Genomic DNA, 72,089 nt, shown 5'->3' with positions numbered 1-72,089 from the left:
GGAGAGGGCTCTGGTCTGTGACAATTTCTCAGTTTTTCTTTTTTTGTTGTTTTCATTAACTTGGCATTTAGTTCAGGTTTTTTTTATAGGATACCTGGGGTTTCTGATGTTTTCTTAAGGTTAGACAGGGTTTACAGGGTTTACAGATTTTGAGGAAGACTATCACAGAGATGAAGTACCCTTTTCCTCTCACCATATCAAGGCACATGCTATCAACTTGGCTTATCACTAACCGTGTTAACTTCCTTCTGGCCAAGGAAGTGTTTCCCAGCTTTCTCCACAATGAAGCTACTTTCCCCTCCCTTCCATATTCTTTGCAAGCAAGTCACCAAGTTCTGGCCACACTCAAGGAGAGTTGAGGGTGGAATGGGGATTAAGGTTCAATTCTGTTTAAAAATTTCCATTTTTATATACAATTTATACTGCACATCATGTATTAGCTCAGTTCATGTATATAATTTATAAATAAATATCCTTATTATTTTGCCTCTTTAGGAGCAATTAGATAGCAAGTAATGTGTAGGTCAACCTTTCTTCATTATTAAATGTTTTCCATCCTAATGGAAACCTTGCAATATGCAAGATAAATATGCAAACTAAAAAAAGGGTAATATTGTATCTACTCAAAATACATTAAAATGATTAAGGGAGACTGTGAGAGCATCTTCTTCAACAGAGGTAATGATCACGGCCTTCGGAATGTTGGGAGGGAGATGAGCCTGCAGGAAGGACTTGTATCTGGGACAGAAGAGGTTTGCAAACTTGGTGAATTATGCCTTTAGAGCGCCTATAACTTTTGTTCCACTTTTCTTCTGAGAACCTTAACATCAGTAATCCCTGTGCATCCCATGACCCAACAACTCTGGACTGGAGAAGTCCTAGCAGGCCGATGAGAGGAAGAGATTATTTCCGCAGTACATTTGCAACCGCTGCCTTCTGGGGAGTAACAGGCAATTTGTAGGGTACGACTCTGGCAAGGAAGGCAGTAGGAAGCTCCTCCCCTCGGCCTAGGAGGGGCGGTCCAGACGCCGCCGTGGCCCCGCCCCGCCCCTGGCCCCGCCCCTCCGCGCAACCTGCGCCTTTTCCTTCCGGGTCGTGCTTGGCCGGGCGCGCCGCCTTTGCGCCGCTGCGCGGAGCCTGGGAGTCGCCCCCGCGCCCCGGCCTCTCCGCGCCGGCTGGTCGCTGGTGGAGCCTACGGCGCGCGCCTCTACCGGACCCTGCAGGGTACGGCCCTTCCTTTACTTCTCCCTCCTGCGGGTCTCCGTCTTCCTCTTTCGGCGCTGGGGCTGGGCCGGGCCCGGCGGAGCCGCGCTTCGGGGAGCCCGGGCGCCCGGCGAGAGGTCCCCTCTTCGTCCTTACCGGCCCGCCGCCCGCCTGTGCTTGCGGGGCTTGCTGGTGACCCTGCAAACAGCTTACTTGCCTTGGGCGCTGCTTCTCTGCTCGACTGTCTGCCGGGCGTGAGGCGTCGCCCAGTGCGCGCGGCGCAGGGTTGTTTACACCGCGGGGTTGGCGGGTAGTGCTGACCCTGCAGCCCCGAGTCGGCCACCTGCCCGCCTGTGTACTTGCTGCCTCCCGCGCGTGCTTCCTTGATTTCTTTTTGGCACCCGATGGTTTTTACCTAACCAGGCCCATGTCTTAATCCAGGACTGCCACGAGATACCCGGCAGCAGCCCTGTTTATGTGTTTTAGGGATATCCTTAGAATACAGTGTGATGATGAACATCCACTTGGCCTCCTTGTCAGCATGTTTGCAATGGGAGTGGTTTTGGATTTCCTTGATGGTTTCCCAAGTGCTCGTTGCCACAAAGCCTCGCTTGCTGTCACTAATTAAAATATACAAATAAGTAGAAAGTCAAGATGCTCTAAACCTGTGGTCAGGTAGTTGCGTTGGCAAGGATGCTCCTTTACTGCTTCTTGGTATTCTTAAGTTCAGAATATAAGTACATGTTTTTCCACTTAAAGCTCACTTCATTGCTTCTGTTGTCCTATATTACATATTGTACCTGTTGGTTGAGTAGAGGGAGGTTTTCCTGAGACATCAGTGCTTCTCTAGCCCTTTATTAGATACAAGTTCTTGGGGGAAAGGGACATGCACTTATTTTTCTAGTGACAGTACGCATCACCCCATAGTAGGTGCCCTACTTGTTCATTGAATTGGATCCTTCTTTCCACACTTCCTGTCTGAGTACCATATCTTTTCTTTTCTTTCTCTCTCTTTTTTCCTTTTTACTACTGTCCCAAATTTTGGCTTTTCCGAGTCCTGCATTTTCATACTCTTCCCTTCTGTTATGGACTTGAAAATCAGAGAGGTCAGCTCAATGTAAGATGGTTAATTCCTTTTTACTAGCGCCGCGATCCAGTAATGCAATTATAGTCCTTTGTACAGTGACATCGTAAAATGTTGCTGTTATCTTTTACTTCTAAATATGGCCAGTTAACAAAAACCGCCCTTTCTTTCTTTACTGGGTTAGTCTCATTGCCTCATCCTCTTAAATTTTGCTGTGATCAACATAATCGGTTTTAACTTCATGGATCTAACTCTGGTATCCTCTGAAGAAAAACCTTTTGCCATGTGAATTGTGTATAAGTATCCTCCTCTGTTTTCTTCTAGTACTTTTAATGGTCTTATTCTTCATATTGAAATCTTTAACCTACCTCAATTATATTTTAGTGTAAGGACGGAATTAAGGCCCTTTTTTTCCTCTCTCGTAGTTGTTAGTCATTGTCCCCATCATCATTTGTTGAATTCTGCTTTTCCCTACTGATGGCAAGTACTGTATTTATCTGAGGCCCTAATTCTTATATATTCTTGGGACTTTTTCTGAATTAATGTTTAGCAATCTCTGGCTTCCTGTACTGATACCATGCTGGTCTTATTACTTTAGCTTTATAATGTGTTTTAGTGTCTAGTGATTCACACCGTGCCTAAATATTTTTGGAATGGACACATTTAGTGAGGGTAAGTTGATTTCCTTTTTTACCCCTTCCTCCCTATTCCACCCCCTCCTTAAAGTTTCTTGCCTCTTGTTGAAATTATTTTTTAGCTTGCCTTTCTCATGGTCAGTTGAATCATTAACCATTGTTAAATAAATCCTTTCTCTTGCTAACTCACAACTCGCCATGTTAGAGTTGCTCCTCAGAGATGTACCTAGAAAAGCAGCTTGATTCAAAATCTGCATGTCTTTTGACTTTGCACTGTGTACTAGTAAGTGGAGTGTGTCTCTCCTCATCAGCTGTGACCTAGGATGTTCTGTAGCTGGTTTCAGTAGCTCTAAGGGACAAATGCCTATAGAAGTGATCCCTGGGACTGCACCATGCCTATTTGTATTTTACTATCCCAGTTGAACATCTTAAATGTAATGAATTTTCAAGTGTTGCTATAATAGATACTTAGAAATGTTATTAGATCATAAAATAAATGTATACGTTCTTTAAAAAAAAGTCAAGTAATACAGAAATAGCCAAAGGGGAAAGTAAAAGTGTGGTGTGCCCACCTATCTGGTAACCCCATTCCCCAGAGATCATTACTGTTTAATCACTTATTCTCTTTCCTTCCAGACATTAAAAATACATGTGTATAAGTCTATGTGTGTTTCATAACTGGCAGTATACTACATATAATTTTCAGTAACTGCCAGTTAGTAATAGTTGATGAACATCTTTCTGTGTTAGTGCATATAACATTATCTTTTTAAAGTATTTTGATATTTCATTGTAGGAATAACCCAAAATTTATTTAACCAATCCTCTGGTGATATTTAGGCTATTCCAAATTTATTTCTGTTAGAAACAAAGCCTCAGGGATTAATTTTTTTTTTTTTTTTGCGGTACGCGGGCCTCTCACTGTTGTGGCCTCTCCCGTTGCGGAGCGCAGGCTCCGGACACGCAGGCTCAGCGTCCGTGGCTCACGGGCCCAGCCGCTCCACGGCATGTGGGATCTTCCCAGACGGGGGCGCGAACCCGTGTTCCCTGCATTGGCAGGCGGACTCTCAACTACTGCGCCACCAGGGAAGCCCTCAGGGATTACTTTTATGTGCACATATTTGCACATTTACTTAGTTCCTTAGTGTGACTGCTTAGACGTGGAATTGCTGGGTCAAAGGCTATATACGTTTTAAAATTATGATAGATAGTTCCATATTTCTCTTCAAAAGGTTGCCATAAGAGTAAATTTATACAATTTCTGAGAATGCTGCCTGCTGTTGCTGTATCATTGCCAGGAATTGTCAAGGCTGAGTTTTACCCTACTTGTAAGCTCATAGTTTCATGGTTGCTGGTAGAAGACATTAGATCCTGGGTCAGAGACAAAGCACAGCAATAACAGTAGCCAGAGGATCATCATTGTCTTGTGTCATTTCCTTGAACCCTCATTTCCACAGGGTGATGTGATGAGGGTCAGATGATTCTAGCACATGCAGTAGATTGCATTACAAGAGAGGAACCCTGAGCTTAGGGAACCTGACTCGTTCATAATAGGCTGCAAGTAAACCTGCCTAACCTTTGTCCTAGAGAGGGACATTATCTTTATTATGCTGGATAGTAAAAAAAAAAAAACCTTCCCTCTACTCCAGAGGGAGATCTCTCTTTATCTGCCAACAATGTTTGCTGTATAAATACCCTTGAAAGGGTAGTTTGGAACAGAGATTATCAGTGACCCTGCTTATAGTATATGCAGAAATGTGAGAGATATGTGAAGAATTTTCCTGAAAAAAAAATCACCGCTAAAATGATATCATTTTTTATATTTTAGTAATTTTATGGATGAAAAGTAGTATTTTTACTGTTTTAATTTTGCATTTGTCTGCTTATTGATAGAGTCGAATATCTGTAAATGTTTTGTTACTTACCTGTGCATATTCTTTGCTTAGTTTTCTGTTGAAGCGTTCCTCTTTTTCTTACTGATTTGTAATAGCTCTTTACATGCCATGCTATCAATGACCTGGTACACCATTTGCTAGTATTTTTTCATAGTTTATTCTTTAAATGCTGTTGCTGGGAGCTTTTGCCATGTAGAAATCTTTAGTATGTATGTTGTCAGTTCTGTGTTCTCTTCCTTTATGGCCTCTTGAGTTTCCCTTCCGTATTTTAAAATACTCTTTGTACATATTCTCTTATTGGATATTTTGTATTATATATTTAGATTTTTTTAAAATGGTTGCTTTGATAATATAGTTGACCAGTGAATAACATGGGTTTGAATTACATTTGCCAGTATGACGTGGATTTTTTTCAATAGTAAATGCTCAGTACTACACAGTCCACTGTTGGTTGAATCTGCAGATGCAAAACTGAGGATAAGGAGGAACTGTGTATATGCAGGGCCAACTATAAGTTATACATGGATTTTCAACTGCACAGAGGTCCCATGCACCTAACCCCTGCATTGTTCAAGGATCAATTGTATTCTAAATTTGCTTTTCTAAATGTATGGACATTTTCCCAAAACATTTTTGATAAGCTGTCCTTTCCCTGTTTTTGGTTTGACACATTCATTGTACTATATCCTTATTTACTGTTTTCTCAAAACTGACAAATCAGTAAACAAAATATATTAGTCTCTTACTGTGACTGTGAATTTGGTTGGATTCATCCTTAAAGATGTTTGTTCTTAGTGGATTTTAATCTAATAAAATATAAATTTTTTTGTTCTGTTTAATGATTTCTGATATTACTGTTGCCATCTCTGTCAGTTTTGTGTATACTGGATAGATCTTTATTGCTCTTATGTTTCTTTCAGTTATTCTACATCATTTTGCTTTACTTTCCTCTCTTTAAATGTAAAGCATTAGCTAGCTAGACTTTCATTTTTCCTTAAAACCTTCCCCCCTCCCAACTTGAAAATTTGTCTTTATTTATTATTTATTTTGCATTGTTAGAAAACTTTTTAAAAAGATAATTATAGATTCACAAGCACTTAAAAGAAATTATACAGGAAGATCTTGTGTATATACTTCACCCAGTTTCTTCCTGTGGTAACATTGTGCTATAGCACAATAGTACATGCAGGAAATTGACATTGACACAATCTGCACACTTTACTCAGATTTCATCAGTTTTATCACTACAGGCACTTGTGTGTGTATGTGTGTTCTCTGACATTTTATGTAGATCTTGTTACCACCACCATAGTCAAAATACAGAATCACTCCATTACAAGCATCGCTTGCAAAAGGGTTTACTTCTTAATAGGAAAATTTAGCCTATTCATATTTACTTTTTTTCTCCCCTGCAAGTTTGGAAATTCTAAAACCATGTAGAATTGACTTTCTGTTGCCCTCACATCTCCATTTAATAAGGTGAGACCTTGACTCCTTGCCTTCCCCACATTCTTGGTTCTATTGATTTGATTTCCTTTTTGAATCACCTGTCTTCTGTTTTTCTTCCCTAACCATCCTTTTCAACTTTACCACTACTGCATCTATAATGATTTAGATTTAACTATAAGGTCACTGGTTACTTGAATATTATGTCTTCCCTTTTTAAAATTTATTTACTTTAGTTCATTTGTTTTATGACTGGAATACTTTCTTGAGTAATGTTTTTAAGAAGAGTTATGGGAAGTATACTTGCATGTCCAGAAACAGTTTTCTGTTTGTTGTTTGTTTTTCTATGTGAGTAAGAGTTTGAGTCAGCTCTTTTTCCTTAAGAATTTCTAAAATATTACAGTATCATGTAGCATTTTCTTGAATTTTCATCAGCTTCAATCTCTTCTTGAATTCACTTTATATAGATATTAGGTTTCTTGCATCTGTGTTCCAGGTTACTTATTATTTTTTTCATTTAGATTTTCAATTTATTTCGAACACCATGACTTTAATTTCCATGAACTTAAAAATTTTTTTTTCTAAATTAGCTTGTACTTATTTTATGGATCCTATGCCCTATTAATTCACACTAAAGATAATAGTTATTATTTTAAAACTCTTCTATTTTTTGCATTAACTTTTGTTGGAGACCACTTGCTCTAATTACCCAAGTTATTTCTATGTCTTTAAGATGGCTAATTCTACTCATATATATAAATTCAGATCTGTAGTGACTGATTTGTTCCTGGTCGGGAATCTCTCTGAAGTCATGAAGGTCACTTTTCTGTGCAGGTGGTCCCCAAAGGCCAGGTGAGCGGCTGAGGCTCTTAGATCAGGCTTTGCCCTGCGCATAATGAATGGGCAGGACATGCCAGCTAGTAGATACCTTTCAGGATGTGCTGGTCAAAAACAGACTAATAAGCTAGGATGCCCATAAACAAGCCGATTCTGGGATACCAAATCTCCAACTTGACTGTCTTGGTCCACAGCAAAGACTGAAAACAGAAGCATACAGAACAGTTTCATTGCTGTAAAAATTCTTTTGCGTGGCCCCTTTTTAGTCATTGGAAGCAACCCTGTCTTCTCCCCTAACTCCCTGGTAACCACTGATCTGCTTTCCTTCCCTATAATTTTGCCTTTTCCAGAGTATCATGTACCTGAAATTAAACAATTAGGTAGCCTTTTGTGTCTTCTTTCAGTCAAAAAATGCATTTTAAGAGTCATCTCTGCTATTGCCTGAATCGTGACTCATTCCTTGTTATTACTGAGTAGTATTTCATTGGATAGGTGTACCACTGTTTATCCATTTGCCTGTTGAAGGACATCTTGGATATTTCCAGATTGGAATGATGATGAATAAATCTGCTATAAACATTTGTGTACAGGTTTTTGTTTAAATATAGGTTTTAATACACTTGGGTAAATACCTAAGAGTGGGATTGCTGGATGGTTTGGTAAGAGTATGTAAACTTTATAATAGACTGTCAGACTTTCCCAAAGTGGCTGTACCATTTTGTATTCCCACTGGAAGTGTTTGTAGCATCCAGTTTGATATCTTAAAACTTGAATGATCGGTATTTAACTGTTTCCAGACTTAAGATATTAAACACTATCTGTCTTAGCGTTTATTCTTTTGAAACTGCTCTTAAGTAAAACATTTTCTAGGACACAAAAATATGTCATAAAAGACAAATGATAAATTGCCCTTAAAAATTGAAAACTTTTCTCTTTAAAAGATATTATCAAATAGATGAAAAGGCAAGGGCTTCCCTGGTGGCACAGTGGTTAAGAATCTGCCTGCCAATGCAGGGGACACAGGTTTGAGCCCTGCTCTGGCAAGATCCCACATGCCGTGGAGCAACTAAGCCCATGAGCCACAACTACTGAGCACGCGTACCACAACTACTGAAGCCCACGAGCCTAGAGCCCGTGCTCCGCAATAAGAGAAGCCACCACAATGAGAAGTCTGTGCACTGCAATGAAGAGGAGCCCCTGCTCGCTGCAACTAGAGAAAGCCTGCTCACAGCAACAAAGACCCAATGCAGTCAAAAATAAATAAATGAAATAAATTTATAGGAAAAAAAAAGGTAAGCACAGACTGGGAGAAACTATTTGCAAAAGATATATCTGATAAAGATTGTATCTAGAATGTGTAAAGAACTCTTACAACTCAATAAATAATAAGAAAAAAAACCAATGAAAATGGGCAAAATAGACATTTCACTGAAGAAGATACGTATGGCAAATAAGAACATGAAAAGATGCTCCACATCATTACTAGTCTATTGAGAAATGCAAACTAAAACCATAGGGTATCACCACCCACCCACTGGAATGTCTGAAGACTGACAGTATTAACTGTTGATGAAGATGTGGAGCAGCTAGAACTCTCACTTATTGCTGGTGGGAATGTAAAATGTTACAGCCATTTTGGAAACATTTTGGTCCTAGAAACAACCCAAATGTCTATGAGCAGGTGAATGAATATGTCTGTATAATAGATATGATTTAGCAAGAAAGGAACAAACTACTGTTACATGTAACAACAGGGAAAAATCTCAGTTATGCTGAGCAAAATAAATTAGACACAAAAGTACATACATATTTCACTTATATGTTAACTCTAGAATAAAGGACAATCTGATTTATAGTGACAGCAAGCAGATCAGTTTTTTCCTGGCACAGGGAGTGGATGGGTGATTGGGAGAATAGAGATATCCTATATCTCGGTCCTGGTGGTGGTTGCATTGGTATATGTCTTTGTCAGAACTCATTGAACTGTACACTTTAAATGGTGTACATGTTTTGGAATGTAAATAATACCCCAAAGTTAATTTAACAGTATTACGCCATTTTAACTAATGGCTCTTTTAGCTTGAATGGGTAGCAGTGACATACCTATGATCTTGTACTTGGATTTTTGTTAGGAAGGCCAAATAAATTCAGTATATTTTTATTAGGTAAAGTGCTCTTTATTTTAATGTACAAATGTATAGTTAGTATTTGGCTAAAATAAATTCACATTTACTTTGTGGTTTTAATAGCTAGAGAGAGATTTTTTTCTCTCTTTAGTGTGTCCATTAAAATTATCTGCGACCAGATATTACTAATTTTTAATACTGTAGGTTTTAGTTAAATATACATTGTGTGTCGGCTAAAGGTTTAGGGTTATTATAGTTCTTCCCATTCAGATGGTTTATTCTTATTCATCATTAAACAATTAAGAAACATGTAAAATAGAGATAATATAGCATTAGTGACATTTGTAAGTAAGGTACTTTATAGTGCCATACCTGTGTAATTAGAAATATGTCCCTCTTTGTCACTTGTGAGATAGTATCTTGGGTAGGAAGAGTGTTTCCAGATCTATTGTATCAGAAAATCACCATTCACTTATCCTACAGTTGTATGTGTGTGTGTTTTTAACATTGACTCCTTAATTCCTTTTTCGTGCTACTAAAGATTGCTTATGAAATATTTCGTAAGTTTAGATATGCTTGTTAAAGTCTAGGAAAGAAAGAGGAGAAATAAAACATTCTGTAGAACTAACCATTGTCAATTCCTAGTTTAAATTGATTCTAAACCTCCTCCTTTGTTTTCTGACAAGTTTATTCCTAGTTTCACTGGTTAGGCACTTCCTGCTTAGTCCTGACCATTTGCTCATTAATTCAGCAGAAATTTTGGAAGAGCCCACTGTGTTCCATACTTTTTGTATTTTCAAAGCTGACCTTGATTCCTGGAAGAGAAATGGATACTGTTTACCTCTTTGGTTTTCAAGACTTTTCCCTGGCCTTTAGGTTTTTCTTCCTGGTTGGTTCCCTTGCCTTCTTCTGCTTTATATGCCTGGATTTTCAAAAAGCCTTGAAGCAGGATAGGAGGCTCTCTTCTCTCTGTTCATCCACGTGGTTCAGTTAAGAACTCAACCTGTTTATTCAATATTGGGGCCTTGTTGATTAAAAACTATAGTCATAATAAAAATGTTTCACCTGGAGGAGAATTTACTTAGAGGAAGAGAGAGAAACGTGAAGTTATAATATTCAGCCCCCCCATAGTCTCCTTCCTGACACTGTCATATTTTTTCAGTATAGTACATTGTAAGTAATTAAGGGATGCTTTTGTTAAGACTTTGCTCCTCCCTATAGCATATCTAATACCTGAAAAATATGAACCTGTCTTTTTACCCTTACTCTTATATTATTGCCTCTCTTGGCCTGTTTCTTTTCTTTTGCTTAAGGTTATCCCTTTTTTGTTTAAGAACTTCTTTTTCATCCACAGTTTTTCCAGTTCTCCATAATCACCGTATGGTCTTAACATAGATTTGGAGTGTTAAAAAAAATCATCATATTTGAGAGAATAGCTTTCTTTTACCTCTCCAATCATCTCTTTCATGAATCTTTCTTTAATTTTAATCAGAGTTTCTTTGTGGCCAAGGTCAGGTCTTTTTACGTATTCAAGGCTGCTTTTGTACTAACAGAAATTAGTATAAAAAGTTACCACTTTTTTACATTCTCTTTGAACAGTAAAATTTCAATATATATACTATTCCTTATTGGAGGGCTTCAAGGAAGGTCATACATTTGATTCTTACCTATTGTGTTTCCGTTTTCCTTATCCATTTCCCCCCTCTTTTTCTCTATATCAAGATATGGAACATTTTTTGCTTCATTTTTTGGTCTGCATGTGCCTTATATTGAAGGGTTTTATTTCTGTGTCTATTTTAAACTTATTTATTTTAATTCTCTTCTGCTGTCTACTCTGCCAGTCTCCAAAAAAATGAATAAATGTTTATTGAGTATATATTGGCATGTGCTAAGCCCTCAAGATGTAGTTCTAATTAAGACACATTCTTAGAACTTGAGGGGTTCGTAGTCTATTAAGGTAGAAAAAATATCTCAGCATGTAGGAAATGGCACACGAAATGTAAGAGCAAGTAATAAGCGGGTAGTGGATAAGGTCTGAGCCTTAAAGATGAGTAAGAGGGTGCCAAGCAGAGGAAGAGCAAGGGGATTCCAGAGCCACGCAGCCTCAGTGGGAGACTTGAAGATGCTGAGGTGTGAAAGCACAAGTGCAGTTGAGGCCGTGGTAGAGGTTCTGGTGGGTCTACAGGAAGGGTGGGGTGTGTAGAAGTGGAAGGGACTGGGAGAAGACTGGGCCAAGGTAGGTGGGAGGTTCTCATGTATCATGTTATCAAGAAGACAGCCTTCCGTTAATGGGACCTCTATATATTTTACAAGAATGAGGAGGGAGAAGGCCCAGAGAGGAGGCTGAGAAGTTACCAGAGGGGTGGGAGGAGATCGGAGAACATGTGGTGGCATAGAAGCCTACAGGGGGCAGGCCAGGGAAGGGGGCTGGTTATCTCAGCTTCTCCACCAAGTTCAAGTGTAATTCCATTCTTTTCTTGATTGATATTTTCCTCCATTCCCTCGTGTCTTGATGTCTAGACTCAACCAGAAAAGTCCTTTCCTTAAAGCAGTGTCTCTTGATCAGTTTCATCAGGATTCAGAAATGACAGCGTTTAAAGTTCAGCCTTTTTTTCTTGATCTGTTACCACATTACGCCTTCTGTGACATTTTGGTAACATCCTGCAAGGCTGCCGAAACCCTCGTTTTTTTCTGTCACTTCATTGACACATCTCTGTGGGCTATTTTACAAGTGAGTATTGTGTTATGACTTGCCTTCAGTGTAGGACTCTGCCTTTTTGCCTGGCCTTTTTATCTTTCCCATATCTTTTGACTTTAATATACGTTGAGAATCCTCTGGAGTTTTAAACTTGTTTTCCAGGTTATTCCATCACGCCATGAACCTAAGCGTTTGAGTTCATCCCAACTGCCTCCTTTTGTTGATTTCATGCAAAGCCCTTCTCCTTCCTCCTCTTTCCTCCGCCATCTTCTCTGCAGTTCCTGCCATCCTGCTTCTCTCCGCCTCATCGACTCCCCACCTCACTTCAAATCTCAGTAGTAAACATATGTTCTCCCTTGTCTATACCTCTTAATTTCTCTTTTCCACTGTTATTGCTTTCTCTGTAATTGTATTGTTTAACTTCGTTAAGCATTTTATAATATGAAAGATGTGGTTGAAAATAAAGTTGTGTTAAAATAATATCATGTCACATAAAGCAAGTTGTTTCCCAAGGTGTGTGAAAGTCTCCTGATGCAGGTTAAAATGGCTGTTGTTTTGTATTCCTTGATTGTGCTGGTATAAAATTTCAGTGAGTTGTGGGGGAATTTCTTACTTCGTAATCATTGTTGACAATTGATTAGATAAAATAACTTGTAAAATAAAGATCACCCTATTTCTATTTCAGACTTTTTGTTAAATGGAAAATCGTATTTTTACGTATTGTGAGAATCCTTAAAATTAATGTAGCTTTTTTTTTGTTTTGCTCAAATGTTTTATTATAGTCAAAATGATTTGAAAAGCACATTTAATATATTACAGACATTTCACTGTAAAAATGATCCTTGTATAATGTAACTTTTTGAATGAACTGGAAAAGAAAGGTATATACCTCCCAAAAGGTATATCTTATAGTCACCCTCTTGGACAAATTTAGTGTACCAGACTAATATTTGTTTATTTGCACCAGGTGGGAAAAATCATTTTGTCTTTGAATTCCATTCTCCTCCTAAAGGGGAGTTATTGTATCTTTTGCATTTGGTTCAGTGCCCATTGGGATATTCACTGGTTATCACAAATTGCCTCAATGCCTTGGCAAAAGTCCAGATAGTACATGGACAATTTAAACTTCTGCATTGGTCGTTGCTGCCCACATGAGTCCTGAAACTGTGGCTCTATTCCCTTTTTCAGCTTCATTTCCCAGGGAAAAGTAGAGTGAGCTATCCTTTCTTCTCCATATGTTCGTCCCCACCCCCCAAACACTTTTATGTGTCATCTTAGTTGACTGGAAAGGAGTTTAGAATCAAGAAGGATGTTAATAATGGGTTTACACATTTCCCTTTTTTATTTCTATGCCATGTTTGTTTTCAAAAACAGGTTTTAACTTCATTACGTTTTTCCAAATAGTATGGCTGGAAAAAGAATAAATATATTTGCTTTTCCAGTGCTTTTTTTCCAGTGCTTTTTTTTTTTTTACACTGCTTTTCCTTCTTTTAAAATTTTTTGTCATTTTAGCTTTATCTCACAAAAAATTAACTCTAAAGATTATTGTTATCCATAGTTGAAAAAAATCAAGCATCCATTTACATTTCTCTTCTCCACTGAGAAGTTTGAACTTCTTCATATGTAAATGTGAAAATGTAAACTTCATGCGTAAATGTAAACTTCTTTATATGTTATAAAGTTATAACTCACTGTTACATATGTTACTTCAGTGCAAAATTTTACTTTAACAACAGCTTAAAAATGATATTGCCCACACGACAGTCTTGCTGTTTCTGATATTATCCCATAATCTATGATGGTAAAAGCTAGCTGGGAAACAGTTGTAAAGTTCTTGGCTTAGTAGGTCAAATAGAATTTGTCTTTCACAATTTGTCTCTACCTTTTCGCCAAGAATGATTGTGAATGTTCACATGAATGATGATATCTTATTTTGCAGATGTTTCTTTGGTTTTATAAAACTATTACTTTCTGATAAATGCAGTTTTATAGAGAAAGTAAAAGGAGCTCAGTTGCAGCAAGTTATAGACTGTGGAGGGAGAGGTGATGTCCATAGATTATACAGTCAGACCCATCCATCTGCCTTGGCAGATGGGTTTCTGTCCTTCCCTTGAAGATTTCCAGGAATAAAACATCCACAGTCTTCCAAATTAGCTGAGCTGTCAATTGAGTTGGATACTTGTACATTATTCTTTATTTCATAAATTTCATTTTTGCAGTTTAAATTTGTTTCATTAATTCTCTTTTGAGAAAGAGATGGGCCAAGTAACTTCTTCAGAAAATTGCACTTCTTAATTTACCCGGGGGCCTATTTTGAAATAAAGTGTATGTGGTAAAAGAAAGAGCTATTTCATTTCAGGTTTTGGTGTTAAAGATTTGATATTTGTGCATTTGTAAATTTTTTTATTTGACGTATTTATACTTGTGGTAGGTGAAATGTTTGAATAAAGAGGTGATATTCTAGATAATTATTTTCCCCACATTTATAACCTGTCCTATACTTTAGCACTTGGTGGTGTATGTCCTGAGGTGAATCTGATTTGTCAACTCAGAGCATGTGCTGCAGAAACTCCTTATTTATTTTAATACATGCTTTGTTAGTCTTTTCAGAAAAAGTCTTGTTCAGAGTGTTCTGTTATTTCTTGTTTTTAGGGTGCAAGTTCTTCCATTTAGTGTGTCTGCCTACTGACTGTCCGTCCCTGTGGTTCATTTTCTTTTACGGCCTGTAAGTTTGTGCTGTGATGCATCTTTAGTAAGGGTTTAGTCAGTCTCGTGTTGTGGAAGCATCCCTGCAAAGAGGTTCACATCTGCCCCTACCAGTTCAGGACCACTCTTTCTTTTTAGATCTTTTGGCTTAGGGATGGTGTAGGGATTCTCAGCCATGAAGACAGTGTGAACTTAGGCACACACCCTGCGTGGTACACGCCTAACAGGGTTCTGATTTCCCTCCGGTGACTTTCCGCCACTGCCTAGGTTGATGTCAAGTGTACTTTGGCTTTCTGGCCGGTGAGCTAAGTTTTCGCGTTCCTGGTTTTACAGATAGGGTGATTTTTCCTGAATTTGGCTTTATGAAGTTTCTTCCAAATGTGACCTGTGGCTTGAAATAACCTCTCTGCATGTGTGTTAGAAAGTCCCCTTATTACAACCACTAAGACCCATAATTGGTTCCCTGACTCATATTAGCTTCAGCTCCTGCTCTCCGCCCTTTGACTTTCCTCTTTGTTTCTCACAACTGTGGGTTTTCCTCATTTGTTTCTAACTCAGGTCTTTATTTACTGTTTTGCTGGTTATATTTTGTCAGGCATTTCAGTGTGTTTGGATCTGGCTGGGATTGAGAGGAAGAGGCTGCTGTTATCTAATTTTAAGTTATTTTAGATTTGTATAATTTTTTTGTTTGCTCATCATCTTTCTGTCAACATGTGACATATTTTGTGCCTACTGTGTACTGAGTACTTTGATAAATGAAATCTTTGGCTAGATTCCTTCCTTCAAGAAACTTGGTCCTAATGTAGGCCCTCGTGGAACAAAGGTATATATCTGATACAAAGGTGGTACCAGATAGTAAGCCTACTTATGGAACAAAGTGGTTGGAAAAGGAATGTAGAGGTAGAGTTAAAGTAAAATATGAAGGGTGTTTAGAAAGTGAAAGAGTTTACAGCATTAGACAAAAAGAAATGGGTCTAGCTTGAGGAGAGCCTTGAAATGTCAAACCAAGGGATTTAGATTATATCTTGTACGTAAGAACAAAAAACTGTTAAGAGGTTTTGGGTTGGAGAGGCGTTTTATGTTTTATAATCTTAGTGTTAACGTTTTGCTCTACTAAAGAAAAGTTGTTTTATTTTCCTTCTTTTACTTAGGAGAAGTTAAACTCAAGACTTTACAGGTAGAAAAATGAGTATGCTTGATTTCCCTGTTTGTGTAGACAAGAGATTACTAGTCAGTGCAGACAGGGGCCAGGCCTGTGTTGTAAACTAGTAGAGTTGGCGGGGAACAGGAGCGGCCACCAGGCCTCTTCTCAACAGGGTTTTCTTGATTGTTAAAGGTTGCAAACTCCTCCAAATTTTAAAAATCACTATTTGGTTCTAATATATCTGCTGGCATGGTTTGACCCATAAGCTATGGGTTTGCAACCTCTATATAAAAAGGGTTCATTAATAATATTTTTATTCCATTCTGTCATAAAATTTTTAAAATATATTAATTATTCAAAATTGTCCACACAATTCAGAAAAATGTGATGTGCTCAGTTTGAACGTTCTGTATCTAATAAGTAGCTATTTATCTATGATAATAATCTTGTTGGGATATTTGACTTCCTAAGTCAGAAATAAAAATATTTTCTAAAACTCTTGTCTTACAGGTAAAAGAATGTCATGTTTCAACATTTGTACCTGAAATCAGAGTGTAATTGTCAGGCCACATGGATGAGTGCCAACCTTTGCATTTCTGGTATGTATCCTGTGACCATTCTGTCTGGGGTGAGTGATTTCTAAGAGTAGCTGGCAACAAACCAGATGCCAACCAGCCATGGACTACCCTCACAAATAATGCTAGGGGTTATAAATTAAACACTGTCTGGTGATCTGTGATGTGTGAGGCAGTTAATATAGTTGGTCTGGATTAACTGTCAGCTCCAGAAATCTATATTCCCATAATGTGGAATCTGTACTTCGCATGTTCGGAAGTGAGTCATAATTAACAATAGGGAATCATTTGTTAAAATGTGAAGTTATAAAATGCCTGATATCCTTTTGGATTTACAGCAGTATTTTAGTGGCTCCTCGTATATTTTAAATAATTTTAATTTTAAAAGTTCAAGGACTTAGTATTTCTTGAAGGATAGTTATAATTTTGCATAAAATAGGTTTTTTTGGGTCATACATCTGCCATTGCCTTATAATATCAGTTTTGCTTCCCATATAGCATAAAATTGTATACATTTTCAGTATTCAGTTTTCTTAAAAGTACCTTAGATAAATTATACCAGAGAGTCTCATTTACGTGAATGTTGTTTTTTTCTGTTTCATTCTGGGAAGTTACATTGGGTAAAAATCCTGTTTATTACCTTATCCATGCATTTTTCTGTTTATTTAAATTATTTTACTTCAACAAGCCATTCATTTTTTTAGAACATCCTTCAAAGAGTTCACGCGTCTTACCGAGGACACCTGACCTTTTGAAGCTTCCTAATTCACACCTAGATGCCACCAGTCTTTCCCATGCTAACAGTTCTGACTATGTTTTATTATATGTGCCTTCGGCGCCGAGCCAGGACAGCTACAAGAGGAGAAATGATGAACAGCCATAGAACTATAGAAGCAAACAGCCGGACTTCCCCTCTCAATGCAGAGGTGGTCCAGTATGCCAAAGAAGTAGTGGATTTCAGCTCCCATTATGGGAGTGAGAATAGCATGTCCTATACCATGTGGAACTTAGCAGGTGTACCAAATGTATTCCCGAGTTCTGGTGACTTCACTCAGACAGCTGTGTTTCGAACTTACGGAACATGGTGGGATCAGTGTCCCAGTGCTCCTGTGCCATTTAAGAGGACACCGCCTAATTTCCAGAGCCAAGACTATGTGGAACTTGCTTTTGAACAACAGGTGTATCCTACAGCCGTTCACGTTCTGGAAACCTATCATCCTGGGGCAGTCATTAGAATTCTAGCTTGTTCTGCAAATCCCTATTCCCCAAGTCCACCAGCTGAAGTCAGGTAAGACTCATTTTTTAATGACCATGTTCTATGGCTGAAAGGTTGTGGTGGTTTTAATACTGGAGGTCTTTTTTCACTGGAAGCATTCTCTTAAGTCATTTAAACAAATTCGATTTTTAAAATTTTCCTTAGTTTTCTGATAGGGAAAGAAAGATCAGACATATGAAATGTAATGCATTCTTTATACCTATAAAACCTCACACCATAATAATCATGGATTGTGAGATTTGTGTGTGAACTTACTGTAAATGAAAAGCACGATTTGAACCAATTGGGACATGGGCCAATCTGAGAAGTTAGTTGGAAATATGATTTCTAACGTAATTTCAAACAAGCATCATATTACTGCTTTTAAATACTTTGAGTAACTCAAAGTCGACCTACAGAGTGACACCTTAGAGGAAGTCCATAGGGGATTAACTTTAATCTTAGGTGGATGTTTTCGTAACAAGTATATTCATTTAAAAATAAATGCTGGGGACTTCCCTGGTGGTGCAATGGTTAAGAATCTGCCTGCCAATGCAGGGGACACAGGTTCAAGCCCTGGTCCAGGAAGATCTCACATGCCACGGAGCAGCTAAGCCTGTGCGCCATAACTACTGAGCCTGTGCTCTAGAGCCCATGAACCACACCTATTGAAGCCCAAGTGCTACAATTACTGAGCCCGTGTGCCAAGAGCCTGTGCTCCCCAACAAGAGAAGCCACTGCAATGAGAAGCCCGCGCACTGCAAGGAAGAGTAGCCCCTGCTCGCCGCAACTAGAGAAAGCTCGCGCACAGCAATGAAGACCCAGTGCAGCCAAAAAAAAATAATTAATTAAAATAAGTAAATGTTGCCTTAAGTATTCATGCATTCTCCCTAAAGGTGCTCTCTCTCTCTCTATCTTTCTCTCTGTCTCGTTTCTATAGTTCAGCCTCCTGATTTTTTAAAATATAAGTATTTGACTAGGTAATATATTCACATGGTTCAATAATCTAAAAATTACATAATGCAGTCTTGCATGTACCCTGTTCTCCATGTGCCTAGGATCCACCCCTCCCTCAAAGAAACCACTTTTATCCACTTCTTTGCATTGTTCCAGTTTCTTTATGCAGATATAAGCAAATACAAATGTATTTATTTTACTTTATACACAAAAATAAGCACACTATTTGCATTGTTCTGTACCTTATTTGTTTCACTTACTGGTGTATATTGTATCTTTTCATGTAAGTGCAAAGAGAGCTTCATTATTCTTTTCTACAGTTGCAAGTAATGCAGTGTATGTGTACCCCGACTTATTAACAACTCCCCTATTGATGGGTTCTTAGTTGTTTCGATACTTTTGCTATTATTAATATTAATGCAGTGAATAACCTTGCCATGAGTCATTTCGCATGTGTGCAAGTATATCTGTGGGATAAGTTGCCAGAAAGATTGCTGGGCCACGGGTCTATGTATTTGTAATTTTAATACGTAGTGCCAAGTTTCCCTCCAAAGAGGCTCTCCTATTTCTATTCCCACCAGCAATGTATATGCATGCATGTTTTCCCGAAGCCTCACCTACAGAGTGTTTTAATAAATTGTAGCATTTTTGTCAATTTGTTAGGTGAAAAATGTTAGGGGAAGAATGTTATCCCATGTTAACTTTCATTTGAAATGCTTTTATCATCTCTGAGGTTGAATATCTTCTCATGTTTAAGAGCCATTTATATTTCCTTCTCCTTGAACTGTCTGTCATGTTATTTGTCCATTTTTCGAGTACTTATTGATCTTATCAGTTTTTAACCTTTATATTGCTTGATTCATTCATTAAATATTTGAGTGTCTGCTATGTGCTAAAGCACTGTTCTGAGTATTGAGGATACATTAGTGAACAATGAACAAAATAGACAAAAATCTCTGCCCTTATGAGCTTATTCTAGCCCAAGGGCAGTCTGTGACCCCTGTTAAACTGTAGGAGCCCAGCTGCCTGTGGAGGAGTGAGGGCGCAGATCATGTTGCACGTTTGCATCTAACACACTGCTTTCTTGAAGTCCCTGTCCCCTCAACTCCCAGGGGGCACCTCCCAGTCTACCAGGAAGCAAATGCAGAGTACAGCTCAACTCAAGCTGGAGACTGCTGGTATAATCTTTATGTGTTCTTATCAGAACGATTTTGATAATTCATTGTGAACAATATTATATTAATGGGTCAGTTTTTTTAAAAAACAGGAAACCAGCATCCTTTAATATACAGGCTTTTTTTCCTGAGGAGAAAAAAAAAGTACTTTGAGTAGGATCCTTTCTTATGTGAGAATTGTTTCATTGGACTCTGTCATTTTTTGCCTCTTTCCTACAAAGCTATCTAGTTTTTTTCTAAAAAGATGAACCAATATGGAGGTAAGATCTATGCAACATGTAATGTCTTTCCTCTGATCTAAAACTTAATGTCTGCATAACTGATTTTGAGTATGAATCATGCTCTTGGGTTCCTAGCTGAGAGCTGTAGTGCGTGATTGTGATCAAAGTGACAACTTTATTTATAGATGTATCTCTACTTTGCCTAACTGATTTTTAGGCTTATTCCATAGAAAATACCATTAACTTTTAAGAGAAAAAGAAGCTAACCAATATATATTATTGCAGAATAAAAAAGGGCCTTTTAAATTTTACTGATTATGAAATCAGTTTCAGTGTTTAAAAAAACTTGTTAGAAAATGCCAAAAAAGAAAATATATATTAAAAAACCCCACAGTTTTTCTGCCCAGATTCAGTAACTGTTAACATTTTGGTGAATTTCTTTAGATAGTCAGAAACATTGATTGAACACCTTCTCTGCCCACTCACTGCCAGGAACAAAACAGAGCCAGACAGATGTGTGTCTTGTTCTTTGAGTTTTACAGGCCAGCCTGGAAGAGGGCCGTGAGATTGCAGGGTGCATGTGCTGGCAGAGGGGAACACCTAACCTGTGGGGCTCCGAGAAGTCCTCCCAGAGGAAGTGACTTAACTGGGACCTGAGGGTTGAGTGAAGCTTTAGTTGGGCAGGAAAGGTGGAGAGATAATACCACATGCAAAGGTGAAACCATGAGGTGAGATCTTGGTGTTCTAAGAAGTGAGAAAAGCCCCAGAGTGGAGAGAACAAGCTGTTGAAGGGCCAAAAGCTTTGGGATTTCATAGAGCTCTTGGATCCAGTTTCCCAGAAGCAGACCTTGAGAGGACTGTTCCTCTACCAAAGATTTGTTAAGGAAGTGCTCCTGAAGAAACTGGTAAGGAGTGGGGAAGATAAGGGAGTGGGGAAAGCACTGTAGGGAAGGGAAGAAGTCAGGCAAGGATGCAAAGTCCTGTGAAATCCCAGTCAGCCTGGAGGCACAGTTGCCCGGGAGCTGGGCTCTGATGCTCCTGCCTGTCTGTCTTGGGCTGTGAGCTGGGGGAGTGGGAAGGGGGGATGGAAATCTTCCAGGCATATGCCACTGTCAGGATGAAGAGGAGGCTCTGGGAGCCTATGTAATTCTCTGTAGAAGGCTGCAGGTGGGAGCCCTTAGGAGCAAGCCTGCACATCTGGGACATGGGCACCAGACCTACCAGGAGATCTAAGCAGAGCACAGGTAGAGAAAGTCAACTCCAGTAAACTGGTAAACATAATGGTATTGATAATAAAAGTTAGAGAACTGATATATGGTTGTCAGATTATTTACTTTGCTACCAACATCATTTTTCATCACTATTATTTCATAAAAGAAACCCCAGTTTATACTGAGAAATTAGCATGCTCAGAATCTCGAATAAAGAGCGGTTGGCAACTTACATGTATATGTGTGCATATCTTTATATATACCAATGTATTCTTTGTTTTTCACATTTAATCATGGAAAGCTCTATCACACACTGTGGTTTAGGGACCACTGGACTGTACTGCCTGTTACTTTAATTAATTGCATACGGTTTTATTTCTCCCTTCGGAGTTAGCAAATAAGAGAGTGTGTTGGAGTAGCTCAGGAATTTATGGGAAATGAACTTGTCCCAGAACATTTAAAATTTAAAAGCAGTCTTTCTCCATTTTGTCTGATTGCATTTCTTTGTTCAGTGAGTGAGGTAGGAAAGTTACAGGTAGTTCTGTAAGATCTCAAAGTCTTCTGACTTCGGGCCTAGTGCTCTACTAAGAGAAAAGAAAAAAGGTAGTATAGAGTGTCCTGGTTCTGAGTATAAGATCTTAAGAGATGCTTGTGTAAGAGTCAGAAAAAAGGCTAGTGCAGGGTTACACACGGGAAAAGAGACAGGGAAAGAGGAGGAAGAGAATGACAAATTGAGGTCATATTAAGGAAGCTGGAATAAAGCTATTTGGGGATAAAATTTAGTGGTATGGATTTTTTTTTTTTTGAGTGTTGAAAGCATTTTCACTACAGAATATTGAAGTTAAGAAAGCAGGGAGAAAGAAAGTGGCCGTCACAGAAAGAATTTGTTGCCAAAGGAAGTTGCTTAAGCAATGATTTCACGAATTGGTCATAGTCTGGTCCCCTTGACTTTGGGAGTCAAGAAGCATGATTTTGTCATTTAAGTCAGAAATGATCAGACCCTTTATTGGTTAGTTCTTTTTAAAGCAGATGCCACTTTGTTAGTTACAATTAGAGACAGGCTGGGAAGCAGGGAGTGAGTAGGTGTACCTATTAGAGTACTTTAATTTTATTCTAGTTTGTTTTCCTATTCTATCCCTTCACTTTCAGCAGGTAAAATGGAACAGTGTTGGCAAGAGAACTTTCTTTTTGCTGGTTACTAGATGTGCTTACTAACCAGGGGGAATTTTGGTTATAAGGAAGCTCTGCATCCATGTGTCTGGCTTCCAACCTGAATATGTTAGAAAACTTGCTTTCTCCGGTTTCCATTGATGAACATCTCTCTTCCTCTCTTGTCTACCTGCTGCTTCCTGGGAGCCCTAGAGAGATGTTCTCAGTGAGTAACAACAGGTCAACAGTTACAGAGACAGAGTGCTTTGTGTCCAAGCACTGGACATATAGTAGGCATTCAGTGCAATCAACAGAAGGAGAAATAAGTGGGCTGGTAAAGAGAATGCTGGTTACCAACCCAGAATTAAGGGCTCCAAGTGCAGACAAAGCGCAGCCTGATAGGGATTCCATGCTGAATTTTGCACATGATACTGTAGATTTAAAATACTTACAAAGGGCATTAGTGTTTGTCAGATTTGTCCAGTAGATGAATACAGTGTGTGGGCATATATAGTCAGCACATAAATGTGCAGACTACAAAGGCCATGACTTAAAGCAGTTTAATCTCATCACTGTTCTGGGTCTAGAGGATTAAGAGTCAGGGCTATCTCATGGAAAATTGTGTGTGTGTGTGTGTACACACATGCACATGTGCATTTGCTTGTATTTGCTTATTTTCACTGACTAGTTTTTTAAATTCTGGCATTAATTTTCTAGAATAAAAAGAGATTGGCATAGGAAATATAGCCATTATTTTATAATAAATTTAAGTGGAATATAATCTGTAAAAATATTGAATCACTATGTTGCACACCTGAAACTATTATAATATTGTAAATCAACCATACTGTAATTTTAAAAAAAGATATTGACATATTCTCTTGTTGGGTAACATAGATATCTTTCTCTTTCTAACTTTAAAATAATATATTCTAGTTCTATTAGAATTTTAAACAAAAACACCTAAATATAGATACCCGCAAATCAATTTGTATTGGTCTCAGAGTTAGTATTAATTCAACTGGCCACAGACCTATAAAATAATTTTTCCATCTTTTTACCACTTTTCTTTATTACTTCTTAGGCTATCAAGAAAAATCAAAATAAAATATAAATAAGCTAATGATACTTGAATTTTTTATGTTTAGACGTTAAAAATATTTCTAATAACTGATAAGGTTTGATATTTTTCAACTTTAAGTATGCTATCATATTTAAACTTATGATATATGTAACTAAATATATAATGTTTATGCTACATAAAGTCAGAAGCAAAAATGATGCTAACATAGCATTAAACATTTAAACATGCTAGAAATGTTAAGGAAGTCATTTTAAAGCATCATCTTAACCTTGTCCATTCTGCAAGGTAGAGAGAGAGAGAGAACTTTAGTAGATTAATACATTATTACAGTAGAATATTTCTGCTCTAATCAGTGCTTGGCAAGGGACCTGGCAGAGGTGATTTCTATATTACATTTTCAGTGTTTCTGTTAAGGCTCATAAAAACTTCTAATTGAAGTTAAACAATAAAATAGGCTGGTTTAGTCCACATGTGTTGTGAACCAGTACAGGCAGTTATTTCACAGGGTCCTGAGTGGTCCTTGTTTCTTGGACATGAGACATTCCTCCAGCATCATCTCATGTCATTTTCCAGCAGCAACAAAAGGAGGAGTAAAACCACAGTTTGAATTTTCTAATACCTTCCACCATTTACCCCAGGATTCTTGGAAATGTACTGTCCAAGATTAGGAATGCGTTTTTCCATGAACATGGTTCTAAATGTTTCATACTTCTGTTCTTGTATGGCTAGCTCTATTTAACTGTGTGGATTTTCAGTAGAGTGTTCAAATCAATTCCATTGTTAGAAACCCTAAAGATTTTTGCGTTTAGGCTTTAGGGGCACTTCTTAGGTCTAGGCTGGCATTCCAAATTTGCTTTTCTGCCTTGTCACAGAAAGTGAGAAGATGCCCAGCTAGCTTTCCTTTCCTTCTGAAATCTGCCACAACCTGCTCTGTTCCTTAGAACTCTTCCCCTGCCTCCCAAGATTGGATGTAGAGAGGGACCAGTCTCTCCATTCCTACTTTCTGGTTGTCTCTGAATACAAATACTCACAGGTTCTTTATATGTTTGATGGGTTTTATTCCTAGTTTTCAGGAGAGAAGTAACAAATCTAACAAATACGGGATGATTATAAGGGTTCTGTTAACTGCAAAAGTCCTACTGTTATGGTTAGTGCTATGTTTACTGGAATCCCATTGAGTTTCTGACTTATGCTTTTATTCCTAAAGGTAGAAATTAACCAGACTTCCCTGCTCCTGAGAGTGGTGCTATATGCCTTTCTTGCCCCAATCTTGGCCTAAAGACCATTATGGTACTTGTATGTCGATGACTTCTATAGTCTCAGCTCAGATTTCTCCCCTGAGTTTCATACTCTTTTGTCTATTTCAGTTCCCTAAATGCCTTGCTGTAATCAGTTTTTACCTGGATCTCAATAGGCCATTGGCTTATCAAGAAAAAGAGGGAGAGGACTGAAATCAGTAAAATTAGAAATGAAAATGAAGAAGTTACAATGGACACTGCAGAAATAAAAAGCATCATAAGAGACAGTAGTTGTATGCCAATCAAATGGACAACCTGGAAGAAATGGACAAATTCTTAGAAAGGTATAACCTTCCAAGACTGAACCAGGAAGAAACAGAAAATATGAACAGACCAATCACAAGTAATGAAATTGAAACTGTGATTAAAAATATTACAACAAACAAAAGATCAGGACCAGATGGCTTCACAGGCTAATTCTATCAAACATTTAGAGAAGAGCTAACACCCATCCTTCTCAAAGTCTTCCAAAAAATTGCAGAGGAAGGAACACCCCCAAACTCATTCTATGAGGCCACCGTCACCCTCATAGCAAAACCAGGCAAAGATGCTACAAAAAAAGAAAATTACAGACCAATATCACTGATGAATATAGATGGAAAAATCCTCAACAAATACTAGCAAAGAGAATCCAACAACACGTTAAAAGGATCATACACCATGATCAAGTGGGATTTATCACAGGGATGCAAGGATTCTTCAATATACGCAAATCAGTCAATGTGATACACAATATTAACAAATTGAAGAATAAAAAACATATCATCTCAATAGATGCAGAAAAAGCTTTTGACAAAATTCAATACCCATTTATGATAAAAACTCTACAGAAAGTGGGCACAGAGGGAACCTACCTCAACATAATAAAGGCCATATATGACAAACCCACAGTAAACATCATTCTCAATAGTGAAAAACTGAAAGCTTTCCTCTAAGATCAGGAACAAGACAAGGATGTCCACTCTTGCCACTGTTATTAAACATAGTTTGGGAAGTCCTAGCCATGGCAGTCAGAAGAAAAAGAAGTAATAGGAATACAAATTGGAAAAGAAGAAGTAAAACTGTCACTGTTTGCAGATGACATGATACTATACACAGATAATCCTAAAGATGCCACCAGAAAACTACTAGAGCTAATCAATGAATTTGGTAAAGTAGCAGGATACAAAATTAATGCACAGAAATCTCTTGCATTCCTATACACTAATGATGAAAACTCTGAAAGAGAAATTAAGGAAACACTCCCATTTACCACTGCAACAAAAAGAATAAAATACCGAGGAATAAACCTACCTAGGGAGACAAAAGACCTGTACTCAGAAAACTATAAGACACTGATGAAAGAAATCAAAGATGACACAAACAGATGGAGAGATACACCTTGTTCTTGAATTGGAAGAGTCAGTATTGTGAAAATGACTGTACTACCCAAAGCAATCTACAGATTCAGTGCAATCCCTATCAAATTACCAATGGCATTTTTCACAGAACTAGAACAAAAAAATCTTAAAATTTGTGTGGAGACACAGAAGACGCTGAATAGCCAAAGCAGTCTTGAGGGAAAAAAACGGAGCTGGAGGAATCAGACTCCCTGACTTCAGATTATACTACAGTATAAAGTAAAGCTACAGTAATCAAGACAATATGGTACTGGCACAAAAACAGAAATATACATCAATGGAACAGGATAGAAAGCCCAGAGATAAACCCACACAGCTATGGTCAACTAATCTATGACAAAGGAGACAAGGATATGCAATGGAGAAAAGACAGCCTCTTCAGTAAGTGGTTCTGGGAAAACTGGACAGCTACATGTAAAAGAATGAAATTAGAACGCTCCCTAACACCATACAAAAAATAAACTCAAAATGGATTAAAGACCTGAATGTAAGACTGGACACTATAAAACTCTTAGAGGAAAGCATAGGAAGAACACTCTTTGACATAAATCACAGCAAGATCTTTTTTGATCCACTTCCTAGAGTAATGGAAATAAAAACAAAAATAAACAAATGGGACCTAATGAAACTTAAAACCTTCTGCAAAGCAAAGGAAACTACAAACAAGACGAAAAGACTACCCTCAGAATGGGAGAAAATATTTGCAAAGGAATCAACAGACAAAGGATTAATCTCCAAAATATATAAACAGCTCACGCAGCTCAATATTAAAAAAACAAACAACCCAATCCAAAAATGGGCAGAAGACCTAAATAGACATTTCTCCAAAGAAGACATACAGATGGCCAAGAAGCGTATGAAAAGCTACTCAACATCATTAATTATTGGAGAAATGCAAGTCAAAACTACAATGAGGTATCACCTCACACTGGTTAGTATGGGCATCATCAGAAAATCTTCAAACAACAAATGCTGTAGAGGGTGTGGAGAAAAGGGAACCCTCTTGCACTGTTGGTGGGAATGTAAATTGATATAGCCACTGTGGCGAACAGTATGAAGGTTCCTTAAAAAACTAAAAACAGAATTACCATATGACCCAGCAATCCCACTACTGGGTATATACCCAGAGAAAACCATAATTCAAAAAGACCCATGCGGGCCTCCCTGGTGGCGCAGTGGTTGAGAGTCCGCCTGCCGATGCAGGGGATACGGGTTCGTGCCCCGGTCTGGGAGGATCCCATATGCCGCGGAGCGGCTGGGCCCGTGAGCCATGGCTGCTGAGCCTGCGCATCCGGAGCCTGTGCTCCGCAACGGGAGAGGCCACAACAGTGAGAGGCCCGCGTACCACAAAAAAAAAAAAAAAAAAAAAGACCCATGCACCCCAATGTTCATTGCAGCACTGTTTACAATAGCCAGGTCCTGGAAGCAACCTAAATGCCCATTGACAGATGAACGGATAAAGAAGATGTGGTGCATATATACAACGGAATATTACTCAGCCATAAAAAGGAATGAAACCGGGTCATTTGTAGAGACGTGGATGGACCTAGAGACTGTCATACAGAGTGAAGTTAGAAAGAGAAAAACAAATGTAAATTAACGCATATATGTGGAATCTAGGAAAATGGTACAGGTGAACCAGTTTGCAAGGCAGAAATAGAAACACAGCTGTAGAGCACAAACATATGGACACCAAGGGGGAGAAGCGGGGGCGGGGTAGGGGGTGGTGGTGGTGGGATGAATTGGGTGATTGGGATTGACATATATACACTAATATGTATAAAGTAGATAACTAATAACCTGCTGTATAAAAAAAATAAAATTCATTAAATGTAAATAGGCCATTGGGGCAAGGAAATGAACTGACAATATATTGGAGGGGGAAAAATTTGATATGATTAATAAGCATATGAAACATTTTAAGTGTTATTAGTAGTCAGTGAATTATAAATTATGTCACAGAGACCTGGGTCACTGTGAAATTAAAGATTATTTTTAAAAATAAAGAGTGCTTTCAGTGGTCATTCTTACATACTGTTGGCATAAGCTTCTTTGAAAGCAGTTTGTAGTATGTATTGGGAGACTTAAAAATGTTCTTAATCTTTGACATAAAATCTATGTAAAAGTTCTGCTAGCTAAAGTAAATAAATAGAAATAGAAGTATTTATTGAAGTATTTTTGTGTGTGTTTTTAATTTTCTCTGTTATATTAGAAAACAATATTAGAGAAATGGTTATTTATGCCATATATTGGAGAATATTATATATATAATGATGCTATGTTACGAAGAATCTTTAAATAATTTTGGAAAATAATTTTTTAAGAAGACCTATATAAAGACATGGAATATGAGTTAGGCCTTGAAGAAAAGATGGGCAGATAATTGTAGGTTAGGCATTTCATTGGGAGGGGAAGACAACATGAGCAAACACCTTCGTGTGGAAATAAGTTTATTATCTGGAAAGTAATGATTAACCTGGATGAAAAGTAGAAGTTCATTTTGAAGGAATAGGAGAAAATGTTATTCACCTGTTACGTGTTAGCTACTTGCTAGGTACGGAGGATACAAGGATGACTAAAAGATGACAATAATGGAAACTTAGGAGAAGGGCACATATGAGACAATTTCATGAAAACTTTGATAAAATGTAATGACTGGATAAAAGAAAATCAAAGAAAATGATAGTTTTGGGACTTCCCTGGTGGTCCAGTGGTTAAGACTCCACACGCTTCCAGCACAGGGGACGCGGGTTTGATCCCTGGTGGGGGGATCTAAGATTCCACATGCTGTGTGCTGTGGCCAAAGAAAAATATAATGAAAGTTTTGAATTTGTATGGCACCAGTAACAGAAACAGAGAAGGAGACCTTCGTGAGGCAAGGTGAGAAGTTAAGTTTCCACCGCTGGTTTAGGGCATGCACACAGGAGTGCTTTCTACTGTGTGCTTTAATACTTGGTGTTTACTTTATCTGTAAAACTGAATGTTGGTCATGTACCTTTGACTACCTATTCCAGTTTTTAACTTACCAACGTGAAATATGCCAAAAAGGACCTTCTAAGGAGTTGTAAAAATAATTTAAGTAGTAAAAATATTTTAAGTAATAAGGTCTATGGCATTTAGGTTTTAAATTTTTTTCATGTCCTGGAAACAATTCTTGGTTTGATCCTATCCACCTTGTTTAATGCTTTTGCTTCACACTGTAACGTATTGGGCTGGGCCCCTAACATTAAGGTAACAGTAAATCTCATTCTAAACTGTATTATAGGGAAGTTTCTTTCTTTGGCAGATGGGAGATTCTTTGGACAGAGAAACCTACGAAGGTGAATGCTTCCCAGGCTCGCCAGTTTAAACCTTGTATTAAGCAGATAAATTTTCCCACAAACCTTATACGGCTGGAAGTAAATAGTTCTCTTCTGGATTATTACACTGAATTAGATGCAGTTGTATTACATGGTACAAAGGACAAGCCAGTGCTTTCTCTCAAGACTTCACTTATTGATATGAATGATCTAGAAGATGACTATGAAGAAAAGAATGGATGTGGAATGGACAATCTGAACAAAAAGTTTAGCAGTATTGCCCTCAGGGAAGGGACAAGGAATGGATATTTTGATAAACTACCTTATGAGGTAAGCCAAAGATATTCAGTAGCAATATTGGACATACTATCATTTAAAAATGTTTAGATGTTAATGTTTATTTTGCTAGATGTCAGAGAAATCGGAGCATTAGCAAGGTATACATAATCTGATGTATTGTGTATTTTGATTTTGGAAAGACTAGACAAAATTGTGTTCAGTAACTTCACCACCTTTGTTTTGGATTGACTTTAGTGATTCTGGATAAACTATTAAATATATGTTATTTTGTCACTGATTAACAATAACCAAAATACATAAAGCAATGATAAATTACACTCCACTTTAATTCATAATTACACAGTGTTAATATGGGCAATATGTGCTTAACTTGATACCGGTTATATTAAAGATGATTTGCTATGAAAAATAAGAGTATTAATAAGACTGTGAGAGAAATGCTTATTCTGTTTAATAGTGTGCAGTTTCTCCAAGTGTCATATACTCTTCTATACTAACTCTATTCTGTATTCTAACTAGCTATGATTTTTGGTCTAGGCAGGTATAGAGTGCCCTTTACCTAAAGTCTTGTTTTCAGTGTGTCACTACAGGGGCCTTTCCAGGGTATATTTAGCACTCCTGGCTCCCAGGCATCAACTGCCGTGAGCACACCCCCTGGGGTGAGAGTAGGGCCAGGCATTCCTTCCCCTGCTGAGAAGAGCTGTGTGTGGTTACAAATAATAGAATCAGATCTTTTAAAGAAAATTTTATAAACTTAAACTTTCACCAGTTCAACTATCCCCCTTCCACACTGGTGGGTATTTCAGGTTTCATTGTAATAATACAAGTAGCTTAACTTGCATGGAACAATAAGGTAGCCTCTTGAGTGCCTAACAGGAACTATAATGCCTGGTCAACATTTCACAGTTCAAATGCTATGGTACATCCTGTGAAGTAGCTAAAGTTGCCACATAAAGATGAATTTAAGGATCCAAGGTAATTCAGTCAGTAAGCCATGGAACCAGGATCCAACCCAGGCCTTCTAGGTCAAGTCTTGTGTTATGGAAGGAAGCTTCATAGGTGGACAAGACACCCTGGCCCTTAGAGGGAGGAGGGAGGAAAGATGGAGGAGCAGCTGAGCTGGGCGAGAGGAGCGTGGGATGTTGACAGTGTTGTTCCCTGGGGCTTCAAGGAGGGTCTGTCCTGGCAGCAGTGGCAGCAGCTCATCTGGAGGAAGCTCACTTCCTTGATTCTTACCCATTTCCCAAAACTACAGTATAGAGATTTAAATTCAACAAATGTATTTTAAAGAGTGTGTTGAATTTTATCCAGATCTGGTAAAATGCTTAACATATCACATTCAAATGAATAACGGGAACTTCAGGCAAAGGGAAGAGAGTGTCCAAAGGTGAGAAGAAGTGAAACTGTGTGACCTGTTTGGGAACTCCAGTATTTCACTGTGGCTGGAATAGGATTTGATAGCAGAAGCTGCAAGAGATGAACTTGGACACAGGCTCAGGGCTGCCTCGGTGCATCACTCCAGAGGCCACCTTCCACGCAGATGACAGTGATTGGGACATCCCAGTCCTGGCAGTGCACAGGCCACCCTGCCACGTTGTAGAGGGCTCTGTGGGTTTTACTGAGAGGTTTGCATTTTCTCTCTTGAGCCAGTGGTCCTCAGGCTGCTGTGTCTCTCCTGTACGCAGCAGAATCAGTTGAGGGGAGTCATAGAGACCTTAGATTTTATAAATCGTTTACTTTTGATAAAAAATTAGAACAAATCCAAGATGATACCTATAATAATTTCACACTCACTTTCTTGTGTTCTCTGAATTCTTCATATGCTTTTTTTAGTGGGAGAGAAAGATGTGGAATAATAGCTAGCATTCCAGAAATTATCCATAATATGCAGGCATTTTTGCACATGCTTTGGCCCACAGTTAGAATGATTGCCCAGGTGTTTGGCCTCATGTAAAGTTTGTTTTTCGTATGTGTCATGGTATGAAGAAGATTGTGAACCTTTTCTGTAGTCAGTAGGGAAACATTGAAAGTTTTATTTACTTTAAAAGAAGAATAACAAAATGAGATTTCCTTCTCAGATTATTCTGTTGGTAAATGAAGAATAGACCAAAAGGAGGTCAAGGTGGGAAGCAGGGATACCAGTCGGGGAGCTACTGCAGAAGTTTAGGCAAGAAGTTATGAAGCTCTGGGTACTGGAAGGTTGGGAAAGGAGGTAAGCCGGAGGAGTATTCTAGAGATGCAGAAGGTAGAAATTAAAGTAACTATTGAATGTGGACATGAAGCAGAACATCACAAGGCCTTTCAGGCTTCTGGTTGAAATGACCTGGTGGATGGATATGCCATTAATCATAAACCAGTGGGTGAAGGTGGAAGGGTGCATTGACTTGGAGGTGCCTGTGATTCATCAAAGCCAACTTCTCTGATTGAGAAGTTGACAGTAGGCAGTTGCTATGTGAGATGGAAATGCAGGAGGCAGGTCTGAGTTTACATTTGTGTGAGTCTTCTCAGAAGAGGAGAGGGCTACCATGGTAGATGAAACTGACCAGGAAAACTCTGAGGGTGTGAATAAAGGGCCAAGAAAAGAATTCTGGGATTGCTAACATCTAAGAGTCCAGTAGAGGAAGACAAGTCAGAAAAGGCACTTGGGCCAAGGATGAGATTGTCTTAAAATCAACGATAGGATGCTAAAGAGGTATAGAGAACATAAAATGGGTGTGGTCGGCCACACCACTGCAGAGAGCTCAGTGACAAGTGCCCACTGGTTTTGGTCATCGGGAGATCTCTGATAATCCTTTACCATTATCAGTTCAATGGAACTATGACCGTAGGATGAGAGATGAGAAAAACCTTACCATATCTGGTTAAGGCATCAAGGAGCAGGGGCGAAGCAGAGACAAAAAGTGTCTGCTCTCTGAGCATAAGCAGAAAAATATTTCTGTTAATATACACCAATCATGGGCAAGACTGTCCACCAATAGTGAATAATACTTGGCATCCTAACACTCCACCCCTTCATGTCACACTCAATAACGCATATCAAAATGAGGAAGAGTATGAAATTATTATAGATATTGTTTGCTCTAATTTATCTTTTAAGAGGAGAAAAGACGAGTGGCAGAAGATGTAGCAGGGTGGGAAGGTTTCTGTTTGTGATGCAAGCTGGGAGAGATTTCAGTATGCTTTTATGCTGTAGGGAAGGAGCCAATAAAGAGTAAAAGCTTCCAGTACATGCAAAGGGTTTAATCAATACAACAAAATCACATGGACGAAACCGAGAGATAGAATCAGTCGTCCTGAAGGACATTAATTAGCCATGATGAAAGCAGTACAATGCATAAAGAGTTGATGCTGCAAAACACTGAATGATCTCACAGTGAGTAAAAAGAGAAACTCTTTTTTTAAAAGTTGCCCAAATTATATAATCCAAGTTATTTAAAGGAAAAAAAAAACCCACATTTAAATATGTCAAGTGACATAATGTTTCCTTAGTTGGAAATAATTGTGTTATGAGTAGAGTGGGTTTTAAGGGCAGATCAGCTGTGTTTTGAGACATACAACATCTTACTTTCAGCATGGTGTCAAATGGTTCTTTAGGCTAGGATACCCCCATATAAAAACATCTTTTGACAGACACTAGATACTAGATGAGTAATAATTAATGGGTATTATCTTGTGGGCCTAAAACCTGTTATCTTCTGCTTAATCAGAATCCAAAAGTGCTTTTTCACATGCCAATGTCATGGTCTCAATAACTTCATTATTCTTTTTCTACTTTGAAATTTACTTAAAGTATAATATTAAGGATCAGAAAATGTTTTCACACAATATACATCTTTTAATATTGGTGACTTTGGAATGATGCCAGCAATTGCTGGGAGTTATTTAAATTATAAATCATCTGGAAAAAAGTAAATTATTTATCCTCTGATACATGGATATATTTAACTTTTAATGCCTCTTTTCACTAACTGCTTAAAAGTTTTACTGAAATAGGTTTTAATATTGTAGTTAAAACAACAAAGTTTTAATTCATTCTACAAATATTTAAGGTCCTACGGTTGCCAAGCCCAGATGGCTCATAGGTTCTTTCAGACATTTAAGAAGTGATCAAATCTTGTATTATTTAAAGTCTTTCATAGCATAAAGACAAAGGAAAGTTTTTAACTTCTTAGTGAAGCTGTTATAGTACTCTAGCACATAAAAATAAAATTACAGACCAATTTTACTTCTGCAAACAAAATATCGTGAATAGAATTATTTTAAAATATAATACAAAAAGTTATTCAGGATGTACTCCTGGAATTCAAGGGTGTTTAGGTATTAGAGAATCTATATGATAATAGTACAGTGCTATAAAATAATATCATAGTCAAAGGAGAAAAATCCTACGATCGTCTCAGTAGATGTACAAAATTGTTTGACAAATGGAAGCTGGATAGATATCCAAATTTCTATCAGTGTCTGTTAAAAAGTAAATACCTTATTAATCTATCTACGAATTGTCTGCTACCAAATATTAGTAACCAAAAGCTAACATCATATTTAATTATCAAACACTAGAAATGCATGGTTCAATATGGTAGCCACTAGCCACATGTGCTGTTGAGCACTTTATGTCTAATCTGAATTGAGACGAACTGAAAGTGTAAAATACACACAGGATTTCAAAGACTTAATATGACAAAAAAAGATTTAGTATCTCAGTAATAATTTTTATGTTGAACACATGTTGAGATGATCATTTTAATATATCTCATCAAATAAAATATATTAAAATTAATATCACCTATTTCTTTTGAATTTATTTTATTTTTTAACTTCATTGAGGAATAATTGACAAATATAATTGTATATATTTAAAGTGTACAACATGATTTGATATACATTGTGTAGTGATTACCAAGATCAAGATAATTGACACATACATCACCTCACATTGTTAACTCTTTTGTGTGACTGTGTGTAGTGAGAATGCATAAGATTTACTCTCAGCAACTTTCAAGTATACAGTACTGTATCATTAACTAAACTCTTTTGACTTCTAAAAAATTGTAATTACTAAAAATTTTTTAATTACATATGTGCCTCACATACAATTGAAAGTCAGGAACAAGACGTCAGTGTTACTTAACATTGTTCTGGAAATACTATCCAATGCTGGAAGATGGGAGAAAGAAATGAGAGGCGTGATTTTTGGAAAGAAGGCTGTAAAATTATCATCATTTGCAGACAATATGATTTTGTATTAGAATACTCAGGAGAAGAGACCAAAAACTATTTGGAACAATAAGTAAGTCGGCAGGTTACAAAGTTAATAGATAAAAATCAGTAGCTTTAGGAACTCTAGGATCAAAAAAGGTCATTAAATGGTAAATCATGCCACGCCCTTGAGTAGGAAGACACCATGAAGTAAAGATTAAAGATGTCAGTTTTCCTTAAAGTAATCTATGTGTTCAATGAACTTCCAGGTAAAATGCAAACATAATTTGTTGTTTGTTTTTTAATAGAAAAGTTCACCTAAAAACTATGAAAATGCTCAGGAAAATTCTGGAAAAGAAGAGTGATGGAGGGAGCACTAGTCCCACCAGATAATAAAGCACATTATGAAGCCATAGTACTGATATTTGTGGATCAACAATGAAGATAGAGTCTCATTCGCAACCAAAGGATCTGGTGCATTCCCACACATAAACTTTTAAAAAGTCAGAACAAAAGTTATTTATTTGACCCAGAGGGCTATTGATATGGGAGAAATAAATGGAAGAGAATAGAGTCTAGAAACAGACCAACAGGAAAGAAGGGAACATTGGCAGTTCCCTTGGCAAAGGATTACATTTCTGTAGTTAAAAACAAAGCAAATAGGGCATTCCCTGGCAGTCCAGTGGTTAGGACTGTATGCTTTCACTGCCGAGGGCCCAGGTTCAATCCCTGATCGGGGAACTGAGATCCCACAAGCTGCGCAAAACAAAACAAACACAAAACAAACAAACAAAACCCCAAGACAACAGTGCCATACTATTTTTGTTTCTGTTTTATTTTATTTTTTCCTTCTCCTGCTTTCAGAATGGCAACATTTAAAGTATTGATACCAGTGCTGTCTAGGTTATGAGTGAACGGGTACTTTTATGCCCTGTTTGTGGTAAATTGATGCAAACATTCTGAAGGGCAATTTTGTGTTTATATCAAAACTTTTAAATGCATGAAATTTACCCTAAGATGTATTTGCAAAATTTGCCAAGATACACAAAATGATATTGCAGTGTTATTTATAATAGGGAAAAAAGCAGGAAATATATCAATGAGAAATTAGCTGAATTAGTGTATCACATCTGTAAGGTGGAATGGGGTGGATTTGTATGTGCAGATATAGAAATATCTACAAGATACATCATTCAATGAGAAAAGTAAGGTGCAGAACAGTGTATAAAGTATCATTCTTTTGGTGCAAATCCAAGAATAGAATTTCATACATACTTATCTGGAAGAGATCAGAAAAACTGTTAGCAGTATTTACCAAGGGGCAGAGGGGTTATTAGATTGGAGGTTGGAGAGGGAAAAACTCATTTTCTACCTGCCTTCAGTGTTTGGATTTTCTAATATTTTACCTGAATTTTCTTTTGTTGTTTGTATAATTTGCTTGTTGACAATTTGCATGTCATCAGAATGATGAGGTTTTAGACTAATTTTTTTTTTTTTTTTTTACACGGGCCTCTCACTGTTGTGGCCCCCCGCCCTGCGGAGCACAGGCCCCGGACGCACAGGCTCAGCAGCCATGGCCCACGGGCCCAGCTGCTCCGCGGCATGTGGGATCCTCCCGGACCGGGGCACGAACCCGCGTCCCCTGCATCGGCAGGCGGACCCCCAACCACTGTGCCACCAGGGAAGCCCTAGACTAATTTTTTATTTCCTTACATTTCCCTGTTTTTATAACACATACACACACACCTTAATGTTATTTTTCAAAAGCCCAGTTCAAATGTTAAAAATAAATAGCAGGGATTTCCCTGGTGGTGTAGTGGTTAAGAATCCGCCTGCCAATGCAGGGGACACGGGTTCGATCCCTGGTCTGGGAAGATCCCACATGCCGCAGAGCAACTAATCCCACGAGCCACAACCACTGAGCCTGCGCTCTAGAGCCCACTAGCCACAACTACTGAGCCCACGTGCCACAACTACCAAAGCCCGCGTGCCTAGAGCCTGTGCTTTGCAATAAGAGAAGCCACCGCAATGAGAAGCCCACGCACAGCAACGAAGAGTAGCCCCCCGCTCGCTGCAACTAGAGAAAGCCCACATGCAGCAACGAAGACCCAATGCAGCCAAAAAGAAATTTTAAAAAATAAATAAAATAAATAAATAAATAGCAAAAACACCCCAAGCCTTCTTATACTCAATATATGTATTAGTCAGCAATCCTCATATTTTATATGTACTCTTCAAGCTTATTTTAAATATGTTGTTGTCACTCTTTGTCATATTTTGGCCTCAAACAGTGTTATTCTGACCTAAATTTAATACTGGGCCCGCATAGTTAAATAAATTGACAAAGAGCATTTAGGTTAAAGGGCATAATTGCAAATCAAAACGTATAGCTAGATAAATACACTGCATTAAGTAAGAAACTCAACCTTCTCTCTCATCTAAAGATTTTTTTTACCATTTAGCAAATATTTGATTTTTTTTTTTCTTAGTATTTCTTGGTTCAGAATAGGCTATTTAGCAGTGATTCTTTGAAAATTAGTTTAGGAGCCCCCGACTGTTCACCATTAAGAAAAAAACAAATCTTGAACTAGTTCAAAGAAACTATTTTAATTAGAGATAAAAAGCTTTTTGATTCCTGCTCCTTAATACTTTTTTGTATCTGTTAGCTACTCCCTAGTCACTGCCAGTTGCCTTAAGCAGGCCCCTGATTCCTCTTCCCTGGAATCTACAGTAGCCGCCAGGCGGGTTTCCCTTCTGCCTCCAGTAGTGCCCCCTGCAATGATCTTTCTAAACCATAAATCTGACTCTGTCACTCTGCAGTTACATAAGTCCCTTCAAGACTCCTCATTGCTTTCAGAATAAATCCAGGCTCCTCTGTGAGGCTCTCTGTGACCCAGTTCTTACCACTAACTAATCTTTCCCCTCCCCAGTTTTGCCTCTCACTCTTTAAAGCTGAGCCTTGCTGGTCCAAGTCCGCTTTCACTGTGGTTAGGCCTGTGTCTTGGGTCAGGCTCTAGTAGCGGCCTATGCGTCTATCCAAGCTATTAAAACATATCATCGTACCTATCAGTCCCCACTGGACTCTGGAAACCCTGAAAGTGGGAGCTCTTCTCACTAGTGTTTGATGTGTAGTCGATGTTTAGTAAATGTTAAGTCTGTGAAAAATTGTATTATTCAATAGATTACCAAAATATATCTTTGCACTGTAAAAAAAAAATAGTCGACATGAATTGAATATACTTTGAATGCTCTTGAAATGTAGTATATATAGCCTTATGTATGTATGGTTACTACTGATTTGGATAATTCTGTTCAATGTTGATTTATTTAGTATGTGAAAGTATTGTTATAAAATGTATGATACTGTCGTTCTTTATTAGATCATATCATATGCTTCAAAAAGTGATACTGTTTTTTCAGTCTGGGTGATCTTGGTTTCTCTGTTTTATGTAGCTCATTCAACTGATTCTGAATCATCTGACACTACCAGACCTGTGTAGATTAGCACAGACTTGCAAACTACTGAACCAGCATTGCTGTGATCCTCTGCAGTACATCCACCTCAATCTGCAACCATACTGGGCAAAACTAAATGACACCTCTCTGGAATTCCTGCAGCCTCGCTGTACTCTCGTCCAGTGGCTTAATTTATCTTGGACTGGCAATAGGGGCTTCATCTCTGTTTCAGGATTTAGCAGGTTAGTGCCAAGCCTTGTTGAGGTTATTTAAATCATCAGGCTATACTTACTATGTAGTAGTTTTGATAATAAAAGTTTGAAATTATATATCATGTACTTTAGATCATGTTCAGAGTGCTTCTGCTTACAAAAGTGGATGAGTTAGTTTCACTGTCCTCTTCAGCTAGACTTCATAAGATGGAGGGAAATTATGCCCTTTACCTCATATTTTTTAAATCCCAAGTAACTTTCAACAGAGCTCCTTTTTGTCTTTCTCATATTTTCAGCACAGATGATTAACACATTTTAAAAACTATTTCCAAATCAAAATCTACCTCCCTAATGTGATTTGTCAGAAATGGAAAACAATTTATTATAGAACATTTTTAATTAAATCTTAATTACATGTGCAATACATCACCCAAATTTAGAAGCTCATTTAAACTAATTATGTTGAAAATGCAATTGCATGTTAAATAGGCGACCACACTTGCAGAACTGCCCAGGTGTTTCTGCTCCTTTCTATTTAAGCATTTAGTTTCCTTACTATTAAATGTCACCTGTTAAGCATTTGAAAGCTTGCACGAGTACATATTCATTTAGTAATGCCATAGTCTTTTTTTTTTTTTTTTTTTTTTTTTTTTTGCAGTACGCGGACCTCTCACAGCTGCGGCCTCTCCCACCACGGAGCACAGGCTCCGGACGCGCAGGCTCAGTGGCCATGGCTCACGGGCCCAGCCGCTCCGCGGCATGTGGGATCTTCCCGGACCGGGGTACGAACCCGTGTGCCCTGCATCGGCAGGCGGACTCTCAACCACTGCGCCCCCAGGGAACTCCCCATAGTCATTTTTCTTGTGAAACAAACAGGTGTTTTTCTGCTAACCTTGATGGTTATTCTCATTGTATGTTACAGTATAATCCGTTTCATTAAGTTAAATAACGAAGAAGTAGACACTTTGGGGAAATTACCTGTTATTTTTGATTAATGAATAATCTATCATGTTTTTAGAAGTTAGAATGAACTACATCCCTCCCTACACATATCCCCAGTGGATACATTCCTGAACGGTGGTTTATGAATTAGAAATCTATATTTTGAGCTTTGTTCCCCTTGGCTTAAAGTATAAAAATAAAGATGCAGTTCCAGAAATAAATATTTGATACCATTAGATTCAGATGAAGTCATGTTTGAAATAGTACCAATGTGTTCAAAATGCTAATATTGATAATTTATGCATCAAAGTAAAAAATAAACACAAGCAGTAATGGCTTATAGCACATGTTGAAACCATGGATGCACTGAGTTTCTTTCTTTTCTGCCAGAAATAGAGCCAGGGGAAGGGGTTCTTAGATAAAACATGCTGGGATTGTGGGTCAGAGTCTAAAGATTTTACAACAGGCTATGTATACAAAATTCTTTTTTATTATGTAAATTTGCTTAAAAGGGTATATATATATATATTATATATATTATATATATATATAATATATATAGTAGAAAAATAAGGCATTTCTTTTTGGCAGTGTGATTTTGGTAAATTTTTATAGAATCCACATTTTGAAAATTGCTGGATCTTTGACAGCTCTCCAGTGGAACACAAGCTTAGTCCTTTCTACTTCCTTTTGCTGCAGACACACACACCTCATTGGCTAATTTTCCTCGCTATTAATGGGACCAATAAGAACTGAAGCTAATGATGACTGTGGGTATTCAGAGCATGCACTATAGATCATAAACCAAGACTAACTGACTCTGAGAGCAGATAGAACCATTGGTATCAGTAAGCATTATTGTACATTATAAGGACTTTTGGGTGTTTTAATCCCTCATAGCTCTTTTTTCAATGTTTCCCACCATTAGGAACTTACTGTTTGTTTTCACTCTTGGTGTGTAAGGCATTATGGTGAGTGTCGTGGACCATGTAAAGAGATAGATAATATAGTTCCTGCTACAGAAAAGATAAAGATGTAAGAAGAAACATTTAAACATATCCTTCCTATATTTTTATAAATAAAATAACAAGGAGGCAACTAATGAGTTAAAGAAAATATTGGTAATGAATGGCTGAAGTCCAGCTTCTTTGGCAAAATGTTGCATATAACCATGGTATAATGAATAAAATGTAGAGATAGTATTAAATCAGCTTTTAAAAACTTGATGTAGCTTCTTCGGGTGCATGAGCAGAAACATAAGTTGTGAGAAGAAAACTTCGCAATGCTATTGTTAAAATCTTAGACACGTGATGGATAAAGATCTTCTTTTATGAGGTTAAAGCTCCAATCTACTTTCTCACCAGCAATTTCTCTTCCATTTTCATTTCAGCCATTTAGTTGCCGTGGGGCTGTTTAAATAATCACAAAAGTACATACATAAATTTAAGTTTTCCATATTTCACAGGAGTATTTCAGCCAGTAAAACCATAAATCTTGATAGCATTCCTTTAAGTATAGTCATTGTTCTCATTAAGAAAATAAAAAGGTTAAATAACAGGGAGAGAGAATCTTTTTTTGGGTGGGAGATACTGGCGTTTTGCCTACTGATTGCTGTTGGCCCCCTTGACTTGACTGCTGAATTGATAGTCATTATGGCTTATAGGCAGCATCCCCAGAATAAACAATAAATATTCATGGCTTGATTATTAATGAATAATCTATGAATAAGTGTGGTCTATTTATGCTCATTACTGTGAAGAAGACTTACTTGTAATACTTTAAAGAAAAAAAGTACATTTTTAAAATAGAGACCAATGATGATGAGCTTGCTTTTTGAGTAAGTCTTTGGGAAAAGTTTGATATAGTTTATTTTTGTTACCTAAAAACCTTATCTTCACAAGCTGGAATTGTTTCACTGGATTTTAAAGAACTTAGGAATTTATTTTATTCAAAATAACAGGGAAATTGGAATAATAAGAACTTAAAACTTTTAATCAGTTATTAAAATCCTATTCTGTCTACAGATTTGTGATTTGTAACTTCAAGTACTGCTCATTTATATCATTAGTCATTAAAATCACATCTACTGTAATTCCACTTTTCTCTTATAATACACTTCCGTAAAGTCTTGGATATGCCTTTGCCTCCCTGCCTGTTGGTGCTCTGAGGCTTAATCATTATCATTCTGATGTTCAAAAAGTCTTAGGTTCTATTTAGTTTTCCTCTATCATTTTTCTTCAGATAGTTGCTCAAAATAATCACCTTGAGCTCCACCTCAGTTATGTAGAGATTTCTATCCCTCACCCTTCTACTTGTTCCCTTCAGAAAACATTATTGGATGCTTTCTAGATTCAAGAACTTGATGTTTTGACACAGAGCTACAGTTTTCTGGAATAGAGAGCTTTTTGCTTATTCATATATTTGTTTATTCAGTTGCCTGCCTGTGTTTTACACTGTTGTCTCTTTTAGATGGTCAATTCCTAGAGATTAAAGACAATTTAAGACTTTCTTTTCCACTTCCTTCTACCATTGCTAGATAGTACCGTACACAGTTAAGCAAGAAGTTTTGTTTTGTTTTTAATTACTTTATTTTGGATCAGCTATAGTAAATAATGCTCCAGCTATTTGGGATTAAAATTATCTTAAATATACTGTCTTATAAAACTCAAGTGAGGGTCAGCTAACAAAACATGAGATTAGCAATCAGAAGCCGTGGATATTTATACCTAATTCTCCGCTTTACCTTGATACTTCAGGCAGCTTGTAAGGATTAGTGCCTTTTATTTTGTGATGAATAAACTCAGATTAAATCATTCATTCATGTGATGTTAATTATTTTAGGGTGCAAGTTACCATTTAGTAAATTACTTTTTATGTACTTATATTAATCTAGACAAATGAATTCACCTCATAAAGATAAACAATTTATTTCTCTCTCCAGAGACTCCATTTCTCGTAGCAAGAAACCTCGTTTGGGATTGTTTATCTGAACTTAGGTCTTCTCTTAATACCCTCAATATCAAGAAATACTTGATGAGAATTCATAACATGGTATGAACAGGCTGCAGGAAGTAGACAAGCTATAATTCTCCTTTCAAGTGACCAGTATCACAATTGAGATGAATAAATAGATGACCAAGACAAAAACATGTATGTAATTATGCATTAAAATAAAACTTTATGAGGAGCATTAAGGAAAGAAACAAGAGTTGTGTTCAGCTAATTAATTAATTCTGCTGCTAATTCTGCCTTCTTGGAATGGAAATATTATGAAAAAGTAGGTAGTGTAGATCTTGTAAGTTTAGGAAGAGAGACTATGGGGATATTGACCAAATAATCTCAGTAAAAATATGCAATATAAAAAGGAAGAGAGAGAGTCATAAAGGTAGATAAGCATGATCATTATCCTTATTGTGCTTCCAAATTTTTTCATTCAATCAATTTGGGATGTTTTCTAGTCTATTAACAGTTGGCTTTCTGGTGATTTACTTTCTATCTTTAGAAGGGAAAAGTTCATTAATGAGAGCAAAGAGAAAAGAAATGTCAAAGTATTCCAAATCCAATACCAAAAAGAATTGTAGAACAAAGTGCTTTGCCAAATAATGAAGACCTTCAAGAGATAAGATGCCTAAAGATTTTAATTTTAAGAGTGAATATACTCATTTAACTTTTGTAATCTGCAAATAATTTTAGAAGTATCAAATCAAAATAGGATACTCCAGATCTCTGACACCCTACATTCATTTCTAGATTGCTAGCTTATAAATAGTGAAGAAATAGCCATAACTCAGAGTACGGTAAAAATGTTAATTTTGTCATATTTCTTAGGAGTTTGACCCTCTTAAGGGAAAAATTCTCTGAGTCCCTAAAACTTAGTTTGTTCCAGAGTAGAGGAAATTGAAATTCTTCAACTGAATTTTCACCATTGGAAGATTTATTCAACAAAGTCATCCAGTGTTTTTTACATGCCTGACATCATGCTAAGTACTGGGTACACCAAGAATCTGTTTCAATTGCTGAAGGATTTGAGGCACCTTATAAAACTCAATGCAAACAAATCAGTATGTAAGGAAACTGTGGTTAACAGAAAAATAAATTATGGTTGAGAAATAGGTGAGCCTGAGTTCAGTTCAGTATGAAGAAGGTATGTCATCATGTAGTACACACTGCCTCCCTTTGAAATAGGTCCTGAGTCTGAATATTGAGCACAGCATTCAGTGCCACCACCGGATCCAGTGCACCATCCTCTCTTCCCTGAATACGATCGTGGTGTCCTGAGGGTCCCCCTGTTTTTACCCCTGTTCTCCTTCAGTCTGTGCGGAGCACAGAAACCAGAGTGACCCTGTTAAAAATACAAGCAGGGGCTTACGTGGTGGCGCAGTGGTTGAGAGTCCGCCTGCCGATGCAGGGGACACGGGTCCGTGCCCAGGTCCGGGAAGATCCCACATGCCGTGGAGCGGCTGGGCCCGTGAGCCATGGCCGCTGAGCCTGCGCGTCGGGAGCCTGTGCTCCGCAACGGGAGAGGCCACAACAGTGAGAGGCCCGCGTACCGCAAAAAAAAAAAAAAAAAAAATACAAGCAGGTTGTGCCACACCTCTGCTCGGCACCCTCTGATGATTAAGGATCCCATCTCCCTCAAAATAAAAGCCAGAGTCTTTATAGGACACACACTCTGAACTGCCCCGTACCTCTCTGATCTGCTCCCCATCTCCCTCACTTTGAGCCTCCTGACAGCTCCGTGCTCTAGGCATTGTCTGAGCTGTCCTGCCTCAGAGCTGCTGTGCTTGCCCCTCCCTTCGCCTGGAGTGCAGCTTCTCCAGGGAACTGCTTTGCTCACCCCCTCACTTCCTTTGGGTCTTGATTCACCTTCTCAATGAGGCTTCCCTTACCACCCTGTCTACCCTTGACACTTCCTGTTGTCCTTCTCTGCTTTAATTTTCTCCTTGGCACTTTTCACTCTCTAATATACTATTAATTTTACTCATTTAATTTATTTGTTTATGGTCTACCTCTCCTCCCAAAATGTAAGTAAGCCCCATGAGAGCAGGAGCTTTGCTTTGCCCACTGCCAACTTCCAAGTGCCTAGAGTAACATGTGGGTCGTAGTTGGAGCTCAATAAATATTTGTTGAGTGAATGAATTAAGGTGCTTGATGCAAACTGGCAATTTAGCTACTATAATACAAAGGACACAGCAGTGAGACAGGTCGGAGGAATTTAAGGGGAGGGAATAGCGAGAGGACTATCTGAGAATTTGAAGGAAGGTGAGGGTGGTTGTGTGAAATGCCACAATAAATCAGGTAATACAAGGCCTGGAAAGAAAGGCCATTTAATTTGGCATTTAAAAGGAAAGGATGAATTCAGGGAGAGCAGAACGTACGCTGCAGTGGATTAAGAATAAAGGGATGTTCTTGGATGTTTGGGTGTAAATAAGATGTGTGGGCTACTGAGTTATTTGCAACATTTAAAATTTGTAGCAATTAAATTTTTTAATTGTTGTTTGAATGTGTGTTGGCCAAGATTTCACTTTTATTTTAATGTTCGTGGGGTACTTTGGTCTTTGCAAACTGCTTTCACATTATTGTGGGATGTTCAAAACCACAGGGTGGTGAATGCTGTTAATATGTTTCTAGTCTGCCTTCTACATCTGAGGAAATGCTGAGACTTGGGTAAATGCCTTTTCCAAGGTCACATGCTAGGAAATGGTGGAACAAGGCAAAATATCCATCTTTTGACTTAGAAGTCCAGTGTTACTTCCTTTACTTTCATAAGTGATTGATTTAGTCAGTTTTATGTTGCATGTATATTTGTAAGCTAATAATTAAATCATGTAGAAAAAAGATGTGGCATAAATAAAATAACAGTATGTGACTGATGTGACACTGAGATGGGCAAGAAAACGTCAAGAGACCTGGACAGGGATGAGTGGTGCACTTGTTTAAGGGATAAACAGGTGCACCACTTGTTGATAAAGTTTCAGGGATAAGAATACTTGTAGGCTCACATTTTACTTTTATTATCAGATGATGATTATGGAAAGGACTGTTTTCCCCCCATCTGTAATGTAATGAAGATACATATTGTTATTACTACTCTGATAAAGGGTTTTGTATCCTCCACATGAAGTTATTTCTGTGTATTTTGTGTGAAGCTGCAATTGAATATCTTGTAATAATTTCAACGTCAGTCTAGGCATTAAATAGTATCAGTTACAAGGAACATATCTCAACAGTATAGTTAAACCAACCCAGAAATTTTCTTAGTTGAGAGGAGACTAGTCTGATTTGTTTTGAGGTCATTTAGAGATGGCACTTTGTGTGCCACATTCAAAATAAATTATCCAGTACTGAATGGGTACTGTTTAGGGAGAAATATCTTCCAAGAGTTTTAGAGTTTTGTTATGTTTTGTTTATTGGCTCTCCCAGCTCAGATGTGAATTACAGGTAAGTAGAAGAAAAGCACCCTCTGCTTTCTTAATTTCCCACGTAGCAGTAGCTGACCTTTTATGTGATGTGAATCCATTTTATCTTCTTAGGTTGATATATTTTAGCCTAACCGTGCCTGTTTTGGCATGCAGTAAATGAGAATTTAAGTGAAACAAGTTTTTTATTTTCCCTAATAGAAATCTATTTTTCTGAAGGTGTCTGCTTAGAGTCGATATAATTCCAAAGTACTTGCAAGAAATATCTTTTAGTTTTATGAAATTCACACAGAACATTGTTTTTACAGGTTTCTGAAGGTCTGTGGATCTGAATTAGTGCGTCTTGAATTATCTTGCAGCCACTTCCTTAATGAAACTTGCTTGGAGATTATTTCTGAGATGTGTCTAAATCTACAGGACTTAAATCTCTCATCCTGTGATAAACTACCACCTCAAGCTTTCAACCACATTGCCAAATTATGTGGCCTTAAACGACTCGTTCTCTATCGAACAAAAGTAGAGGTAAGATTTACACCTCTGCTAGTGTTAATAGCCAACCGAATATTTAGTTACCTGTAATTGCTCATAATAATGTGATTTCTGATTTTCAAATAGTTTAAGTGTATGATGCAACCTGACTATTCTAAAATCATTAGAGCTGGCTGATTCAGTCATTTCAGATTAGTCTATTGTGTTGTGGTTATTTTTCATTTTAAGAAAATGTTATCCTCTGTGCTCTTAGAATTTTTGTAATGCTGTTTATGTTTCTAGATAAAGAAGCAAGCAATGGGCTGAGGTGAGCCGAAATGCAGGCAGGGAATGAATTAGAGAAAGAGGTGGGAGGAAAGTATGTAGGAGAACATTTGCTTGGAGCGGGAGGAAGCAAAGTGGAGTTTATCCAGGACCAGACTTTGGAGTTAAAATCCCTAATACATAGTTTAGGAGTCTCATTAAAGAAAAATGGAGTCATATACTATTTATTGATCTGCTTGCTTTTTTTCACATAGCTCTAGGACATCTTACCAGGTCATTACATATACTACCACCTGACTGTTTTCATTTTTTTTTTATTGGAGTATAATTGCTTTACAATGTTGTGTTAGTTTCTACTGTAGAACAAAGTGGATCAGCTATATGTATACATATTACATTTTACCATAATCTACTCAACTGTTCCCCAAATGGTCAATATGTCGGTTTTTCCAGCTGTTTTTCTTTTACAAACCATCTAACGATAACATTATTTTACACAGAGTTTTATATGTACCGGTTACTATTGCTATAGGATAGAGTTCTGTAAGTGGTATATCTGGTCACAATATGTGCCTGAGCCCCTGTGATAAACATCCACTTACTGCCATATACTTGTTTCCTCTACTCCAGTAATGTTGGCCTTCTTTCTATTCCTTGAACATTCTGGTCCAGTCCCAGATCACAGCTTTTTCTCCTCTGCCTGTCTGGAATATCCTTCCAGCTCATTACATGGCTGCCCTCTTCTCAACTCAATGTCCAACTTAAATTTCTTTTTTTCAGAGATGGCTTCTTAGACATTGATAAAAGGTAACCCTCCCCCCCTTCTAGTTTGCTTCTGTCATATCACCCACAGTGTATTTTCTTTTTAGCAACTTTATCACTATGAGATTATCTTATTGGTTTTCATACTGTCACCTGTCTCCTCACATTGGGATATAAGTTTCATGAAGGTAGGACCCTTGTCTGTCTTTTTCATTGCCGTGTTCCTGGTATCTAGTATCATACTCGGTAAAGATTGGCCATTCAGTAAATATTTAAATGAATGCATAAGATAGCCAAATTACTTTTCCAAAATGGTGTACCCCACTCTAGTGACCCCTTGCCTGTCTTGAATGTTGCCTTGGCCAAGTGTTCAATCTCTCTCTTTCCTCATATCTAAAGTGGAGATAATAAAAATACAGATCTCATAGGGTCATTGTGAGAATTAATTACATGTAATGTACTTAGAGGGTGCTGAACACATAGTAAACTCTCAATAAATACTAGCTACTAATAACAGTAGTAAGAGTATGGCAGTTTCGTGGTATGTTTTACTATGTGTTAGGAAAGTCTCCTCTCTATTCTTTTTAAACTTAAAATAAATCCTTGTATACTATTCTTTCGGATATATTTTTCAGCAAGGATTTTATTAGCAGTGCCTTTATTATATTTCATTTTGCTCTTTAATAAGGCTTCCTATCTGTTCATATAGGTCTTGTTTTACATCCAAGAACATGTTATAGTTTTCTTCTTTCTGGTTAAATTTAACCCTTCTATTTTTTAGTCTCAGATACTATTTTCTTTTATTTAACTTTAATTGGTTATTGTTAATATAAAGAAAAATTAGGTTATTGTATATTTATCTTGTATCTGCTCACCTTACTGAATGCTTATAATTGTTCTAATAACTTATGTCTTTTGGGTTTTCTAGTGATACAATTATATAATCTGGAAATTAATATACTTTTTCTCTCTGTTCCAATATTTAAAGTGTTGCTACATTAAGTAGAACTTCATAAATAATGTAGAATAATAGAGTCACAATAGGTATCCGTTGTATTTCTAATAGAGAGGGAGTTTTTTTTTTAATATTTATATAACAAATATTTGCATGCCTGTTACATGCCAGGCACTGCTCTAGGCACTGGAACTTCATTAGTGAGCTAAATAGAAATTCCTCATGTAGCTTACTAATTTTATATATTGTTTGATGTTTCTTTCTGATAAGTAGTCTTTATCATTCTCATTTGATTAAGAATATTTTTATCAAAAATGTATATTGTATTTAAAAATTTTAAAGCCTCCATTACCACACTGATCTTTTTTCTTCTTTTATTTATTAATATAATGACATGTTGAACAATCCTTACATTCCTGCAGTAATTCCTACATGTTTTTAGTTTTTTTTTTTAACATCTTTATTGCAGTATAATTGTCCTACATGTTTTAACTTAATATATAGCTGGGTTATTTTCCTAATATTTTGGAGCCAAGCTTTATCATTTAGAATCCAATATTTTGGATTCTAGCTTTATCACTTACAAACTATGTTACCTTGAGAAAGTTTCTTGACCCCTTGTGCTTCAGTAAAGTGGAGATAATGATAGTATGCCTTTCAAAGAGTTGTTATGAGGATTAAATGATTTAATATATATAAAGTGTTTACAACAGTACCTGGTTCATTGTAAATATTCTTTAAGAGTTAAGACTTATCAATACTTTTTACATCTGCTTTCTTCAATGAAATTGAGCTGTGTTTTTCCTTTTCATGCCATTTTATCATGTTTGGAGCTGAGATTATGACACCTTAGCAAAATGATTTGTGACATTGACATCTTTTTCTTTGATCTGGAATAACTTTAACAAATGAGAATTATCTGTTAGAATTTATCTATAAAACCATCTGGGTGTATAGCATTTTTTGTTGGTAGATCAGAGTAGATATCTTCAGCTTGACGTAGTTTTTAAACTAATCTATGGAAGTCTGAATATAGTATTCCTGGTTTGGGGCAAAATTTTTACCTAGAGTTTAACTGGTGACCTGCTTTGTTGGAAAGAAGACTTTGATTCTAGTTCTGGCCCTACCAGTGACTAGCTTAACTCACATAGTCTCTCAAAGTCCAAGATTCTTTCTTTGTAAAATGAGAGGACTATTGTCCCTGAATGCCAGTTTAAAGATAGTGTTAGCCCATGTTTTCACTGGTCTGTGGTGAAATGACTCATCATTTATGTGGGTGTAAAATTGTCAGCTCTCTTTTCTTGGGTAGACCTATCTATTCTGGAATTATGCCACACCTGCTTTTTACTGGTGTATTTACTGTTTTATATTGCTCTGTGTGTCTGATATCCTCTGAGCAAGATGATGCCTCATTTTAAAATATTCTGATTAAATTTAACTTTAAGAAGAAATGTAGCATAGTTCATTAATAAGTGAAACTTCAGGAAGAAAAATCGGGTAAAAACCAAGAAATTATATCAACTTGCTAGGCATCTTACATCTGTGATGATTTGTAAAAATATATTCCATGTGATGCTTTTGAAATGTCATAAATTAACATGATCTAAGTGTCAGGGAATCATTACATAGTCCACAGTTTTCTTCCATTTACCCCAAGAAACTGATAGAATATGACTACATATTTTTTTTAAAGTGTGATTTATAGGAATTGAGAAGATTTCATCTCTCAAGAGTGGAGACCTATACATATGTATCCAAGTCTAAATAGCATCAGCTCAGCTTCCCTCAGTTACTTAAACATAGATGTGAAATCACTGTATGACTGCATTAAGTAAAATTTGGTTTGTACCATATGTTACTACCTATTAAAGTTTGTTTTTATTTGTCTATCTGCTAAAATACCATAAAATCATTTATAAATTTACCCTACACAATTTTTCTGACATTTAGTACATAGAAAAAATTATACAGTTGATTTTCATTGATCTACAGTTGACTTACAATAAAATAAAAAATAGTGTCATCTTAGTGATATAAATGGCAAAATTCAAAATTAAGAAAAACCTACCCAGGCAGTGTTTACTTTTACAGCTTCCCAGGTCTCTCTGCCTGTACTTTATTCACTTCTGTTATCTTGTCATTCCCACGGGCACCAAGTAACTTAGAGGAATAAAGGGAAAAGACAACACAATCAGCTGGTCTCTTTTAAAACAAACAGAAACCACAGCACTGGTATTCGCATCAATCTATAAGCACCTCCCTTGTCACTTAGGCAAAGCATTATGTCACCCCCTTTTCCCTTCCATATGTTCACTGCTTCAGTCCTGCACTCAATGATGTTGGTGGATGGGAGAAAACAGAGTGAGAAGACAAGATGTAGGGGATTGGCTTCTCTCTAAACCTTCCACATAATTGCTGGCAGTACATTCAGATGTTATAAACTGTCTTGGAAAGAAGGAATAGCAGTTGACTTCAGATGCCTCTGATGGCTCTAAGGAAATATATGAGGAAAAAAAGAAGATATGAATTTGAACTTCCTGGGAGAGGTTTTTTTTTTAAAGGAATACATATTATCCAGTGCCACTTTTACCCTTGTTTTTCTAAACACTACATAATTATAAAGTAAGCAAAAATTAGTATTTCAAAATATTGACTCTATTATAGCTTATAATCTTCAGAGAGGTCAGATTTATGATGTAGTAGAGTTATATTTATGTGCCTATATATAATTTACATTAATAAATGTAATGTATTTATGCCATTTTATAAGATTGAAGCAAATCTCTGTGCATAGTGAATATAGCTTTAGAGGATATTGGAGACCTGGGTTTTAGTCCCAAAGTTTGGGAAAACTTACTGAATACGTTGTTTGCTGTCCTAGACATTTCGCATATGATTTAATCCTCTACACTAGTCTATTGAGAGTAGGTGTTACTCTTAAATCTTACATATGATGAAATGAAGGTCCCAAAAGATTAATGTTTCCCAGTGGCACAGAGCAATAAGTTAGAGTCAGGATTTGAACCCAGAATTGGTGGCCTCAGAGTTACAGTGAAAATTGTAAGATACATAAGAGCATAGAATAGTAGTTATTCCAATAGCTTGGCTGCCTCTATCTAAAATAGAGCTTTTCTCTTTACCACTTAATCCTTTTCTAATCCGTAATTGGTAAGGAAATATAACATTGTAAATAAGATAAACAACATTTTGATCCAGTGTAAAATGCAAACTATTAAGTTATATTCTGTAAACATTTTCTAGTCTAAAATATCTACTATAGACAAATGGACTTTTGCCTTTTATTTTTATTATGAGCAAACTTAGTTTGAAGTCTTAGTTCTGAATTTATAACAACAGTTAGTTATTCAAATTACATTTAGTATCATTTAAGTAATAGTTTGTAGAATCCGTACATGATGAACTACCTCAAGCACATGGTTTATATATATAGGCCAACTCTCAATATTACACTATAGTGGGGAGCGGCATTGTTACATATAATTTCCCCAAATATTTTAGCATGTAAAGTGGTGCATTGTTGATGTCTAGGTAGTGTGTTCTTAAGTGGTTAGGTATAGCCAGACATATTGCAGGTCTGGTTACTCAATAAGAATGAGAAGGCAGGGGAACAAAACTATAGTAGGGTCAGAATTGCCTTATATAGGTAGATCCTGGTGTGCTGATGTGGCACCTCCCTGAGCCAATGGTGAAACAGGCAGTGGGCCCAGGGCACTGGGCTTCTCTGTACCTGACATTTTACCAACAAGGCCTGCCGCATTGACCACTGAGCCTCATGTGTAACCTTGTCAGACACTGGGGCTATATCCCAGTGCATTTCATTTGTACTGCTTAATTGCTGCTTTGGTAGTCAACTGTGTGAGAGCAACCTTAAAACAAGCCCCAAGTGTCATTGTCACCAATTTTTGAGCCCAGCCTTTTATGAGCTGGCCTAGCTCGTTAAGATTTTTCTCCCCAGCTCCACTGCTTTGGCTAATACCATAGCTAGTACCCTACAGTGAGAGGAAGCAGCAGTAGGATCTTGTTCAGACTTTAGGTATGGTTAGAACTGCTTAGAAGTGAGGTCTGGCTGTTGATTCAGACATTATTTGATAATTTAAAAGCTGGGAAGATATTTGTTATTTGGTCTGTATCAGAGATCAGTGTCAAAAACCTCAGTCCTAGAGAGTTCCAAGGTGATGGAGGAGTAGGAGGACGTGGACTTCATCTCTCTCTACAGATGCATCAGGAACACGTCTACAGATGCAACAGTTCTCACAGAACACCAGCTACACACTAGCAGAAGACCTTGGACACTGGAAAAGACTGTAAAGATCCCCGTATAACTGGGTATGACAAAAGAAAGAAGGGAGAAGGAGGAGGAGAGGAAGCGGGATGGGACCTGCACCCTGGGGGGTGCAGGGGTGGGAAGCTGAAGCAGGGGAGAGATTCCCGCATCCGGGGAAGCCCCCTCACTGATGGAGAAATCGGTTGGGACAGAGGGAAGCATTTGAGGCTGTTGGAGGAGGGTGAAGCGACCAATCTGTGGCAGATGGGACCGAATGAAAAAACTCAGTCCTTCTCTTGGCTTTCCCACTTGACAGATTTATGTGCTTGGGTCAGTCACTTATACTAAGCTAAAGGTTTATTTATCTGTTAAAAAAAAACTTACCCTATCGCATAGGCTATTGAGAAGACCAGATTAGGTCGTACATGTAAACAACAACACACTTTATAAATTAGATGGACTTGTGTAAATGTGAAAATGATAGTATAGGTTTACTCAGCATAGTCCTACACAATCATTCCCAACTTTGTGAAGTATTCTTTTAGGTCTTCTTAAATAGGAATATCTTTTCCATCATGTGCTAAGAGAGATTTAGGCCAAATTACTGCTTTCACACTTATGACCTGTTTCTGCTAAAAGGAATGTTCATTCCTAACTTAAAAACTCCCTAATGGGTGGGACCATGTTTGACTGTTTACTTTTTACAACCAGTACATAGTACAACCAGTACGTAGTACAGTACTACTACGTAGTACGTAGTACACTGTACTATACACTGTACATATTCACTATAGTGAATATGTCTAGTAGATATTCAGTAAACTTGTGTTGAATGAATGAGTGATAACTCTTGCTTGTCAATTCATTTTTTCTTTATTTGCTAAGTTAGTAAGCATAAGTTTGTCTTTCTACAGAATAACCACATCAACTAAGCAGAGGGGTGGGTGGATCTACAACTTGGAAAACTTGTAAGAAAATATTTGAACTGTATTTGTCCAGAATTTTTAGCTCTAAAAAATAGTGAAATATAGTTCTATTTGTTTTGTTAGTTTATTTCATGAGATCTTTTTCTTTCTGTAGGTATGTTTAGGATTGTGATGAAAAATCGCTTCATCAGAGAAATAGCAAATGTCTTCTTATAACATCAACCAAAAAAAGAAAATCATTAAATAACCTCTTTTCAGAGTTAGGGGTATACATTTGTTGAATTTCAGCAGTTGTGGAGCAGTAAATATATGCCTGGTGAAAAACAAGATAGTACTAGGTGATGGAGAGACAGAAATGACCCTCAAGCTGAGATTTAGACCCTGTTTATTGCGTGATCCCAGCATAACTAGTGAACTGAGTGGTTAAATGCAGTAATTTTCTTTTTACTGAATTTGGTAGATCTTTTAGAATTGTATAAGCAAGACTTTTAGGCAAAAGATGGGAACTTAGAGCAAACAGGAAGGAGAACTTTAGTTGTACTTAGTTTCTTCTGCCATTCGTGACAAAGAAGTAATTATAGTAGAGTGAGGTATATAATGATTGGAAAGACTTTAAGTACCTTTAGTCCTTTTCATCTCTATTCACAGGATTCTTATTATTTATGGTAAACATTAACTGCAAGTACTTCTTTAGACATACATGATGATGTATTCTCATGAGAGGAGGGCTATAGAAATTTAACTCATTAAATAGACTTTTAAATACTTAAAAGGAAAAAGCTTTTATTTTGGAATAATTTTAGACTTACAAAAAGTGGCATAAAAAGTAGATTTTCCTACTATATGCATATTTTTTTTCCTGAACCATTTGAAAATAAGTAGAAGATACAATTCTCTTTTACCCCTGAAGGGACATATACCTGCAACCTATTCGTAAATACTTGTGCATGGGCTGAATTGTGTCTCCCCAAAATTCATATGTTGAAGTCATAACCCCCAGTACCGCATAATGTGACTGTATTTGGAGAGAGGGCCTTTAAAGAGGTAATTAAGTTAAATGAGGCCATTAGGATGGGGCCTAATCCAATATGAGCGGTGTCCTTTTAAGAAGAGGAGATTAGGACACAGACACACACAGAGGGAAGACCATATGAAAACACCGGAAGGAGATGGCCAGTTTCAAGCCAAGAGGAGAGGCCTTAGAAGAAACTAACCCTGCTGACACCTGATCTCAGACTTCTAGCCTCCAGAATTGCAAAAATTAATTTCTGTTGTTTAAGCTACCCAGTCTATGGTACTTTGTCATGGCAGTTCTAGCAAACTAATACAACTTACAAAGGATAGCATAAGGATAACTTTTTAACGTATTGCATAAAAAGTGACTTCAAGAGAAGTCCTTTGCATTGTCTAAAACAATCTGGATTAGTGTTAGGAATTTGAGCCTATTTACTTTTTCTTTGGGAAAAAATATCTGAAGTTGGGGGTGAGATGGGGCATGATAGGTAGCTCAGTAAGAATGTCATTCTGTTGCTTAGAAAAAATATCTGAAGTTGGGGGTGAGATGGGGCATGATAGGTAGCTCAGTAAGAATGTCATTCTGTTGCTTAGCAGCAGACAAAAAAACCAAGAGTGTTTTTTTAAAAGTTGGAGTTATAAATGGAACACCTGCATCCAATTTTGATTGCCTCACTTCAAGAATGATAGAGCATAAATTGAAAGAATTTGAAGTAGTGAAAAAACTGATTATAGGTATTGTAGGGGACTAGTATATGACAGTAATCCATAACTGTGGTTCAGCAACTGTTTACTTGGCCTACTAGACTGGGATGACAGTTTCAAGGACCCCACTGCCTTCATCTTCATGAACTAGAAGACAAACAAAAGTAGCTGACCTTTACTTCTGTTGGATATCAACACTCTCCTCCTAGTTTCTTTTTTCTGTGCCAGTTTATTCAGCAGAGTGAATATATAAGTAAAAATGCATACCACCCTGTCTGTTAATGAAAGCACCTGAGCTTTCCTACAAAAGGTACATAAACTGTCTTTTGCAAACAGCATGATTTGATTTAGTGCCATGAATTTGCTTTCTGACACATAGATAATGGTGTTCTCCTGACTGCGTTCTTATTTGATTTAGAGAACACATTCCTGTATATTGGTAAGTAGAAGCAGGGATGCTCTTTCTTTTAGTAGAGCAAGTGCATTTAACAGACTTAAGGAAAGGAGTGGCCTCTCATCAGCGCCACTGCTGATTATTAACTAAGATCGAACAATTGAAGCAGGAAGAACCTACTTTGGTCACCTAAATTGACTAATGCAGGCTGTCATTAACTGTCACCTAAAAGGCAGTCCATTTCAGACAGATTTGTTTAGCTAGACAACATATAAAACAAAAGATACTAATAATTACTTTGTTCTTAAACAGAATCAAGAATTAAGATTTTAATAACTTTTACTGTATTATATTCTAAAACTAACAAACTTTTAAAAGTTTTTATGTCTCCAGACAAGAATATGTCTATACTTCTTTTCTATCCTGGATTGCTTTATAGAAGTGCCAGTGGGAAGTGCCAGGCTTTTGGTAGGATTGAGTGTGTGTGACCTGCATGATGGGCTATGATTCAGTCACAGTTGAGAAGCTTCTTGGGGGTCAGATTCATTATCATCCACATTCATGACAGTAACCAGTATACCGGGTATAAGAAATCTACCTGGTAAGGACGCATTCATTAGAGATAGCTGATTAACACATTCTCTCACTGTTGGCATGTCACAGGGGAAACCAGATCACAGTTATAAGACCTGTCTGGTGAGTTCAGAATGCGAACAGTGAGCATTAGTTATGTGACTTAAATGCTTAAAGGCATCAACACAAAACAGATTGATACCATCCTCTTAACAGGAAGGAAAGACATGCTTTTGGAAGAAAATAGATAAAGTCTTTGGACCAGTGCACCCTCTTCAGCTGAGCATCGTTTAGATGAACAGTGTCAATCAACCAATGTGTGCTTCAGATTCCTATGTTCCCTTGATGGTCCAACCCTTACCCCTCTGATCAAAACATTCTTTCTTTTATATAGGCAATAAGGTTACAGTCAAGTCCAGCTGGCGTGCAAACTGCCATGACTTTTTGACTGCACATCTCTGCCATCACCCATCATGGGTTGATATGGAAATTGATCAGTTTAGTCATCTGTGAGCAAAGATGTATTCAACTGTATTATTATAGGAGAGATCCACTACAGTGGTAAAAATAGGCTCTGAAAGGAGACTACAGGGCAAGGCAAATGTGTGTGATTTAGTCTTAGGTTTTGTTCTTTGGGTTTTTGGAATTTAACACATTATTTGAACCTTTTACTAAAATTTCTGAGACTGTGGTCTAGGGTAGGTCTACAGTTAGGTTTAGAGAACTTTCCTTTTTTTTCCTCAAAGGCATGTATAAGAGCTTTATTAATTTATGTCATTTATGATCTTGAACACTCTCTTTTTAGAGAACAATCAGAAGTCGTACTTTTCCACCACAATGCTGATCTTCAGGTTTAACCTATAAAAGACAATATTATTTTCAAGTTGTGATTATGTATCAGTATATAAACTATACCGTATTGTATATTTAAACTGTATAAAAGAACAATTTGGTTTATAGCAAATATCTATAAAGTAATTGAATTGAAATATTCTAAATATAGTTAGTTTCAAGTACTTTAAATAGGTCTTAAAATACTTCAACTTTTATTCTATATTTCCCTTCCCCAAATTTAGAGATTGGAACACTGGGGCAAAAAAAAAATTAAATTAGAGAAAGAGAAATTCATACATATATGTAGATGGATCTTCAATTACAATAATTGAGTGATTGTGTTCTTAGGATTTCTTTGGTGGTATTTCTTGTGTAAATTTATAAATTTTCATTTAATGACCATACTTTCATAAAATCCTATCTCATTACTTGTAGTTATTGCTGTGATATGTTTGAAATATATCATCAGTGAAAGTATACTTGTGATCAGGTGATGTCACTAGTCTCTCTGTTTTAGCTGGTGCATGTCTGTGATATATAAACTTATCTATTTCTTTAAGATGCTTTCTAGGAATCAGGGTTTGTTTATTTATTTGTTTGTTTTTGCCGTGCCATGCAACATACGGGATCCTAGTTCCCCGACCAGGGATGGAACCTGTGCCCCCTGCATTGGGAGCATGGAGTCTTTTTTTTAAAATAAATTTATTTATTTATTTATTTATTTTTGGCTCTGTTGGGTCTTCGTTGCTGCGTGCGGGCTTTCTCTAGTTGCGGGGAGGGGGGCTACTCTTTGTTGCCTTGTGCGGGCTTATTGCGGTGGCTTCTTTTGTTGCGGAGCACGGGCTCTAGGGGTGAGGGCTTCAGTATTTGTGGCGCATGGGCCACATGTAGAGAAATACAGACTTGGGATCCTATCTTCCTATACTGAGTGTTACAAGTAAGGGTTGTATTCTTTATTAAAGATAAGCAACAATTTTTAACTGCAAAAATTTTTAATTGCAAAAATTATTAATTAGTTATAATAATTATAAACCTGTATTAATACAAAATATGAACACAGCATTGCATATGTGGTTTATGTAAGGTCTCATTATAAAATGTATATGGTATGCATAATTATAACTCTACTAAGCTATAAATCTGGAATATCTAAGCCATTTATGTGAGTATAATAAGTATCAGTTATCATTTTATTAAGTATTTTTGCTTAGCACTTTAGTAATGTGGAGCATAGGAGATTTTGAACTTTATGCGTAGCATCTCTTAAAAAGCTGTCAATGAAAATTTGAATTCCTGCTTTCTTTTACCTCTTAATAAATTTCCTTGTAACAAGTAGAGGCATTAATAATTCTCTATAACTTAATAGTTATCCTTTGGATTTTGAGGCTGCTAAACAGGGTTAGTAGGTAAATTTTAGGTTGAATATAAAAGGGTTCTTTATTTTTTTTTAATATTTATTTATTTATATTTTGGCTGCGTCAGGTCTTAGTTACAGCACTCAGTCTCTTCATTTTGATGCGCGGGCTTCTCTCTAGTTGTGGCGTGTGGGCTCAGTAGTTGTGGCACGCAGGCTCTCTAGTTGTGGAGCACGGGCTCAGTTGCCCGGCAGCATGTGGGACCTTAGTTCCCCAACCAGGGATCAAACCAGCATCCCCTGCATTGCAAGACGGATTTTTAATCACTGGACCACCAGGGAAGTCCCCAAAGGATTCTTTCTTTATGAACATAAATCCTACTACCAGGTGCCAGCTTTACCTAGGGTATGTTTTGAAAATTCTGTAAAAGAAATTAGCATGGAGCCAGTCACTTCTTAGTGACTCCAGTTCCACAGTGATTTAAATAAGGTTGGCCTTTGTTTAAAAATTGCAAACTCATTTGAAAATGAATCTGCTGCATTGCATTGTTAAAACTCTAACTATTTAAATTGTGTTTTAATTTTATAGAGCTACTCTTGTGCTTTTATTGAATTTTACAGGTCTAACCAGCAGAATTTGTCAATTTGGGAAGCTAAAAGATATCTTAAGTCTTAAGTAAGAGGTTCATAAAATTGTTCAGTTTTTATTTCTGAATACCTTTTTTTGTAGTATACTTAATATAGGTTTATTCCATCTATTTGTGTGTTCTACAAGGGTAAAAGTGATGCAAGTACTCGTTAAGGTAGAATTGTTTTCTTAAGTTGGGGGTGGGTGAATTCTTTCTGCGAAGGGCTGGATAGTAAATATTTTGGGCCTTGCAGGCCATATGGTCTCTGTCATAACTATTCAGCCCTGCTGTTGTAGTGTGAAAACAGCTATAAACAATACATAAATGAATGGGTGTGCCATGTTCCAATAAAACTTTATTTACAAAAACAACCAATGGGCTGAATTTGGTCCATGAGCAGTATTTTCTCAACTGCTTTAAATCACTGAGACTGTGGTCTCTCTAAAATCAGGTCATTTTATGTCTGGAAGTGAAGAGGTAGTTTCTCGTTTTTACTTTAGCATCAATAGTAGTACTTTAATTCTGAATACTAATAGCATAGAGAAAGAAGATACTAAAGATATTCTAGGAGGAAATCGGTTAACTGAATTTGGATAGATTGCAAGCTGATCTATAGATGTGTGCTCTATACCTGGGTACTCCCACCATCTCTGGCTTATCATGAGCTCTGCTGGAGAAAGTCAAGAAACTGTTAACTTGTGCTTGCTCACCTCAGTGCTACCAGTCAACCCTTTTATTTATCTCTATTTGACTCCTTGTTACATTCCTCACAGCATCCCTTCCAAGGTCATCCTTATCCCCTTATAGCTTGGTCTCAGCGTTTGATCTCACATCTCTTATTTAGCAAAGATGTGTGATATTCAATATGAATCTCTTATGTTCTATGTTCCTTTTTTAAGGTAGGAATGAAAAATGATAATTCTACTACTAAATGAATTTTTTATATATAAATTTGTTTATTTTTTAAATTTTATTTTTGGCTGCATACGGTATTTGTTTTTCTCTTTTTGGCTGTGTTTGGTCTTCATTGCTGCTCTCCTTCCTTAGTTGCAGCGAGCGGGGGCTACTCTTCGATGCAGTGCATGGGCTTCTCATTGCGGTGGCCTCTCCTGCTGCGGAGCACGGGCTCCAGGCATGCAGGCTCAGCAGTTGTGGCATGCAGGCTCAGCAGTTGTGGCGTGAAGGCTCAGTAGTTGTGGTGCACGGGCCCTGCTGCTCCGCGGCATGTGGGATCCTCCCGGACTGGGGCACGAACCTGTGTCTCCTGCATTGGCAGGAGGACTCCCAAGCACTGCGCCACCAGGGAAGCCCTAAATGAATTTTTAATTCTCAATTTAATATGCAGACTGTGTAGGTTATTATAAAATATTTGCCTGAATAAGTATAATAGGCCATGGATTCCTCTTCTACGACTTGAAATTCCTCCAGAATGCATCTACCCTTACACAGGTATTTTCTAGATACGTAATTATGAGACTATTAATTCAAAAGTGATCATAATGTATAGTAAAGTTATGTAATTTTCAAGCATGTTTTTAAACTCTGAGTCATGATACAGGTCACTTCTGAGAAAGTATGTGAATGGATGGAGGGATACACAAATAGAGTAGATAAGCAAAGAAGGCAAAATGTTAAGATTTGATAAATCTGAGTTGTGACTACATGGGTGTTTATTGTCTTAGACTCTATACTTGTCAGCATATTTGAGGTTCTTCATTGTAAGTAATTTAAGAATAAATGACCAAACAATTTCCATGAATCATGAATGAGGTATATGTATATGTATTTTTTTTAATTTAAAATTTCTTATCCACAAGAATATATGGGATCCTCTCTAAAAATTCTCTACTATGTTCTGGATCTTGCTCTGGGAAAATCTTATAAAACAACCTTGTGATAAGATCTGTACTTTAATAAAAACAAACCTAATGTCATTTTCCCATCAGTAAGTTAAAATAGCTAAGTATTATGGAGAATCTGAAACTTAATTTATCTTCATATACCTCTTCTGATGTCAACATTCTGAGAGCTACATGGCATTGTCTTATAAATGTTATAAGTTGTGTTGAAACTTAAGCATAAAATCAATATAAACTTTTTTTTGCTTAAATTTTAAAAAATTCATAACAGTGAAACAATTAGTCTTAAGTTTGGTACCAATCTAGGGCCTATTATAACTACTATCATTTTATTTTTGCCCTCAGTTTATTTTAAATGAAGTACTTTGTTACTTTATTTTCTCAATAAGAATCTGAATAAATGTTTTGTGTTGTCATTGGCACATTCTTCAATCCCTCCCCAACTGATAATTTTTTCGTTTCTGAACACTTGGAGTAGATTAAACAGAGGCTGTATAATATCATCTTAATTTTGCTGGATATGATTTATTTAGTTCAGATGTTTAGAAAGTTTGCCACATGTTTGTGTAGTATTTTTTTCTTATTTATAAAAGGAAAAACTAGAAATCTGAATGCTTTGCATTGCTCGTTTTTAAATTTTTCATGGCAGGCATGTCATCAAGTGAAATTTTGACTGTTCAGAGATATTTCAGGAACCATGATTATGTAGCAGTCTCAGACACCTTTGGGTTTCTTTAGTGGTGAGACCGTTTCCATTGCACAGGATGGATGGGCTGAAATGGCAGGAACATGACTAGAAAGTGCACGTTTCGGTCAGCATGTTGCTAGTGACAGGTGCTCGATGGTTGTTGGGATCCTTGTCAACAAAGAGAATTCTTTGACATTAAAGTCACCGGCTCAATCCTGATTTGGGGTGGCTATTGGCAGTTCCATCAGCCTGCAGCTGATCAGTGAATGTCAGAGCTGCCGCTGTTCTACAGTTGTCACCAACCCTTGGTGCTTTTTTTTTTTTTTTTTTTTTTTTTGGAGGGAGGGAGGGATGGTTTAACTTGTCTTGTTCAGTCTTCACCAGGCTTTCAAATTGCTTACGTTTGGAAAATGCACTGAGAGGTCATAGAGAATATAGGTGTCTTTAGGGCATGCAAAATCATATACAGAGTGACGACTTACTACATGGAGACGAGTAATGATTACCTTGACTCCAAGCCAATCAATGGTGCGAACACCTGGGGACTCATTAAATGGCATTTGTGGTGTTTGTAACCGAGGTTTTGAGCTCTATTTCAGGAAAAGCAGTGACAGCCTTTAATGTCTAATTGACCTCTTCTCTTTGTTTCACTTTCTTGTCCTTTCCTTACTTGCCTCTGATGTGGTTCCTGATGGCAGCAAACAGCCCTGCTCAGCGTTTTGAACTTCTGTTCAGAGCTTCAGCACCTCAGTTTGGGTAGCTGTGTCATGGTAAGTATTTGAAAATTCTTTATTCTCAATTGCTGCTTCTCTTCTTCTTCCCATGGGTGACTTTTATCCTGACCCTCCCCACACCCACCCACAGCTTTTCAGATTTATGGATAACTATGTGCAACCCGCTTTAAAACATTTTTCTTAAATGGGAGAATTTGTCTTTGAAGCATTGACATTATTTATCTGTGAGAACAAGGAAAGAAGTATAGTGTGGTGCAAAGAGTGTGGTTCTGCCTCAAGCCAGATGTTGTCTCAGACAAGCTATTTAACTCTCTGGGCTTCTTTACAAAATAATATATTAATCATACCCAAATGCTGGTAAGTTTTTCACAAAGCTAATACCCAAAGTCTGGTAAGTTTTTCACAAAGCTAATTTTAGTTTTTGAGTTCAGAGGTTATTTTCTGGCAATGCTGATGACAGTAGGTAGGTTTATTTTGTTTGTTTTACTCTGCTTACTGAGTAAGATGAAAAGATGGACACCAACCTATGTTGGAACTAATTTTTTTGAAACGTTACTGGTCTGTGAAATCCAAAAGCCTAGGGACTGTTGGAATAAATAATCTTGAAAGTCCTTTCAGATATAAAATTATAATTTATATGTCACTGGAAGAGTTCATGGGATGAATTAGATGTTTTTCAACTAAATTACATGGTTAATAAATAAGACTGACACTCAAGGGACAGTAGAACTCTGTGTGCGTGTGTGCACACGTGTGAGCCTGTGTGCATGTGTACATGCGTGCACACTCACGGGAAATGCATCTCCCAATATAACTGACTGTGGAGCGATCCATTCTTCTTTATTTTCTTACCTGCCCCCCCATACCCAAAGCAGATTCAGGAGATCCTAAACCATTCCAGTTTTGCATCCACTTATTAGGGAGACCTGGATAAGCAGGATGGTTGCAAGATCAGAGGAGTTTTTAGGCCTTATTAAACGCCATGTATGGGCTCAGGCCCATCCCGGTCTCAGAACCAATCTGAGAGCCCACAAACTCAGCATTAGGTTTCCCTTCTGGTCAACTTTTGACGTTAGTAAGCCATTTCATGGGCTTCTGTTGGGTCCTTCTAGTGGCTCTTCTAGATGGGCTCAGTGACACTCCATGGCACTTTCTGTGACAACGTACCAACCAGTTACTGTCACTTGGACTTTGCTTATTGTTAGCCTGCCTTCTTTAGATTGGTAAGGACCCTGCTTTGACTTTGGCCAGAGGTATTTTATTCTGCCTGTTAATTACCTCCCCATAACCTAGAGCAGCATTCTCTAGAAAAGCAGGCCTCTAATCACAGACACTTTAGAGTTGGAATTATGTATGTTTAGAGTTGGAGTTAGGTGTAGTTGAAGTCAGCATTTTCCTAAGTTGACCTATGGAACATTAGTCCTAAAAGATATTCAAGTTAAAAAGTTGTGTATTGTAGGGGGAAAGAAGGGGGAATAGGAATTCTGGGTCTAAATTAGGAAACGATGCTCCTATGTCCTCCCCCTGGAGTTTTCAATGGTATGTTCTACAATAAAGAAACAGTTTGCCTTTGCTTAAACCAGTGTTTTCCAACTTTACCTGACTAATGAACCCATTTTTTCATGGTACATCTATTATTATGTAATATGGTATGGGAAATGCTACTTTAGATAAATAGGCTCTTTTTAAATTAAAGTGTATAGTTACCAGTATTGTTACAATTGATATTTATTTGCCAGGAAATGAAGTTTTAAGGACTTGACATTCGAAGTTCAGAAATACTGCTAATATTGCTGATACTGCTACTAACGTGATGATTGAAACATTTCATACCTGTCACAGAAGTACTGTTCTTCACAGCAGGTCTGGGTTCACCAGGACAGTAACACAGACAGCTCTCGGTTGATACTTTAATACCATGTTTATTTCAGTTTCTTTCCTGTAAGCTGACCAAAAGGCAGGATGATTCATTTGATATTTTATTTTTGGCCATCAAAATAACAGCAATCAGAATCATGGGTTTTGGAAAGTTTTTAAATTGCTCCTTTCTAAAGAAGCTAATTGGCTGCACTAATGATCAAAGCTACAGTTTTGTGTTGTTTGGGTCCACTCACTTAAGAAGATAGTTGTATTTACCCAAATCGATTTCTCGTGGTCTTCTGCATGATTGTTCCTGAAGAACCTTCTAAATCATCACCACTGTATCTAATCCATCAGCTCTTTGGCTCTGACTCAAAATATAGCCCCCAACCTGTCCACTTCTCCAATGCACTGCTTCACCTTAATCCAAGACCCAGCATCTCTCCTCTGCGCTAGTGCAGGCCTCTTCACTGGGCTTCCTCCTCCATTCATACCCACCTTAGACCATCCTCCAGAGTCCGGAGGGGTTTTTGTTTTAATGTGAATCATATTTGTTTCAAACCCTCCATTGATCTCCTTATAGTTAAGATAAAAATTCAAAGTCCTTCACGGCCTGATGTCCTGGCCCCTGCGTAGTTCTCTGGCTTCACAGCCTGCCCTCTCTCTCACTCCCCTTGGGCCGTGTACCCATCATATTTCTGTTCCTTGAATGAGCCACGCTCATTCCCAGAGATCCCGGCAGCCACCACTCCCTCCCTCAACCTCTGCCACTCTGATCACTCTCATGTCACCCTGTTTTATTGTTTTACTTATCACTCTCTGAATTTATTTTGCTCATTTATTTGTCTGTATGTCTTTCCAAGAAATGTGAACACAGTCTTTTTTTTTTGATTCACTGTTGCTCCTAGTATCTGGAGTGATGCTGGCACATCGTAGATGAAAATATGAATAAACGAATGAACAAAAGGAAGTAATCATTGGAAATGTTTGCTGTTTAGTTTCCTTTTGACTTCTCATGATAATGCTGATAACTGATTATAACAAAATCAAATGAAACTCCTAAAAGAATCTGTTTAAAGAAACATTATTAAAACATTCAAAGCCCATGAACTGAAATGTTTAATTCTTGAATAGTAGAAGCTTATCCCATGATCATGAGGTAAATCATTGGACACCTCCAATAAATGACAGCAGCTAACTTATCACAATCTAAATTATTTTTCAGGTTGCATTTTCAGTCCCCAAATGCCTCATTTAACCCAAAACTAGTATCCTTATTAGTACCATCAGCATATTCACTTACTATTTTAGAGCCTAGCTAAGTGCATACCTTTATCAGGGAGATCTTACATATATCAAAGTAGCAACAGCACGGTCAAAATGGGAGGCATACAAGGACAATACATAATCCTCAAATTCTTTAAGAGGGACTGAGGATTTCAGACTGCTTTGGGATTTAATTCATTAACATCCTCTGTCTGGAATTCTGTTAAATGGATTTTTAAGTAAGTGATTACTCTCGCTGTTTTACAAAACCGTGGCAGATCTGTGAGATGAGTGGGCAGATCTGTGTTAATGACAATGTGGGTCTGTTTGCACAGAAGCAAACAACAGGAGATGATTAAGAGTGCTTTAACATGCTCAAAACAGTTTGTGTTTCTGAGCATAATGTGGGAAAGATTGAAATTATTTGATTTCCAGATTGAAGACTATGACGTGATAGCTAGCGTGATAGGAGCCAAGTGTAAAAAACTCCGGACTCTGGATCTGTGGAGATGTAAGAACATTACTGAGAACGGGATAGCAGAGCTGGCTGCTGGGTGCCCGCTTCTGGAGGAACTTGACCTCGGATGGTGCCCTACTCTGCAGAGCAGCACCGGCTGCTTTGCCAAACTGGCACGCCAGCTTCCAAACTTGCAGAAACTCTTTCTAACAGCTAACAGGTCTGTGTGTGACACAGACATTGAAGAACTAGCATGTAATTGTACGAGATTACGCCAACTGGACATATTAGGTAAGGATACAATCTATACATTTCTTTTAAAGCCTTGACATAAAAACTAACCTCAGACTTTTTATAGGGAGAAAAAAAATTCTTGGATACAATAAAAATGTTGTCCTGATAATTATAACTATGCTTAAGTAAAAGAGTGAGGGCAGTAACAGAATTTTATAGTTGAACCTATCAGAAAGCTCTAAATAACCATAATTCTTGGTCTAGTAAGAAGAGTGAGAATTTGTGTGAGCTGTGTTCTCTATTATTATTGACAGATAAGAAATTAATCCGTTTGTTTAATGAATTCGAGACACACACACACACACATATGGCTTCTTGATGTTAAATTCTTGATAAAGGAATATTGTGAAATTTCCATCCCTGATGATTCTAGTTTTTAGGACTAGTTCTACCCTAAGGCAGAGCTATTGAAAATCCTTCCCAGTGCTGGGATTCCTTGTGTCTCTTTTGCAATTTACAGCCAGAAACCCTGTGATATTTTGTTACTTCTGACATTGGCCAGAGGTGCTAGCAATGCCACAGTTGTAATTGCCCACACAGTGGTGAACCCAAATAGCACTTGCACTGTGTTGCTAGTAATCTATTAATACTAATAGATTAGTCCTTGAAGTGCTAATTATATCCTTTACTGTTTATTCAACATTCAACCAAAGGGAAACCTGAAGATTTTCAACACTTATGTTTGTAGTTTCAGTTAAAATCTCTCCACAGTCCAGGCTTACGGTACATTTGTAGATGTTGCTTATATAGTTGCATGTTACTTATTCAAGTTCCTTGTAGGCAGAAATTCTTGCTTAAAAATTTAGGAAGGGAAAATTAGGCATATGGGATTAACAGATACAAGCTACTATATATAAAATAGATAAGCAACAAGGATATATACACTGGAATGATATCAAGTATCTTATAATAACCTATAATGGAATATAATCTGCAAAACTTACGGCATCACTGTGCTGTACAGCTGAAACTAACACAATGTTGTAAGTCAACTGTACTTCAAAAAAAAATAAAATTTTAAAAATCACTAAAAACAGTTGACTGAAAAAAAAACCTTAGGGAGAAATTGTTGCCTATTATATGTACACTTTAGGCTAGATACTTCATCTGTGTTATATTTTCCTTAATCTTCATCGCTCAGGAAGCTGGGTATCATTGTCTTTTCATAGATGAGGACACTGGAGCCAGCAGTTAATATGCGGCAGAGCAAGGGTTCACGTACAAGGGTTTTGTCTCCACAGTCAGTACTGTCTTTTCAAAACACCACACCACTTACCTTGCTTGTTTCTTTGCCTGCCTATCTACCTTCCCCCTTGAATTAGCTTAGACTTTTTTTAATAAGGTAATTATTTTGAAACATTCAAGAAAAAAGTCATGAATTCACAGGGACAATGAGGAAAGGCAGTCAAGGGCCTTTTAAAATGATCACTAATTGCGTCAGGCTTCACTTCAGAGGATGGTGCCATTGTTGTTTAAAATCTAGTTTACAATTCTCTCTCCAAAAAACCCTCAAATAAACCCCCAAAAAACCATACACTAGAGATGGAGAGTAGCCAGTATCTGAAAGAGATGCTACCAAAGAAGTCAGTAACACTGATCCCAAAACAAAAGCACAATTGTGATCAACAGTGGGTTCAGTTGTCAGGTGGCCTAAGTTTGGTCTATAAATGTATGAATTACTTGACAGAGACATAAAAGAAAAGCAGGTACGAAGTATAAAGACTTCTTTTTGAAGACATTTGTGACTTTCATGAGCATAAGAGCAAGGCAGTATCATTATTTATTATGTCAAATCTAATTACCGATGCAAGATGACTGTCATGCGAATATGTTGGAACATCTTATTTCAAATATAAAGAGCACAGTAAAAAGTAATATCACTAGTAGTCAATAATTAATATTGTTAACAACAACATGACTGTGCTTTATACTGCTCTGAGCATATATTAACTGATTTAATCATCACAACAACCTTATGAGGTAGATGTATTATTAGCCACAGAGGAGGAAACGGGTGGAAATAGGTTAAGTGATTTGCCCAGGGCTCATAACTAGTAAGGAATCTGGACTTGAACCAGAGTCTATGCTTCTAACCACTGTGCTATGTTTTCTTTACTTTTATTGTTGTTTTTTGGTTTCCTTTCATCGTTTAATGTTAGAATCCGTATTTTTTTTTAAAAAAGGATTCTTAGTTAAACCATGCTGATATTCATTATTTTATTTGTCATTTTGTGATTAGCACATATGAATGTTAAGTGGCATATCTTCGTCATACTAAACGTACTTACCGATCAGTACAAAGCTGAATAAGACACAGTCCTTGTCTTCAGGAGTTGAAAACCTAGCAAGAAGGAATAAAACAAGCATATAAATAACTGTAATGCAAGCCAGAAGCAAGTCCACTTTGATGGGGCTCAAAGAAAAGAGAGTATATATATATGATCAGAGAAATAAGGAAAAGCCTAATTTAAAAGACTAATAGATATTTGAAAGGTATCCTTAAAAAGTGAGCAGGAAATTGGGGGAGAAGGGCATTTTAGGCAGAATGAATAGCATGAAGCAAAAGCAAAGGTGTTAAAAGTACAGAATATCTTTAGAGAATAGGCAGTCTAATTTGATCTAGAATGTTGGTATAATGGAGGGTATCCTGGAGAGTTTTGAACACCAGGATGAGGAGTATGCACAAAATTAAGCAAGAGGTTTTACTGGGTTTTAATTAGGGACATGAGTGATATATTTAGAGCTGTGTTTTAGGAATACTTCTCTGGAAATGAGTAGTAGGTGAATTGGAGAAGGAAGAAATCAAAATCAAAGAGATTAGCTTCAATAATCCACCTCACGAGGGTCTACACCAGGGTGATGGCATTGGGCAGTTAACCACCATTCCTTCAGTTTTCCATTCATTACACACTTATTGAGCATATACTGTGTTTGGCATTATTTTAAACACTGGAGATATTCAGTGCCCTGATGGAGCAAGCTGACTGAAAACAGAATTGTGTCCTAAGTGGATAACAAAACAACAGCACAAAGTACCCTGGAAACATAGGACAGGTGACCCTAGCCCAGTTAAATGTTCAATCTCTGACTTCCTTCCCTGGCAGTCTCTTAGGCTTTAGGAGCTCCTAATTTATCAGGAAACTCAGATTCTAATGACCAAGACTGGCAGATAGAAAAAAGTCACAGCCCTAGGTGAAAAGCTCCACAGAGCCAAATGGCTTAGGTGAGGTTCTCTGATCTTATATAACAGAAACCCCCTCAAGATAACTTAAGCATACGAAAAAGTCGATTATTATGAAGATACAGGTGTCCGTCTCAGATCCCATGGGTAGAAGCTGGGTATGGTCAGACCTCAGGAAAGACTGGAAAACCATCAAAAGGCGAGGAAGCTTTTTCTCTTTTTCGTTCCTTCTCCTATCCTGCATACTCAGGCCCCTGTCCCTAACCCACACCCTCTGCCGCTGTACACTTACAGAGATGTTTGTGTCTGCTTCTCCCTTTGGTTTTGCTTTGTTCTTTTCTTGTCATGCTGGCCATCTCTGTTCCTCTGGGTACACATGGCTAAATATAGCAGCCCTGACCCAGTTTTCCATGTCCTTAGTTCAAGAGATCAAATGGGCACTGGAAGCCTTACTGAATCCCAATTCTAAATTCCCAGGAGAATCTGCATTGGTTTATCATGGGGCCAGTCGCAGCCAGGGTAGCACTATAGTTACAGCTTCTGGTAGAAATATAGTTACTTCTCCCTTCTCATGGCGGGGAGGGGCAAAGAAAGGATTTCTCAGAGAAAAAGGCATAGACTAGTGTTTCAGAACATTCAATCCCCATCCCAGGTATATGTATGTAATACGATGGTGATGATTTTTTTTCTCCTTAGAAAAGCTATAGTTACAACAGATGACATCTTAGAGCCTAGTGATATTTGGTACTTATTGAGTGCCTGCCATGCATGCATCAGGTGCTTTACATAATTTATATGATTTATAACCCATCTGAATATCTCATAATCACTTCAGATTTAACATGGGCTAAATAGTACTCATCATCCATCATTTGTCTTCCAGTAATGACATTTTATACCTACCACTTACTGTAAAACTTATCAAATTGTGTTGTAGTTATTTGCTTTCAACTCTAGTCAATGAGTTCCTTAAGGCAGACATGTGTCTTACTTATCTTTGTATCTCCAGTGCCTGAAACAGAAGTTTCTACAGGGTAGTCGCTCAGTAATTGCACTGCATGGAATTAGAGGTTGAATCATTAAGTATTGCTGTCTGATTTGACCCATGGGTTCAGGAAAATGAGATGTACAAACAGTTTTGAACTGGGGTGAACAGAAGTAGGAAAGTCCGGAAAAGCTGATTGGAAAGGGTAGGAGGTAGGAATGAAGATAGAATGGGTAGAGATTGACAAAATTCAGGTCCTAGATACCAATTTGGCTGGGAAATTTTATGTTTTTTAACAGGACTATTTCAATATGAAGTCTTGTTTTAAGGAATGTTTTTAATTTGTAAAAGTCTATTTTAAGTGTATTTTAAATAATAAAAAGGGACTTTTATCAGGATATTATATAAATGTTATATAATATTTTGTTTGGTTTTTTTAAAAACAGGAACAAGAATGGTAAGCCCAGCATCTTTAAGAAAACTCCTGGAATCTTGTAAAGATCTTTCCTTACTTGATGTGTCCTTCTGTTCACAGATTGATAATAGAGCTGTGCTAGAACTCAATGTGAGCTTTCCAAAAGTGTTTATAAAAAAGAGCTTTACTCAGTGACTTCATATATGTCTTATAATAAAATTAATGTGCTTTTGTAGGGTTTTGTTTTGGGGTTGGTTTTGTTTAATTTTTATAATGGTGGGAATATCTTAAGACATTTGTGGATTTTAAAGAAAAATATGGAACTGTCCATTAAATCATTAAATCAGTGATTTAAACGAAAGTTTTCACAAAATATTGTAAGCACTTTCCTTCAAGAATATGTGAGTGGCTCATATTATTTTTGTCTTATGTTAATCAGTGATATTATGCTTTAGTCAATAACTAGATGTTTAATAAAAGAGTAATATGGAAATATTTTAACTTATTTTGAAAGGAGCACTTTGAACAATAAAGTATCATGATATTTATGCAAGAATAAAGTTAATTTTTCACACTTCCATGTAAAGATGCCTTATTAATTATAAGCCTTATGACCTGACCAGTATTTCTTTTGGTATGTACAAAATTTTCAGAGTTGGTTGGAGAAAGAATCTTACTTTTTATCTGTTAAGATTATTTTTTACGTTGATATACTAATTCTTCAACTTGAAAATTTTCAGTTTTTCCAGTTTTCTTCTGATATATTTATCTATTTTACTACTGGATAATAACAGTAGTAAAATATGGGCATAATCAAGGACAAGAGGTAAACTATTAAATGAAATAGTTTTCCAGCTGTTCAGCAGATGCCTTAAAAATTTGCCAGAGGGAAAGGTTTAAGACTTCTGCATTATATGTGGATTTTATTTTTATTTTTTTTCTGTGCCCCAGCACCTTAAATAATTAGAAATCAGGGACAGTGGAGAAAAGGCAGGGCTGTTTCGGATAGCAAACTAATACTAAATATATAGTGTAACAAAATTTACTTTCCCGCACAGGGCAAAATGTTAATTTCCAATATCCACACATCCTAGAGTGATCCCGTAGAACTCTGCTGTCCAATACAGCAGCCACTAGCCACATGTGGCTATTTTATTTAATTTTAGTTAACTTAAATTTAATTAAAAATTCCATCCCTCAGTTGTACTAGCCACATTTCAAGTATTTGGTAGTTACCTGA

General features: G+C 37.2%; 1 protein-coding gene across 2 annotated transcripts; it reads left to right on the top strand.

Annotated features, from left to right (window-relative positions):
- Positions 1-17,125: 17,125 nt before the first annotated feature.
- FBXL4 (F-box and leucine rich repeat protein 4) lies at positions 17,126-71,423 on the top strand (the record flags this gene model as incomplete). Of its 2 annotated transcripts, XM_079716509.1 has the most annotated exons (7): positions 17,126-17,637; positions 29,386-29,728; positions 38,351-38,595; positions 46,235-46,448; positions 62,356-62,427; positions 65,953-66,265; positions 70,881-71,423. In XM_079716509.1, 7 exons carry the CDS (start codon positions 17,126-17,128, stop codon positions 71,042-71,044), a joined length of 1,863 nt encoding a protein of 620 aa, XP_079572635.1. In that variant the 3' UTR covers positions 71,045-71,423. The 2 variants fall into 2 exon arrangements, with proteins under 2 accessions (XP_079572635.1, XP_079572636.1); XM_079716510.1 differs by lacking the exon at positions 62,356-62,427.
- Between the last annotated feature and the right edge of the window lie 666 nt (positions 71,424-72,089).

This window comes from Hyperoodon ampullatus, assembly GCF_949752795.1.
Source record: "Hyperoodon ampullatus genome assembly, chromosome: 12".
Classification (NCBI taxonomy): domain Eukaryota; kingdom Metazoa; phylum Chordata; class Mammalia; order Artiodactyla; family Ziphiidae; genus Hyperoodon; species Hyperoodon ampullatus.
This window is presented reverse-complemented; position numbering and strand designations above follow the sequence as displayed.